At 44.7% G+C, this 71,613-nt stretch overlaps 1 protein-coding gene across 2 annotated transcripts; it reads left to right on the top strand.

The window, feature by feature from the left end:
• The first annotated feature begins 2,143 nt into the window (after positions 1–2,143).
• On the top strand, positions 2,144–52,610 carry SEC16B (SEC16 homolog B, endoplasmic reticulum export factor). Of its 2 annotated transcripts, XM_081865140.1 has the most exons (27): positions 2,144–2,220; positions 3,938–4,201; positions 5,119–5,475; positions 6,910–7,001; positions 8,920–9,040; positions 9,527–9,677; positions 9,884–10,031; positions 11,999–12,156; positions 13,474–13,535; positions 14,502–14,637; positions 15,416–15,646; positions 17,844–17,941; positions 18,324–18,405; positions 20,842–20,959; positions 22,023–22,134; positions 31,938–32,043; positions 34,593–34,733; positions 37,526–37,639; positions 38,686–38,755; positions 41,629–41,883; positions 42,684–42,751; positions 44,525–44,671; positions 45,248–45,346; positions 48,698–48,821; positions 49,042–49,106; positions 49,717–49,791; positions 50,829–52,610. In XM_081865140.1, exons 3-27 carry the CDS (start codon positions 5,180–5,182, stop codon positions 50,898–50,900), a joined length of 3,141 nt encoding a protein of 1,046 aa, XP_081721266.1. In that variant the 5' UTR covers positions 2,144–2,220; positions 3,938–4,201; positions 5,119–5,179; the 3' UTR covers positions 50,901–52,610. The 2 variants fall into 2 exon arrangements, with proteins under 2 accessions (XP_081721266.1, XP_081721267.1); XM_081865141.1 differs by lacking the exon at positions 3,938–4,201.
• Positions 52,611–71,613: the final 19,003 nt, after the last annotated feature.

Consider the following 71,613-nt stretch of genomic DNA (forward strand, 5'->3'; position numbering starts at 1 on the left):
CCTGGAGCAGCAGCAGCAGCAGCAGCAGCTGGAGTGTGGCCTGCAGTGCCACCTGGTGGCCCACCTCGGAACTTCCATGCCCATCCCAGATTTAAAGCTTTAGGCATGTGTTTTACACACACACACACACACACACACACACAAAAAAACAAAAACAAAAACAAAAACAACTAATAATTCACAAGCAGGAAATATCCCAAACAGCTCTTCCCCTGAAATATACTGGGAGTCGAGAGTGGATTTCATGCTCTATATTCAACTCATAGTAGCGAGGAATGAAAGTTCCCCCACTATATCTGCTTTATATACATTATTTACACAATGGGCTGCACGTGATTGGCTAATTCTGGGATTCTCCTGTAGCCAATCAGGTTGTGGATTCACTTCCACCTGGAGCTGGATTGGGTGGCTCCTGCGGACCAATCAGACTGCTGCATTGTTCTAGGACCAATCAGACTGCTGCATGTTGGATCCTATTCAACTCAGTAACATAACATCCCCACAAACCACCCCCAAATTTCCCAGCATAGGAATAGTGTGAGTGGAGGCTGGGAGCACCACATTGGAGACCCCAGGCGGAGTAGTAGGGGAATCTCATCCTTCCCGCTTTACCTTCCCGCTATAAAGCGGTCCCTATTTATCTACTTGCACCCGGGGGTGCTTTCGAACTGCTAGGTTGGCAGGCGCTGGGACCGAACGACGGGAGCGCACACCGCTGCGGGGATTCGAACCGCCGACCATGCGATCGGCAAGTCCTAGGCGCTGAGGTTTTACCCACAGCGCCACCCGCGTCCCAATAAAACAATTACCTGCAAGTAAAAAGCTAGCTCATCAGGGGGAAAGGGTCTCTCCAGCCTCCTCCTCGCTACGCTAGTTTTTAATTTGGCTGGGAGTGTTTTCATTTATCACATAAGTGTCCATTTACCAGCAGGCTGATGCAAGACATTCTTGTCTTCCACACCAGGATTACATGCTTAAAGGGCATGCAAATATTTCTGCTCTGAGACACTTCCCGCTGCAGCATTTTGTTGCACGGTCCCACATGCTAATAACAGCCTTATGCGTGCAGCCAAAATGGCACTTTCCATACAGAGGATGCTCTCAGCAAGCTTGGTGTTGCAGAACTACAAAAACGTTGCAAACGTGGGACTGGCAGAAATGACTGGCAGAATTCGAGACCAGGGGAAAGAGTCGGCGGAAGAGGACTGGAGGAAATTCAAAGATTATTTGCAGAAATATTGTAAAATTAATGAATGTTAGAAAGTTGTTGGACAGAAATTAAGTGGTTACCAGCTGTAATGTAAAAATGGAGTTACAAGTTAAAATAAGTTATAATAAGTTACAATAAGGATTTGCTGAATTAAGAATTTTAACTGGAATACAAAAGGGGGAGGTGAGAGGAGGTGAGAGGAAAATAAGTAACGGGAACTATATTTGTTTTGTTTTGTTTTAATTGTGTATCTTTGTACTTTTGTTATGTTTTGAGTATTTTTTGTTTTTTGTTGCTTTTCTTTTTGTACTAAATTGGAAACTCTAATAAATATCTTTTTAAAAAAACAAAAAACAAAAAAACGTTGCAAACGAACAGCCCAAGGAAGACTGATAACACACAGCGCCTGGAAAGGGAGGTGCGAAGAGGGGGAAGAGAGTGGCTCAGATCCTGAAAAGGCAGCACTCTGCACTGCAACGTTTTGTTGCAGGTTCCACTTGTTCTCATGTATTTGCAGACAAGAGTGCAAAACCCATTGCTCCTACAGCGCCCGGAGATCTTCGGATCAAGGGCGGCATGCAAATTTAATCAATAAATAACAATAACATGGCAAACAACCCTCTAACTTCTCTCTTTTTTAAAAAAATGTATCTGGTGCAGTTGTCTCAAGACATAGCTGACATATGCACAGCTGCTTTGATGCTTGGAGCGATTAGGGGCATTAAAACGCTTTGCAGGCGCCCAAGGAATTCATTCCTCTGTCCAGAAGCGAAGTGACCTTCTCTATATGGCGGTACCAATGCGGCCGCCTACCGTTTCCCTTATTTCTAGTGCGCACAACTAACGTTCCGGCGGCAAGCAAGGATCCCAGCTGGAAGGTTCCGACTAGCTGACGTGGCGGGGAATGCCTGTGGGCGTGGCTATGCTAATAAGCCAGGCAGAAGCACAGCTTGTTGTCATGATGGGGAAACAGAGCCCTAAGCAAAGACTTTGTTTTAGGGATAGGTGGTGTAAGTAAACCTTTTTTTTAAAAAGCATTAGCAATAAATAAAGGAAGTCATTTCAAAGAAGAAGGCAAGCAAGGGAGGGAGGGGAGGGATTTCAAAATTTGTAAAGACAGGGAAAAAAGCAAAATGCATGAAGTGCAACTTGTTAACGTCTTTAGGAAACCTGATCACTCTCTGGAGGTGGGAGGGTAGCCTTTGATTCTAATAATCCTTCTTTTGTACGTTAAAGTCACTTGCAGGCTGGTTTGTGTTTTGTTTCAGCTGCATCCCAAGGAATTAACCCTGGCAGGAATTGTGCAAAACTTTGCTCTAAAATGCTTAAATCAAGTGGGAATGTTGACTGGTAGATTTTTAAGCACAGAAAGGTCTAGCTGGGGGCAGGGTGTGTGTGTGTGTGTGTGTGTAAGCACCAGTTGTTTAAATAATTACATTAGTGAAGATGGAGGGGGGGGGGGAAGGATGGAAACTTTTTATGTGAACCGCCCTGAGACCTTTGGATATACAGTGGTACCTCGGGTTACATACGCTTCAGGTTACAGACTGCTAACCCAGAAATAGTGCTTCAGGTTAAGAACTTTGCTTCAGGATAAGAACAGAAATTGTGCTCCGGCAGCACGGCAGCAGTGGGTGGCCCCATTAGCTAAAGTGGTGCTTCAGGTTAAGAACAGTTTCAGGTTAAGTACAGACCTCCGGAACGAATTCAGTACTTAGCCTGAGGTAACACTGTAGAGTGGTATATAAATTCAATTAATAATACAAAAAACAAACAAACTGCAAAATACAATGTGGACTACTGTCGAAAATATGTCAAGGGATGACACGCCAAGTCTGGTAGGGCTTCCTTCCTCTGAATGGGCCACGCATGGTTCAGAGTGTGCAGTTAGTCATGCATAGAATGCTTTTTCACCAGTGGCTGCTGCACATTGCTTTGGAACAGTTTCTTTTCAGGGAAGGGAATCCTCTGTACACCTCCTTCTCGGAGCAGCTTACTTTTCAGTACCAAAAAAGAAGTAGTAGTTTTGGGCCTTTATGCCTGCAGGAGGATGTTTGAAGATGTGAGGCAAAAGACTGTGGTGGAAAGAAAGAAAGAAAGATAGATAGATAGACAGATAGATAGAAAGATAGATAGATAGATAGATGCTGGCTAAAATGTGGAAAACGCAAGAATTACCTACGGTGGAAGAATGGCAGATGAAATTGATGGAGTTTTCGGACCTAGCTGACCTAACCGGAAGAGTCTGCGCCCAGAAGGAGGAGGAGTATCAGGAAGAATGGACAAAATTTAATGATTATTTAGTTAAATATGTTAACTTAATTGGAAACAGCTTGCAGATACTTGATTGGCTTAGGATTTTATATAAGTTAAGTGATGAATTAATACGTTCAGTCTCAAAATGAAAAGATTTAAGGATGTTAATGTCCAAGGTAAATTTGTAAGAACTATGATTTGGAAAACCGTTAAAAGGATATGCATTGAAATTCAACCAAGGGGAAGCAAGGAAGTCACTTAACAATGTTAATAAGTGTAATTTTAATAAGGTTATAATTTATGTTTGTTTATTTGTTTATAGTTTTGTGAAAACCAATATTTTTTTTTTTGAAAAAAAGAAAACAAATGCTGAACATTAATGCCATCCCTATACTGGGTTTTCAAATTCTCCTGGTCCCTGGTATTTTTACAAATGGAAAACTCTTTTGCCTTTTTTGTTTGTTTGTTAAGGATCCCCTCTGCCGTTTACAAACAGCCACAGGTATCTTTGTCTCTGAGCAAGCAGGCCAGACGCCCTTTGCCCAGCATAATCAGTGCTATGGAACTGGCTGGGACTTTGGCCCAGGAAGAAGCAGGGAGCGTTGACCCAGCACAGGCTCAGAGTTAGTGAGCCATCAAGTGATGTGGCAGGCGGACTTTGACAGCTGCCTTTGGGGACGAGAAGGACTGAGGCCGGCATTTAGAGCTGTAGCTGATGGTCTCACTTTTAAACAGGTGTGGTGTGTCTGTGTGTTTGTGTGTGTAAACAAGCTCACGTGTTGGTGGGAATATTGTTGCTCACCCCAGAATTTATCCTGGAGCACCCCATTGAAACTCGGTTTGCTCTGCTAGGATGTGGGTGTGAAACAAAAGCAAAAACAAATTGAGTCAGTACCATTTGTGTAGGGTCAGATGTTAGGACTTGCCGAAGATGGGTTGACAAAGATGAGTAGTGCAAAATATAGGGGGCATGGGTTACTTTAAAAAATGGGTCAGCAGGGGAAGAAATACCTTTTGCTCTTACAGAACATGGCATTTAAGATTTCTTCGCAGGTGTGTTTTGAATACAGGGATGTATTAGTTGAGAGAGCAAATACAGTAAGTGTTCAATTCAGTTTTCACTTCAGTTATGAGTTTATTAGTTGGTCATATGCCAGCCACAGTTTTACAGGACTGCTGTAAGATGCTGAAATAGTGTATGTGAAGTTCTCTGAGAACTTAGAAAAAGTGCTTTGTAATTCTTGTTGTTAAATGTTGAGATCAGTCATGTTGAATGCTGTCCATTCAGTGTTCCTAGCTTGTCAGAACTCTGTGCCCAAAATGCCAACCTCTGAACAAACTCAGTGTTCAAAATAAAGCAAAGTAAATTGCAACGTGTTTACACAGACCCATCTTTTGCACCAAGTCATACAATTTTAGTGCATTTATTTAGACACTGGGTATTGAACCAGTGACCTGCCCTGCCACTGAGCTTGTCAAAGGGCTTCCTTGCTTTTTACATGGGAGCACTTTGCAGGCTACTGCCCATGTGCTCCAATGCGTGTCCACAGAGGACCATGAGGCATGGAAACCTTGGGATTTTGTGTATCTCATTTTAAAGACGGGCTGTTTTTGTTGTGTCACCTCTCTTACAATTATGCTTATCTTTGCAGGAAGCCGAAGCAGGTTTGGTAAGGAAATCTGAACGAAAGCAGGACCTACAGAGAGTCCAAGATGGACCCATGGGTCCCACCGCAGCAGCCCCAGCCACAAGGGAGACATGTTCCCCACATGGAAGGCTACGAGAGGGGCCCATGGAGGGCAGTTTCCCATGGCATTCCACCGCCTCAATCCAGGCACAGCAGTGAGTGGCTGTACCACCATGAACCCTGGGCTAGGCCTCAGCCTTGGCCAGATGCTCGAGTAGAATACCACCATGCTGCCCATCACCCAAGACTCCAGGACTATAGGAGGCCAAACTCCAGAGCAGAGTATTATGAAATTGGCTATCCCAACCGGTCATATTCAAGGTAAGACCTCTAAAGCCCTAAACGGCCTCGGCCCAGTATACCCAAAGGAGCGTCTCCACCCCCATTGTTCTGCCCGGACACAGGTCCAGCGCTGAGGGCCTTCTGGCGGTTCCCTCCCTGCGAGAAGAGCAGTTACAGGGAACCAGGCAGAGGGCCTCCTCGGTAGTGGCACCCGCCCTGTGGAATGCCCTCCCACCAGATGTGGGACTACCTGACTTTTAGAAGACATCTGAAGGCAGCCCTGTTCAGGGAAGTTTTTAATTTGTGATATTTTAATGTATTTTTAATCTTTGTTGGAAGCCACCCAGAGTGGCTGGGGAAAACCAGCCAGATGGGTGGGGTACAAATAAATTATTATTATTATTATTATTTATTAAGACTTGAGAAAGATAACACTCAGAAGGATTGGGGGACTTTGAAGAGAGATCAGGATAGCCTCAAACATTCATTTATTACTTCAATTCCAATGTTTTTTGTTTCTATATTAATGCAGCTGTGTGGAACTCCAGATCAGAGCATTTAATCAAAATAGTTCCAAAGGAGGAGGAGAGGGATAACTAATTTATTATTATTATTATTATTATTATTATTATTATTATTATTATTATTATTTATTACAACATGGGGCCCTACAGAAGTTGCTGAACTGCAGCCCCCATCATCCCTAATCACAGGCCATGCTGGGGGGGGGGGATGATAGAAGTTGGAGTTCAACAAGATCTAGAGAGCACCATGTTGGCTAACCCTGATTTAAACTATCGTTCCAGAAAACAAACAGGTCCTGAAATCACAGTTTGCTCCCAACTAGTTCTCACTAAACATAGTCTAAAACAAACCACAGTTCCCTTAATTTGGATGCTATGGGGAACCGTGGTTAGTTCAGAACTGAAATTGAAAGCTTGTGAAAGAAGAGGAGTATACAAACATTATGCTTGCTGCAGCTTGTTTACATAGCAGAAACCATGATTTCCTGCTTTTTTTCTGATTTGGGCCTATGTATCTCCTACATCACATCTACTGTTGTAGTCACACTGCTTCTTTATCCTGTAACTTGCTCTTGCTCTCATTCCTGATCTCATTTGCCTTGTCTCCTCTCACAATTCACCCTGGTGAATTATAGACAGGCTAGCTATTCATTGTATCCGTGAGGTAAAGTACGGTAAGTAGAACATCAAGGGATTTATTTGTGGTCTGTATTCATATTTTTCAATGATCAAATACAGAGCTGGAAATGGGAGAGAAGGTCATTTCAATTACCAAGTGGTCATTATAGCCCATTTATTATCTTCCATAGCAGTTTTTGGAACTGTTTCTGACAGCATTTCCCTCCTGATTTTTTTTATCCTCACAAATAACGAGGAATTTAGACAGTTACCCAAAGCAGCTTCCTCCATCTCCCTTTCTGCTCTCTCTCTCCTTTGGGCCACGCTTCAGGCAAGGTTATGAAGACCACCACCGGACCTTTGTGGAAGATTATGCGCATGGCGACTACCAGAGGTACCCCCAAACCTGGCAGAGTGAGAGAGGTACTGCATTCTCCACAGAAACAAAACTGGTTTAAAAATACTGGATGGAACTGGGTTGAAGAGGAATTCTGGAATTCATTCTACTGGTTTGTGCATGTGTACATATTCAAAGCCTTCCTTACGCCATGCTTGTTCTCTACCTCTGTCTATCCTTCATGGCTCTGTGTTGTAAAAGGCCATCAGCTGTGTACACACCACACACTGAAACCACATTGAATCCCCATTATTTTCCCCAACCCAGAAAATAAATTGTGTGAACCATGGTTTACAAACTACTCTTCCTAGGATTCTTTGGGGGAACTCATGTATTTTAGACGTGCTTTAAATGTACACAGCCCAACAATTCTCTGTGGTTAGATTTACCATTGTCTCATTTGCTATGTTCAATGACCCTCCTTTTTTGATAAATTCTGGATTTTTTTTTTTAAAAAGAAGAAAATAAGTCCATCTCAGCAAGAATGTGATTTTTTTTGTCTCACAGGCTCAAAATTCTCAGTACTTTTTCAGCACTAGTTCTGAGCCTAAATGCCACCCCATTTCGTGGGACCCATTTCCAGGCCCTGAAAGTCCCAGATTTATTTATTTACTAATACATTTATACCTTGAGTTATGCAGGAATTTTAAGAAACCAAAAAATCAGTGCAGTTTTGAAATTGGTGGATAGAATCTAGAAGTTTTGAAAGGTTCAGCCCGTTATCTTGATTTAAAATGATGTCCAACACTCTCCAAACATAAGCAAATATTCACTCCTTAATCTGAGGAACCATCATGCACAATTTGGATACAATATAGTAAGACAAGGGTTGCCAACCTTTTTGGATGAGTGGGCACATTTCAAATTTTGAGAGAGTGCTGGGGGTGCCAGTCACAAAATGGCTGCCATGTAGTGGGCATGGCATAACACAAAATGGCTGCCACCGGGAGCATGGCATTACATAGAGTTAGAGAGACAGCTGCTCCTGGCAACCTTATACTTACCATGGGAAATCAGCTATGTTCTGCTGGTCCTGATTATGGAGATCTCTCTCTCAGAAAAAATAAATGTGGTAGCAACACCACTCTCATTTCACAGAAATTGCTTAGAAAGTACCGGCACATTTTGCTGCATAACTTTCTTTCTAGGAGAGCTAGAGACTGGCCACATGCAAGTGGGAGGCAGAACCAGAGGATAAAGTGGGTGGGGCACGAGTGTGAATTTTACCTTTACACAGTAGGTTAGTTTCCACCCACACCCACCCTTCTCCATTCAGACAGGCAAGCAAAAAGCATGATCAGAGTCCAAGGACATATTTCAGTTTGGCAAAAAACACTCAAGGCGGGCGTATATCAGGGGTGGTGAGGGGAGAGAGGGCATGGCTTAGGTGTGAACTTGGGCCAGATGGAGAGGGGAAGGCCGTTTTGCCCCTGCCAGGTTTCAATCTTACATAGACCTTTCTTAATCTGAAGGTAGATTTTGAGTGAGCCTTTGACTGAGCCTAACAAATTATAAATGTTCCTCCGAGCATTTGTGAGTTGATAATCCTGGCGCCTGGGGTGTAGCTGCCTGTTCTACTGTGGATTCTGGCACTTTTTCATATGGTTTTATTGGAATTGTTTTGTATTATAGTGAACAGACCTTGTATCGTTGATGAGGGGCAATATAGAAATTTTAAGAATGAACAAACATTTGTAAGTTCCGGTGTGTAAGTATGTGCACACATGTTGCCTATGTTTGTGCATTCACATGTGTAAAAAACCCCTCTAGTGTACATGACTTTTAATGGCCTCCCGAAATCAGATGTACTTTGTTTCTAAGCATAGCCCCTTTGACAACAAAAGGCAATCGTATCTGGTGTCTCCAAGGTAGCTTTATCAGTTTTTAAATGTTGCAGATGCCTGGAAGTAGAGCTGCTCCTTTTTATTTTCTCTGAGTATGTAGATGCAAGACAGAGAGATACCTGGGGTGAAGGTACAAATTACTGGGACCAGAACTATTACAGAGATCAACATCGGGTAGAAAGCACCGGCTTTGCAGAGCATCACAATGGGACTCCAGTTTGGTAAGGAAATCCCATGAGCTGACCCACCCAACTGGGAAATGACTAAGATCTCCTTAATCCAGTGTCTGTGAAGGACACTCGGTGACTCTCTGCTCTTGCAGTGTGCCTCAGGGAAGCACGTTTCCCCACAGGAGGCTCCTGAGACCTTTGCCAGGTGAGTATAGTTCCAGAATGCCCAGGCTTCTCTGTAGGTCCTGGAGAACTAGATATGTTACCCTGTTGTTTGCAGCAAACCTGAAATCCAACCACTGCAAACATTTCAATAAAGCAAAGTTAGGAGGTCATCTTTAATAGATCCATTTTTGTTTTTCACTCAGAGTAAGACCCTGGATCCCAAACAGCCTCAAAATATGCGCAAATGTGCCCTTAATGCATAACCATGCTCTCCTGTGGGGAGATGCATGAGCTCTCTGTGAGAGTGCAGCCAACAGATTTGTAAACAAAATCTCTCTCCCCCCCCCCTTTTTGCTACCCTTCTTCAATAAGGTCTAAGAGGCATGAGTCCTACGAAGACAATTATGTTTCAAAGAAAGATGGCTCCTATGATATAAATTACAGTTATCCTTTGCAACAAGGACAGATTCAGGATGAATTCCAGTGGAAGTTCCAGGAGAACACCAGTGTTCCTGCGCATGAGGTGTGAGCTTTGGGGCTTGTCCAGGGTATCCTTTCTTCTTCCCTCATCCCAGCTGGTGCTACCCGGATAGGCCTGAGAGCCTTAGAAAGCAAATGCCAGCTTTAAAGTTCTTTGTAAAGGGTGTTGCAGTTCATTTTTCCTTTGCTTTCGTCAAGACCACCGTTCCTTCTATTCCGCCTCTTCCCCACTCCTTTTCTCCATTGTAGGTTCCATTGCCTGAGGAACCAAGCATGCTCCAAAAGTATAAGGAATCGGGCCTCAGCTCGAGTAGCTATGAGCTTAGCCAGTACATGTACGACCCCTCCAGCCACTACGAAGCAGCTACCTCCAAGGACTGGAGCCCCATTCAGGCAGGTAAGGTATTCCAACACCAGGAACATCTGGTGTACAGGTGACCAAGGCATTTGCCAACACCCTGAGGCTAGCATCAGGGCCACCTCTGTGCATTATTTCTTTGCGTGGATTTTTTTTCATCCCTCCAATCTGACCCCCTATATAGGTTTTTAATCTGGTGTTGTTATTGTGCATGTTCGGCCCTTTTCAACATTTGCACTGTAAGACACCTTGTGAGTGTTGGGATGTGTCCAAGGGAACGGGGGCAATTGGCAGACCCCCAGCTGGCTCCAGCCCACCGGCCGGCAGCCGATCAAACTCCAGTCCTCGCTTCTTCATCAAAAGGTGCGACTCAGAAGCCTTTCAGAAGCTGAGCATGCAAGCCAGCAGAGATAACAAACTCTTCGCGACGGAAGGGCGGACAGAGGCATATGTAAAGCATATTTACAAGCAGTTTATTCAGCATAGATCAAGACAAAGAAAACATATCTGCTCTCCTTCATGTCTAAGAGCAAGAAGCATAATGCAAAAGCTATACACAAACGGAAGTTCCCAGCAAGCTGTGCTGGAATGTAAACAGACATGTGACATACAACAGCTCCACACATCTGTTTTGGTGAAATGGAACATCAGTATCCTAACATCCTCCCCCTTTCTGTGTCACCTGTATTACCTATGGTTTAACCCAATTGCAAACGCTGTACATAAACCTTAAGTTGTTCTCTGTTAACAACCTTAGACAACAGATCCACAGGAATTTTGTTTCCTGGCATGTAGGACACTTGAATGAGTCCTTTCTGAATACGTTAAATAAATGATGCTATTTGTGTGTGTCTAAACATGGGAGTGTTCCCATCACCTAAAAGTGGGGTGAGGTTTGAGTTTAAAAGCGGAAAGATGGTGCAGGAGCAGATTTGCACAGAACCCTCCATTTGCCTGTGAATTACCTCCAAGTTCTTTTCTAACTGGTGTCAGAGCTCAGCTGAAGACAAAAACTATGATGGAGAAAAGCTGTGGGAAGGTTTGGCAGAAGTAGTGATCTGTACTTCTCATCCATGTACCCTTTTTGCTTGTGAAATCACATCCTCTGGTGAGACCAAGTCAGTTCTTTGTTTAGACACATCCAACGACAGGCATCCTTCTAGCCTGGGGCTCAGAGTCTGGCAGGAGGCATGTCAAACAAACTTCAGCCAGTTACAGATAGGTAGCCGTGTTGGTCTGCCATAGTCAAAACAAAACAAATTCCTTCCAGTAGCACCTTAAAGACCAACTAAGTCAGTTCTTGGTATGAGCTTTCATGTGCATGCACACTTCTTCAGAAGTGTGCATGCACATGAAAGCTCATACCAAGAACTGACTTAGTTGGTCTTTAAGGTGCTACTGGAAGGAATTTGTTTTGTTTAAACTTCAGCCAGTTACTGGATGGCCCCTGTCTTTGTGTGGTGGGGGTCCTGGCTGTGCATCTTCCCCCTTTCCCGTGGATCTAAAACAAGGAAGGTATAACCTATAGCCATCCATATGTGGTTGAAGCACAACTCACAACATCACTGATCATCGGACGCACCGGCTTGGCATGGATGGAAGTTGTAGGAGTCCAACAAGAGTGCCATATTCCACAGCCCTGATCTACAATAATGTGTGATGCAGGGGCCACACTTGCCTGTAAACACAAAAGCTCCCACCTTCCCAAATCAAAGACTGCAGGTGCCCAACATGTGTCTGAACTTGGCCAAACTCTTTTTGTCTTACCCCATCAGCTTCCTCTATGTCTTTCCTGCTTTCTATTGTTGAGTTGAGTTGAGTTCTGTTCCCTTCACTGTCACTCCCTATGACAAGGCAGTTATTCTCCCTGCCTGCTTTCAGATTTACAGTTCACTGAGCAGCTTATTTGATGTGCCTTTTAGCTGGCTTGCTTTCTTGTCAGTCTGGGATCAGCCTCTGGCCTAAGCCAATGACAAGTCACTAACGGTCCCGGTCTTGTCATTTAGCAGAAGACCTGCCAGTTCCTCTTCACCCTGTGGCACCTCTGAAGTTTCGAGTCCCTCATGTACCTGTGTGCTTTGGAGCTGGGGGGCAGCTGGTCCGAGGATGTCCTAATTACCCACCAGATGGGCAACCTGCTCTTGTCGAAATGCACAGCTTGGAGGTAAACATTAACTTGCCCCTTGGAAGTGAGATGGATTGTTGCAAATCTGCCCTCTGTTGCTTTGACAGTTCTTTCTCCTGAGTCTTGACTTCACTCTTTCATTCCTGTCTCACCTCTCTCGTTGTTTTATTTTGCTGTCAGTCAGCTGTGAGCCTTGTTTTAACAACTCCTTTATCTGTGTACTTGGGAATGTCTTCTTTGTGCTGGCACCTCCCAACATCAGCCTGTCCCCTGGTGTTTGCTTAAAGCGTCTTCTAGACACCCTCTGATTTCCAGCTGTTTGGCAGAAACACCCAACATCCATTTCAAGGTTCATCACAATCAGTAGAAACATTCTTTTTAAAAAGAACGAAGCAGAGATTCTGCAGACAGCTGGAAAAAATTATATTGCAGACCCTATTCTGTGATTCCTTAGCCATGGGGATTCCTATGAAATAGCTACTCTAGTTATTAAGGGGTCACAAATATCATTGTTCAAATCTCTCCACCATAAATTTACTAGGTTGTCTCAGATAAGCCATTACTTTTCAGCTTCGGCTGATTTATTGTGCAGGCATCATAATATTGTTAGGGCTTGTCTACAGGGACATTTTCTATGTGTTTGTAACTGTTTTTATTTGCATAGCCCACATTCCTTGATGACACCAGTCCCATGCTTTGCCCCTGTATATTTGGGTTTACCTGATATGGGGATAAGTTGGTAAATTGGGAAAAACTGGGCTCCAAACAACTCCCCTCGGGATTGCGGATTATTTGTTTTGGTGTTTTGGGGCAGGTGGATCAGTTGTCACTTTCTGGTACTCCTCTTTTCAGGCCTACTACTTCTTTTTTTCATTTCTTATAATAATAATAATTTATTTTTTATACCCCGCCCATCTGGCTGGGTTTCCCCAGCCACTCTGGGCGGCTTCCAACAAAGTATTAAAATACAGGCTGTGCTTGTAATTATTTCATGTGTGCTTCTGAATGGAAGAATATATATTTTCCCTTTTGATCCCTCAGATTAGCACGAACCCAGAAAACTGCACAAGCCAATGGCAGCTTACACACACACACACACACACACACACACACACACACACACACTTCTGATCCCCCAGGTATGCATAAAACCAGAAAGCTGCACAAACAAATTTGCAGTTGCCTGATTGTGTGCCCCAGGAAGAGAGACAAGGGCAGGGAGATGTTCAAAGAGCTTACGCAACCCTAGATGACTAAAACAAGCACAGCATAGCATACTTTCTACAACCACTTTAGCTACAGTGAGTGCAAGCAATCATCCAAATCCCACTCACTGACTCTTTCCTTGTTTTCCAGGTGATCCTACATGATACAGCTGAGCAGGAAGAATTGAGAGTCTTCCCAGGACCTCTAATCAGGTACATGACCTCTGAAAGGGTACAACTTAAGTTTTCATTCTCCACTGTAGCCCTGAAGCAGCCCTACTCTGAAGCAAGCTGAGACGTCCCAGGCAACAGGCTCTGGATGTTATTGATGGGCAGCAAAGTGGGAGTCAGGGGATCTGACTCATGGGGCACTGTGTACCAGGGTGTTCAGCTGTGCAAGCCCCACTGAAATGAATAGGAGCACACAACTCCTCCTTTGCGGCTCTTCTTTGTTTTCTTGTGACAGAAAAACTGCCCAGTGAATTGTGTTCTTTGTCAATCAGAGGAAGGGTGCTGGTTGGATTTTCTGTTTCAGGCACTAGAGTAGCCTGAAGAAAGTATTTCATTTCTGCCATTTGGGCTGCAGGAGGCTATTTTAACATGTTGTACAGGTCACAGTGCTCTAATTATATGGGATTAGAATAAAATGTTGAGGGTGAGGGAAGGTTCTCCCCCTCCCCCAAGCAGTTATCATGGTGAATGCTCTCTTAAACTGTCGTTATTATTTGATTCTCCTCACACCCGCACCTGGGCAAAAGCCAGAGGGTTTGCTTATGCATTCAAATTATTGCATTGATTGCTGAGTTGTCAAGAACGGTGCTCTTGTCACTGTTTTCTGGACGGATTCAGTCATGTAGCTACACATTCAGGTTGCACAGTTACAGTTGATTGGGAGGTCTTGCGCAGTAAGCCAACTTACCTGCAGAATTGGACTTTTTGCAGTAAGGAAAGTGACGGGGGGAAAGGCCCCGGAGAGTTGTGGGATGACACTTGCTTCAACAAGAGTGTGTGAGTGCGTTCAGTTTGGAGGGGTCACATCAAAGCCTTTGGAAATGTTATATAGCAGGGAGGGGGAATCTTGCCCCCCGGCAGCCCACCAAACCTCCAAATCTACCCAGTCCTTGAGATCTGGGCCACCTATGGATCTGAAAGTCCTTGCTCCCCTTTCTGCTCTTCTAGGGAGGATCTGCACAAGGTGGACGTGATGACGTTTTGTCAGCGCAGAGCAGCTGTGGCCTGTGACCTGGACTCCAGCCGAAGCAGAGATTCTGCCTTGCTTTGGAAACTCCTCCTTCTCCTTTGCCGGCAGAACGGGGTGTGTATCTCCTACGGGTCAAATCTTTGCAGAGATAATTTAGAGAGCCTGGCTAGCATACCCCCTTGTGGTGCAAGTTTTCACCGACTTCCTCTGCTTATACTTCACCTTTATCCCTCGCCAATCACTTTTGCAACTGATATCTGATGTCTTCCTTGGTTTGGAGTCTGTATGTGCAGTGTGGACCCAGACCTCTGGGAAGTGAGTGCAGGTTTCCATTGATTTTGGGAAGATTTCTCAATGTCTGGTGTCCTTACGTTACCCTTATTTCCCCAAAAACCCTAGAAGAAAGGGCATGGTATTTGTTCTTCCTTCTCAAGTGTTCATCTTTGAGGTCTGGGTATAATAGCAGGCAGACCTTTTGGCCTTTTCTGGTAAAACCTGAAATAAATTTGAATCATGTGCAGCATGAACTTGAAACTGTCGATCCTATGTTTTATATTCAAAATGTCAGAAGTGTTAAAATGTCACCTTTATTTCCATTTTTTAAGGAGAGGGTTTGACATAATTGGCACCATGCAATATGCATGTCTATTTAACAATCTATCCTGCCTTTCACCGGTCAAGACCCATAAAACGTTATGCAAATAAATAAATTAAAGATGCAAGCTGTTAAGAAAAGAACGCATAGCAATTTGAGAATTTGTGTCGTGTCCGTACGCAAGTTTCAGGAGTTTGAGCTGTTTGTTGTCCAACTAGGTAAATTTGTAAAATTTGCAATGTTTGCAATTACGTCTGAATCCTGTAGCCGCTGTGCTTTTTCCTCGTCCCTTTGCAGTCCATGGTGGGCTCAGATACAGCTGAGCTGCTGATGCAGGACAGCCGGCGCCGGGAAAGGTACAAAAGGCAAGAGCCAGCGGCCAACTTGATCAACCTGACGGATGAGGAGTGGCTGGTGCAAGGCTGTGGGACTCCAGATCTTCTCACGGGGGAGATTGTCCCAAGTGCCGCCACACCAGAGCAAAGAGTGGAGAAGTTCACCAAACTCCTCTTTTACGGCAGGAAAAAAGTAAGCTGAAAGCTTATGTCTTCTGTGGCAAGTTTTGTGGGTTTATTTTATTTATTTTTTAAATAATATTTATTAAAGTTTCAACAATTACAGAAAGAAAAAATAAACATACTACATTAAACAAAAACGAAACAACACACCACAATATAAAAAAGAGGAATAGAAAAAAACAAAAAAACAACAACAGAGAAATAAAACCCATTAAAAACAAAAACGCAAAAAAGAAAATGCATCAGATCTCCTCATTACTAATCTTTCATTAGCTTATTTCCTTGACCTCCTCACACCTCCCTTTTTTGTATTCTAGGTCTATTATCTATTTCAGCAAATCCTTTCCCTCTTTTAAAATTTTTGTCCTGTAAAATGTCTTAATATAATGTAGCTTTACTTTTCCTCCTTTCACCAATTAACAGTCAGTTATTCCCAAATCCTTTATATCCTTCCTGTTAAAATCATATAATATTGTTCCAACATCCTTCTAACAGATATTAATTTTACAGTGTTTTTGTAAATAGTCTTTAAATTTCCTCCAATCTTCCTCCACCGACTCTTCTCCCTGGTCTCGGATTCTGCCAGTCATTTCCGCCAGTTCCATATAGTCCATCACCTTCATCTGCCATTCTTCCCGGGTGGGTAAATCTTGTGTCTTCCAATACTTTGCAATAAGTATTCTTGCTGCTGTTGTAGCATATATAAAGAAAGTTCTGTCCTTCTTTGGCACCAATTGGCTGACCATGCCCAGGAGAAAGGCCTCTGGTTTCTTCGAAGTTTTGTGGGTTTAATGCACAGAAAATGGCCTGGAATCGCACACATACACATATCCCAGCTGCATCAAATGATTTCTCCTGTGTCGGAGCCATCACAATTTAATCACTGCAGCACAGAAGCCACTTCTCCTACGGCAACATTAACACCAGCAAAAATCAGTGCATGCCCGTTACTTTGAATGGTGGCCTCCCTTACAGCGTTGCTTGTAAGTAGCATCGAAAAGCAAAGCACTATGTAAAAACTGTTAACTTTGGTTGTGCTTTGTGTACAGAATGCCCCAGGTTCTCTTCTTGGCACCTTGTACAAAGGATTTGAGGCAGCAGAGCTTGGAAAGGCCATTGCTTGTGACCTTGGCTAGCCGCTGGCAGTCAAGGCAGACAATCCAATGGTCCGATGCCCAACGGCAACTTCATGATTTGTTAGTTTGTTTTGTAAATAACTCTTTTGTTAAATTTTAAGAAGCACTTATGTTTTCACATCTGTAAAAGAGCACCTGTTTAAAATTGTGCAATACAGAAATAATAAAGCAAAAAGTTATTAAATACAGAAAAAACCCCAAAGGACACTGGTGAAAGCACATTGTACAGTTCTTATAAAGAGAAGATTAAAGCACTGTATGTTGAATAGACATATTGGTGTACATAGGAAATAGAAAGAAAGAGGGGAGGGGCAGATACAGGATTGTCAAATATATTTTATTGAATCATCCATAGTCTTTTGGGTGCTGGATGTGGATTTAAGTTGTGTGAATCACTTTTAACATATGTTATAAAATTGTACCACAGCACAAATAATTTCTGTTTTGCTTTGCCCTCTTGCCACTCTTAATTGGTGTATAAGATTTTCCAGTAAGGCTGTCTCCCACACTTTGTTGAAGCATGATAAAAGGTTAGGCCCAACTAAGTCTTTCCAGTGTCTGGTGATAACAGGCCTGGCTGCTTTTAGCAGATGTGACACTAGCTCTCTACAATGAGAAGGTACATCTCCATTTTCAAATAAATTTATAAGTGCCATCTGGAGAGAAAGGGTAAATGTATACCTGTCCCTTGAAAAATTTAAATCCAGAATGGTTGTATTTTGGCACAGGGCCACCACAAATGCATGTGGGTACCTGTTCATTGGCATTCACGTTAGCATCTTGGCAATGTACCGTATGCCAGCTTCATAATTTCATATGAAGGAGTGGACATAGAGCATCCCAGTCTTTTCCTAGTGCTTCTCTTGGACTTTCTGTCCATCATTGATGCCCCTGCCTCAGGTCGACCAATGTCTTGTCTGTGGAACTCAATGGTGGCCTCTGACCACTAAGCCAGCCCTTCTCTGCACAGTCCCTTCTACTGGCTTCTGTTTCTTAGCAATGCTGGAGTGTGGCAGAATACAGGGGAGTTTGACAGAATGTCAAGAGCTGGCTGTTTATTGGTTCTTGCAGGAAGCTCTGGATTGGGCCATGAGGAACCATCTGTGGGGCCACGCTCTTTTTCTATCAAGCAAGATGGACCCAAGGACCTATAGCTGGGTCGTGAGTGGGTATGTAGCACCCACTACCACAAAATCTCTCAGTGCACTTTTCTCAGGATTTTCAGCAGGGCCGGCCCTAACATTAGGCAGAATGAGGCAGCAAATGCTGGTGTGTGCAGAAAACTGTTGGGTCACATTGGAGGACAGAGCTTTGTGTGCAATGAGGCCTGCGCTCTGCATCTTGTAAGCTAGCTGTTGTCCTCGGGTGTGGTGGAAAAGCAATGCAAAAGTTCAACTGTCAGTCAACTTCTGTGTGTGTGTGCGCGCATGTGCATGTATGAATGAGGGCACCACCTTGTCCGTCAATTTAGACAACAGAATGTCTTAGACCAGCCAAGCATTTCATCGCTTGCCAAGTCTATTAAAAATGCTTTCTTCCATCTCGTTGCAGGTTCACTAGCACTCTGGCCTTCAATGACCCCCTACAAACGCTTTTCCAGCTCATGTCTGGAAGGATACCTCAGGCATCCCTGGTACTGATGTCAGCCGCCTTTTCTGCCTAAGTTTCTTGTCTGCATCTAGGATCAACCATCTGAACCTGTCCGGGCTGGTGGTCCAGGATACACAACCCCAGGGCAGTTTAGACTAAGGAGCCAAGCCCCAGGCAGCAGCTTGATAGGACCAGGTGGAAACCTCTTTGGCCCCTTGTCACCTGATCTTTGCTGAACTGGTAGCTAACTACCTACAGTAGTAGCACTCTAGCAAAGCAGAGACCAGGACAGCAGTTCTGGGTGGCTTCCAAGGCGCTGTGTGTTGCTTGTTCCTGTTTGCTAGGGTCGCTGCTTTGAGATCCCCCCCGGCACTCTGCAGAGCCCAGTGTCAGCTCTGGGTGAAGACCCACTACATCCCTAAAGGAGGTTTATTCCAGAGAAATTATTGGCCAGGTTGTTTGTTTTCCCCCCCTCCCGTGTGCTCCTCTGCTTTGCCCCTCCTGCTGCCTCTCAAAAGCAAAGGCTGCCACCTGAAGGTGCTTTAATTCCATAGTTAGGCGCTGTTATTGTTTCCCGCATGCCATTCAGTTAAGTGTCCACAAGACTCTGCTGGCGCAAAAGGCTGCTCTTATAGTGTATGAACACCAACCTCCTACCATTCACCCTTAGGATACCTGCATTTTAGCTGTTTGGATAGATGGAATCTAGCTAATTTCTTAGATTCCATTCATTCCTCCAAACAAACTGTTAAAATGCAGGTGTCCTAAGGGTGAATGGTGGTGAGTCGGAATGTGACATTCTGTTATGCCGTGAAGAGAAGAGGAAGCGCGTGTAAGAGCTAAATGGGCAAATTTAATTCACATCATGTGCCAAAACCTGGCAATCATACAAGGGGGATTGTTTGCTTATTGTTTATAGTTTGCGTCCTGGCCAAAGCTCTTTGAGCATTTAAGAATATCATTTATGCAAAACCATCAGCTGCAAAATGCTGTTCTGTAGATCAGCCAATCAACAGCATTGAGGCGGAGCTACGGCCACCATTTCCCAGCTTCTTCCAGCCCAGGTTAGGAATCAGGTTGGCATTTTCCAGGGACGCGGGTGGCGCTGTGGGTTAAACCGCAGAGCCTAGGACTTGCTGATCAGAAGGTCGGTGGTTTGAATCCCCATGACGGGGTGAACTCCCGTTGCTTGGTCCCTGCTCCTGCCAACCTAGCAGTTTGAAAGCACACCAGTGCAAGTAGATAAATAGGTACTGCACCCGCGGGAAGGTCAACGGCGTTTCCGTGCGCTGCTCTGGTTTGCCAGAAGCGGCTTAGTCATGCTCGCCACATGACCCGGAAGCTGTACGCCGGCTCCCTCAGCCAATAAAGCGAGATGAGCGCCGCAACCCCAGAGTCGGTCACGACTGGACCTAATGGTCAGGGGTCCCTTTACCTTTACCTTACCTACATTCTGATGCTGCACTTGCAGCCCCCTTCTGTGCCTGAGGAGGGGTTCCACGCCTGCATGCACACAGTCTCATGGCCCAGCCCCAGAAGTTGCCAGTCCAAGCTCCAACATTCGTGGGAGGGCGCCCTGATCCAGATACGTCCGGTGCAGCATTCTGCCTGTAGACACCGCCATCTTTCTTTCCGCTGGAACCAGTGGAAAGGAAAGCACAGCACAATGTTGGCCGGGTTTTGTCGCCTCTCCCATGACAGGGCATGGTTCCACAAAAGCCCTGGTGGTTGAGATAGGGACAAACCGGGCAGGTAGGCCCAAGAGCCTTATCCTAAGAGCCAGGGTGCCCTGTCCCAAGGTGAAACCCTGATTCAACTTTCTGTAGCTGCCGCTTGATTGCTAGGCACGGAGAGCGGCACAGCGTAATGTGAGGGATGACATTTTGCCATCCCTTCCTGGTTCTCTTGCTTAGGCATAGGCCTATGTGGAATAGGCAGTGGGGGCAAGTGGTTGGCATTTGCTGCGTTGCTCCTGAGCTCCCAGGGGGTGGCGCTGTCATGCACCGGGTCCACTGCTCGATTTGCCTTTGCTCCAGAGTCTAAGGGGAAGATGTTCTTGACAGCAAGTTTCCTGGCAGCGTTCTGAAGCTTCAGCCCTAGGCAGGTTCTCCCACCTGTCTCATGGCAGGTCCTGTCCTGCAAAGCAAAGTTCCACAGGGGCACAAGATGCTGACGGCATTGCACAAAGTCCTTCATCTAGCATGGAGGCAGTAGCGTTGGCATATATGTTTATAGCTACAATATTCTCCCAAGGACAAAAGCCTTGGATTTGCTCCAGGACTCAAGCATTTCCTTCCTTTTCCATTCTCTGCTGAACTTGTGAACCGAAGCGAGGCAAATCTCCTGAAAGGCAATCTCATGTGGAAACATCTCTTCTGTTTCTTAAACGTTGAGCAAAGTTTAATGCATTTTAATGTTTCATGTATTTTGCGTCCTGATTCTTCGCTCCCTTTTCCCTCCCTCCCCTCTTCGAATGCAGTGCTGCGCCGATGAGAAATGGGGCGACTGGAGGCCACATCTGGCTGCTATCCTGTCCAACCGAGTGGGAGAGGCAGAACTGAACTCCAGAGCCATTGTCACCATGGGAGAGACGCTGGGTGAGGAGTGCCCACAATTCCAGCTCCTGTTCTTAAGCCACGAGAGCAGCATGGCTGCTTCCCACACCACTCCAGCTTCATAGGAACGGAGGAATCGTGAGGAAGGGGTGGAGCCCACTAGGGAAGAACCACAGGGACAGGGCCCAGGCCTAACTTTGGATACTAGCACCGTTCTTCCCATGGGATCCCACCTACCCCATGTTCTCCCTCCATTTCTCCCTCTATTGTTCATTAATATAAAATTTGGTACCTTTGGAGGGCTGGTGTGGCAATTAGCGTTGTTGGAGAAACTAATGCAGCAAAACAGGCTACGCGGGCTCAATGATGAAAACCGACAACACCCGCTAGGAGGGTTATACCAGGAGACCACTGGTCTCTCAGCTACATTATTGGGAGACACTAACTCGGGACCGCTAAGGTCACCTTGGGCAATATTTAGCGATAGCCACATTGGGTCCTGCTTCCCACTGTGGATTTTGATGCTGACGTTCACTATGGAGTTTGCGAACTGGGTGTTGTGCTTGTGTTTTATCAGTGTTAGAGATGTAAGGGAGGGAAAACCCTTTTCAAAAACAAAACCCCGTATTTCCTGTATTACAGCAGGGGTAGGCTGCAGCACTTACGATATAATGCATATCGTAATGTCTTCTTAGGGGACGTGGCTGGCGCTGTGGATTAAACCACAGAGCCTAGGTCTTGCCGATCAGAAGGTCGGCAGTTCGAATCCCCACGACGGGGTGAGCTCCCGTTGCTCGGTCCCTGCTCCTGCCAAACTAGCAGTTTGAAAGCACATCAAGTGCAAGTAGATAAATAGGTACTGCTCCAGCGGGAAGGTAAACGGCGTATCCGTGCGCTGCTCTGGTTCGCCAGAAGCGGCTTAGTCATGCTGGCCACATGACCCGGAAGCTGTACGCCGGCTCCCTCGGCCAGTAAAGCAAGATGAGCGCCGCTACCCCAGAGTTGTGCGCAACTGGACCTAATGGTCAGGGGTCCCTTTACCTTTAACTTTTAATCTCTTCTTATCCTTCCATGATGCAATATGCTCCTCTTTTTACCTGTCCAGCTGGAAAAGGATTAACAGAAGCTGCTCACCTCTGTTACCTGGTGGCAGATGTCCCCTTTGGCCACTATGGAGTCAAAACAGACCGCATGGTGTTGCTGGGCAGTAGCCAGAGGTGAGTGAGAACGGAAAGGTCCAACTTAATTAGCAGCGCTTGGCATTTCTGTAGCTCACTTCAAGCATTCAAAATGGCACATTAGCTCAGCATTACAATGCTGCCCTGAAGCCAGCCAAGTTTCCTTCTCTGTTGCAGGCCAGGGGTTCAAAAACGGGAGAGCAGGTGTGTCCTTAAGCCCTTCCAGCGAGGGCATGGCTGTGAGATGAGACTGGCTTAGGGCAAGGGTTGCGGACTGGCAAGGCAGAAGGACTTTGATTGGCCTGCTCTTGCGCCTTTGCCTTGTGCCCCTTGATGTGCAATGTCATGTTGGGTACTGTATATGGCAAACTGCTGCTTGAGGAGGCATTATCCGCTATGCTCTTTTGCCAGGCTAACTGATTTTTACTGCATGGTGGCAACTGATATGATAATACAGTGGTACCTCTGGTTGCGAATGGGATCTGTTCCAGAGGCCTGCTCGCAACATGAAAAGCCTGCACCTGAAGCGCCGTATCTGCGCAGGTTCGTGGTGCGATTTGGCGCTTGTGCGCATGTACAAAGCATGATTTAGTGCCTTTGCGTGAGCGGTGAAACCCAGAAGTAATGCTTTCCGGTACTTCTGGGTCGCCGTGGGACGCAACCTGAAAAAACGTATCATGAAGCAAACGTAACATGAGGTATGACTGTAGAAGGGATGTAGGAACTGGCTCTAGCAATCCTTTTTTTATAAAAAGAAAAGAAAAAAGAAAAGAAATCTTTCTGATAGGGTTGCGCGGGAGTGCTAGGGTTATGCATGTATAATTACAACACTATGCCTGTGCAAAGCTACACCTATTCATTATTTTCCAAGTTCCTGCCCCAAGGCCTAATGTGACATTTCCATCGATAGCCAGATATATGGGCTTGACACATATTGTGGAAATACCAGCTGTGGGCGTGGAGTGTAATGCCACAACCTGGCCACACGAGTTCACTGTAGCTCTAAACTAATCTTACGTTACAGGATGAACTAAAGCTCACTTTGCCCGCTGTGCAGTATTTAGGAGTCTTAGACGGGAAACTAGATTTACAGCATTTAGCTTCTTCCGAAGCTGAGAGATGGCACTTCAGTAGCCAACCAGCAAATCTTGAGATGCCTGTGGTCTCCTTGCCATAAACATTCCACAGCCAGACCAAAGTTACTCTCGCTGGAGTCAGAGTAGAACCAAAGCAAAATTTTGTTGTTGTTGTTTAGTCGTTTAGTCGTGTCCGCCTCTTTGTGACCCCCTGGACCAGAGCACGCCAGGCACTCCTGTCTTCCACTGCCTCCCGCAGTTTGGTCAAACTCATGCTGGTAGCTTCGAGAACACTGTCCAACCATCTCGTCCTTTGTCGTCCCCTTCTCCTTGTGCCCTCCATCTTTCCCAACACCAGGGTCTTTTCCAGGGAGTCTTCTCTTCTCATGAGGTGGCCAAAGTACTGGAGCCTCAGCTTCAGGATCTGTCCTTCCAGTGAGCACTCAGGGCTGATTTCCTTCAGAATGGAGAGGTTGATCTTCTTGCAGTCCATGGGACTCTCAAGAGTCTCCTCCAGCACCATAATTCAAAAGCATCAATTCTTCGGCGATCAGCCTTCTTTATGGTCCAGCTCTCACTTCCATACATCACTACTGGGAAAACCATGGCTTTTACTATACGGACCTTTGTTGGCAAGGTGATGTCTCTGCTTTTTAAGATGCTGTCTAGGTTTGTCATTGCTTTTCTCCCAAGAAGCAGGCGTCTTTTAATTTCGTGGCTGCTGTTACCATCTGCAGTGATCATGGAGCCCAAGAAAGTAAAATCTCTTACTGCCTTCATTTCTTCCCCTTCTATTTGCCAGGAGGTGATGGGCCCAGTGGCCATGATCTTTGTTTTTTTGATGTTGAGCTTCAGACCATATTTTGCGCTCTCCTCTTTCACCCTCAATAAAAGGTTCTTTAATTCCTCCTCATTTTCTGCCATCAAAGTTGTGTCATCTGCATATCTGAGGTTGTTGATATTTCTTCCGGCAATCTTAATTCCGGCTAGGGATTCATCCAGCCCAGCCTTTCGCATGATGAATTCTGCATATAATTTAAGTAAGCAGGGAGACAATATACAGCCTTGTCGTACTCCTTTCCCAATTTTGAACCAATCAGTTGTTCCATATCCAGTTCTAACTGTAGCTCCTTGTCCCACGTAGAGATTTCTCAGGAGACAGATGAGGTGATCAGGCACTCCCATTTCTTTAAAAACTTGCCATAGTTTGCTGTGGTCGACACAGTCAAAGGCTTTTGCATAGTCAATGAAGCAGAAGTAGATGTCTTTCTGGAACTCTCTAGCTTTCTCCATAATCCAGCGCATGTTTGCAATTTGGTCTCTGGTTCCTCTGCCTCTTCTAACTCCAGCTTGCACTTCTGGGAGTTCTCGGTCCACATACTGCTTGAGCCTTCCTTGTAGAATTTTAAGCATAACCTTGCTAGCGTGTGAAATGAGTGCAATTGTGCGGTAGTTGGAGCATTCTTTGGCACTGCCCTTCTTTGGGATTGGGATGTAGACTGATCTTCTCCAATCCTCTGGCCACTGCTGAGTTTTCCAAACTTGCTGGCATATTGAGTGTAGCACCTTAACAGCATCATCGTTTAAAATTTTAAATAGTTCAGCTGGAATATCATCACTTCCACTGGCCTTGTTATTTGCAGTGCTTTCTAAGGGCCATTTGACTTCACTCTCCAGGATGTCTGGCTCAAGGTCAGCAACCACACTACCTGGGGTGTACGAGCCATCCCTATCTTTCTGGTATAATTCCTACAATATGCTTAAATTCAGTACCACCCCCTCCCTGAATCTGAACTCAACATTTGGCAATTTAACCTTCATTGCTATTGTGTGCCCTGTTTCTGATATTGTGAAACTGGTGTATGCACGATAGCACTGACATTATTGCACGTCACCTGTCAAATCTTGTATTTGTTGAGTGAGACACATAAGTCACAGTCCAGTACTGGCTTCTGCCACATGCCAGTTGCCACTCTGCAATCCTATGATTCTCTGTACATGTGCTTCCACGACCAGTGAGACAGCCAGAGGTTTGGGTTTTCTGCATATCAGCTTCTTGTAAGGTGAGACATGCTGGCTACAAACGATTTAGTCATTCACCTTAAGAGGCTCCGCTAAGGTTAAAAATCCAATTTAAAGAGCCAACAGTTCCACTTATGCTAATGGTGCTCTGGCTAGATAAAAAGGAAAGGATTTTAACGATTCATTTCACCTTTAAACCATTCGCTCCTTATTAGAATTACAGGTCTAAACAAGCCTTGCGTCTTCAAGCAACACATGTAACTGACAACTGTGGTGCTGTTGAATGTAGCTCCTTTGGAATCAGGGCTTTTGGTGGTGATGGGGGACACAACAGTTCTCTAAAAGGAAATCTAATTGGACTTTCTGCCACCTCAAAGCTGAGCCTCAACTTCTGTTGCCAGAGGGGATCCAGCAGCCGCCCAGCTGTTGTGGCACTCCCCACATCCCATGCTGTGTTTTGTACTGGGATTAACTGGTTCAGCTACCTATGGCAACCCTTGGCTTGTAGGTTAGCTGCTTAGCATGGGAAATACATAACTTGGATGGAAAGGTTTCTAGTTGTAGTTTAACTAACTAGTCTGGAGCAGAACAAGGCAGCCGCACTTGCTTGGGGTATAAATAATAAATTATTATTTTTGCATTCTCTCAGAGAGTAGCTCCAAGCTGACCTCTCAGCTCAAGGTCTGAGAGAGAAGTATGAGGAGAGAAATAATCTTGGTGTATATTTCAAACCCACACAAACAAACATCAGTTAGTGCCACCACATTTGAAGTAGAAATATATATATATATATGAAATAAAAAAATTGTCCAGTTAGCACCTTAGAGACCAACTAAGTTTGTTCTTGGTATGAGTTTTCGTGTGCATGCACACTTCTTCAGATACACTGAAAGTGTGCAAGAACAAACTTAGTTGGTCTCTACCTTGATGGCAGAAAGTGAGGAGGAATTAAAGAACCTTTTAATGAGGGTGAAAGAGGAGAGCACAAAATATGGTCTGAAGCTCAGCATCAAAAAAACGAAGATCATGCCACTGGTCCCATCACCTCCTGGCAAATAGAAGAGGAAGAAATGGAGGCAGTGAGAGATTTTACTTTCTTGGGCTCCATGATCACTGCAGATGGTAACAGCAGCCACGAAATTAAAAGACGCCTGCTTCTTGGGAGAAAAGCAATGACAAACCTAGACAGCATCTTAAAAAGCAGAGACATCAACTTGCCAACAAAGGTCCGTATAGTTAAAGTTATGGTTTTCCCAGTAGTGATGTATGGAAGTGAGAGCTGGACCATAAAGAAGGCTGATCGCCAAAGAATTGATGCTTTTGAACTGTGGTGCTGGAGGAGACTCTTGAGAGTCCCATGGACTGCAAGAAGATCAAACCTCTCCATACTGAAGGAAATCAACCCTGAGTGCTCACTGGAAGGACAGATCCTGAAGCTGAGGCTCCAATACTTTGGCCACCTCATGAGAAGAGAAGACTCCCTGGAAAAGACCCTGATGTTGGGAAAGATGAAGGGCACAAGGAGAAGGGGACGACAGAGGACGAGATGGTTGGACAGTGTTCTCGAAGCTACCAGCATGAGTTTGACCAAACTGCGGGAGGCAGTGGAAGACAGGAGTGCTTGGCGTGTTCTGGTCCAGGGGGTCACAAAGAGTCAGACACGACTAAACGACTAAACAACAACAACAAAGTGTCACTGGACAATTTATTTATTTATTTTTATATATTTCTTCTGCATCAGACCAGAGCCTGGCGTTCTCTGGTCCATGGGGTCACGATGAGTTGGACACGACTAAACAACAACAACAACTGCGTCCGACCAACACGGCTACCTACCTGAATCTAGAACATTTGAATTGGAACCGTGGAGACTGTTGAACAAATGTCTCATAGTTCTGGGAAAGCTGTAAAAAGTTTGTTGAATGGGGCCTCTATGACTGCTGTGCAGTCAATGTGTTCTTAGTTGGAAGGGTTGGGATACAGCTCAGCTTGTATTAAGGCGAATGAAGTTTCTAGAGAGGGGGGAGTGTAGAGAGGGGACCTCCAGACATCCTAGACTGCCGTGTTGAGCTTCCTTCTGGTGTTAAACTGATACCATGCAGAGTTGCTGCTCTCCTTTCCTGTTCTTCTTCCTTTCTTATAATAATAATAATAATAATAATAATAATAATAATAATAATAATAATAATTTATTATTTATACCCCGCCCATCTGGCTGGGCCTCCCCAGCCACTCTGGGCGGCTTCCATAGAAACCAAAAATACAGTAAAATATCACACGTTAAAAACTTCCCTGAACAGGGCTGCCTTAAGATGTCTTCTGAATGTCAGGTAGTTGTTTATCGCTTTGACATCTGGTGGGAGGGCGTTCCACAGGGCGGGCGCCACTACCTAGAAGGCCCTCTGCCTGGTTCCCTGTAGCTTTGCTTCTCGCAATGAGGGAACCGCCAGAAGGCCCTCGGCGCTGGACCTCAGCGTCCGGGCAGAATGATGGGGGTGGAGACGCTCCTTCAGGTATACTGGACCGAGGCCGTTTAGGGCTTTAAAGGTCAGCACCAACACTTTGAATTGTGCTCGGAAACGTACTGGGAGCCAATGTAGGTCTTTCAAGACCGGTGTTATATGGTCTCGGCGGCCGCCCCCAGTCACCAGTCTAGCTGCCACATTCTGGATTAGTTGTAGTTTCCGAGTCACCTTCAAAGGTAGCCCCACGTAGAGTGCATTGCAGTAGTCCAAGCGGGAGATAACCAGAGCATGCACCACTCTGGCGAGACAGTCCACAGGCAGATAGGGTCTCAGCCTACGTACCAGATGGAGCTGGTAAACAGCTGCCCTGGACACAGATTTGACCTGTGCCTCCATGGACAGCTGTGAGTCCAAAATGACTCCCAGGCTGTGCACCTGGTCCTTCAGGGGCACAGTTACCCCATTCAGGAACAGGGAATCCTCCACACCTGCCCGCCTCCTGTCCCCCAAAAACAGTACTTCTGTCTTGTCAGGATTCAACCTCAATCTGTTAGCCGCCATCCATGCTCCAACCGCCTCCAGACACTCACTTATTTGACCCACTACGGGAGAGGAGGCATTTTGTGTGTCTCCGCTGAGATCAGTGAGCCTCTTTCTTGCCTTTCCAACATAGTTAAATAAAACTAGGAGCTCTTTACCATCAAACACATATTTGCTATGATAAACTTAGCTTTCTTATTTTCCATACTAAAGGCCTCCGTGTAATTGCTTCCAAGGTAAGCGTGTTCCTCCAAGGGATTTCAGTGCAAAGTTCAGACTTTCGCCGACGCATATAAACACTGAATGCTATCAGTGATGGGGAGCTCAAAGGGAGAAAACAAGGTTCTTTATTATCCCAGCCTTCCCTCTCCCTTGGTCTTCATTCCTTTTTTTCTCCAGGCAAGCTCTATTGTAGCAGAGAAGCCAAGTCTGGCTTGGTTAAGCAGGCACTGAAGGAAGGGAGGAAGGGAGGAAAGAAGGAAGGAAGGATTTAACCAGCATAGCATTGGAGATTTTGAATTATGGTGCTGGAGGAGACTCTTGAGAGTCCCATGGACTGCAAGAAGATCAACCTCTCCATTCTTAAGGAAATCAGCCCTGAGTCCTCACTGGAAGGACAGATCCTGAAGCTGAGACTCCAATACTTTGGCCACCTCATGAGAAGAGAAGACTCCCTGGAAAAGACTCTGGTGTTGGGAAAGATGGAGGGCACAAGGAGAAGGGGACGACAAAGGACGAGATGGTTGGACAGTGTTCTTGAAGCTACCAGCATGAGTTTGACCAAACTGCGGGAGGCAGTGGAAGACAGGAGTGCCTGGCGTTCTCTGGTCCATGGGGACACGAAGAGTCGGACACGACTAAATGACTAAACAACAACAACAAGCACTGTAGAAGGGAAAGCCAATGTTTAATTTATTGAAAGCATTCAGATACTGCCCTAAATTATCTCTGACTCCAGGATTGCTTACACAGTTCAAAATTTGAAAGAATACGCCTCTAGTTGCAACACATCTTCTGTAGCTGAGTTGAGGAAGAATAAAACAAACCGGAACAGGTTCAGCAACAAAACTGCCAGGACATTTGTAAAGCTAAGCATGCTATGGGTTCAAACTGGATGAGGGACTGCATCATGTTGAGATTCTTGAATTGCAGGGGATGGACTAGATAACCCTCAGGATCCCTTCTAATTATACAGTTCTACGATTCTATGGGGATGCGGGTGGTGCTGTGGGTTAAACCACAGAGCCTAGGACTTGCCCATCAGAAGGTCGGTGGTTCGAATCCCCGCGACGGGGTGAGTTCCTGTTGCTCGGTCCCTGCTCCTGCCAACCTAGCAGTTCGAAAGCACGTCAAAGTGCAAGTAGATAAATAGGTACCGCTCTGGCAGGAAGGTAAACGGCGTTTCTGTGTGCTGCTCTGGTTCGCCAGAAGCAGCTTAATCATGCTGGCCACCGGCTCCCTTGGCTAATAAAGCGAGATGAGCGCCGCAACCCCAGAGTCGTCCGCAACGGGACCTAATGGTCAGGGGTCCCTTTACCTTTACCTTATGATTCTATGATACCATGAGGAGCGGGAGTCTTCTTTCCGAGCATCTGACTTGAAGCATTAAACCACAACCACCCCCACCCTGCTTGGTCTTTTGCACAACAACAGAAAGAAGCAGCCAGTTTTAGCTGAGTGGTGTGGTGCCTTAAGACAGTGAAACCTCTTAGCTTAGAATTAGAAAAAGTAAATGCCCCTCTGCTTAGAGAAGGAAGAAAGTGGCAAGGACTCTGGTCCCTGCTAACTCTGCATTTACTAGGGCTAGGTGGTTTTTAAAATTGGTTTAATTAATAGATTTGTCAACCAGTGCTTTAGTTGATGGATTGATGATGAGGTTCTCAAATTGTTGTTGTTGTTGCTGTTATAATATTTTATTACTTATACCCCACCCATCTGGCTTGGCCTCCCCAGGCATTCTGGGAGGCTCCCAACAAAATATTAAAAACACAATAAACCGTGAAACATTAAAAACTTCCCTAAACAGGGCTGCCTTCAGATGTTTCCTAAAAGTCAGGTAGTTGTTCATTTCCTTGACATCTGATGGGAGGGCATTCCACAGGGTGGGGGCCACCACCGAGAAGGCCCTCTGCCTGGAATGTGCTTGTGGACTCTTATTTCATACAACAAATCCTAACACGGATAAAATAAACAAAATAGTAAGTAAGCAAAAATAAAGAGTGAATAATTTAAGCGAGAGATGAAAAGTCTATGTAGATCCAGCAGGTAAGAATGACTGATGTATTTTATAGGCTGTTGTGCAAAATATTGCGACTAATGCTGTAATCTCTGGTTTTCAATCTTCTAGAAGCAAACTGGACAATTCCAAACTAGAACATCTGGGCATTCTTCTAAGCAAGGGGGCAATAATTGTTATACAAGCATCTTGGTAGTAGGGGCAGCATAAAAGGACATGGTCTGTGGTCTATAGGAGAAGCCGTACCTTCAGCTTCTTCTGCTTCTGAACCAGGGAACAGAAAAGTAAACACACATTCTCTGAGTTGTGCAGACAAACTCCAATTAGCAAGGGCAAACTGGAGGGACTATAAACCACAGAAACGTTTGTATATTTTAAAGGCTTTTTTTAAAATAAAGCTATTTTGGTTCTTGTGTCTTACTTTAGTAAGGGATGTAATGGAGGGTGGGTGGGAATTAAAAATGGTATTTCATTCTAGCAATGGCAACTAGCTTTGGTTTATTAAGTGTAGGTTGTGTGACATTTCCTTTCACTTATCCGAAGGGCTGATCTACTGAAGTTTCTGTAATTTGCAGATTTGTTTAAGCCTAACTGATTAACCAGTTAATGGGTGGGTGAGTAATGAACTGAAATGAATTCAGTGGCTTCTGCCAGCTCCAGGCGTTGGAAGAAAGGCTTGCAGCGCAGTCCTTTCAATGTGCAGTCAGAAACGAATCCTGTTGGATTCAGTGTGTTAGGGATGGGGGCATGTGATGAAAAACTCCGCTGGACCAGAGGTTGGGTGATGCAGTGCCTTGGAAATCTACCAGAGTGCTCAGCTTTAGCCTCCTTCTGATTGGCTGCAGGTATCACTAGCCAGAAAGGAATGCGGGTGGCGCTGTGGGTTAAACCACTGAGCCTAGGGCTTGCCGATCAGAAGGTCAGCAGTTCGAGTCCCCACGACGGGGTGAGCTCCCGTTGCTCGGTCCCTGTTCCCTTGTTTTAACTTCCCTAAGTCTCCAAATACTACAGTCCTCCCCTCCCCTGTTAAATAACCAACAGTTTAGCCAGTAGTTAATCAGAAATGAGTCCTGTTGGATTCAATGAGTTAGGGATGGGTGGAGAAATCCATTTTGGTTCTTGTTTAAAGACAAAATCTGCCTAGATTTGCACTTTTCAAAACTGAAACACAGCCATCCTTTGAAATTTGTGGTTTTCTGAATTTTGCAGTGCAGCTCTCCAGCCAAGTAACGTGTACAAAATGCGTATGCTAGGGTAAGCTTTCCATAAAAAATGTGTATATTAGTGAAAACAACATACAAAATGGGGGAAATCACTTTGCCAAAATGGGTGCGTTAAGAGAAATGCCCATTAAAATACTGGTGAATTTTCACGAGGGCTTCTTTTAAAAACTACCACCACCACAAAGTGACGTGGAAATGTGGAGACCGGAATTTAAGAGGCTGCTTTAGAGAATGCTGTTCACTTTCCATCCCTGACTCTCTGTCTGCGTCTTCCTTTCAGCCAGACCTTTGCCCATTTTGCCAGGACAGAGGGCGTCCACAGGACGGAGATATTTGAGTACTGCCAGTTGCTGAGGAGTCCCCAGGCTTTCATTCCCTCTTTCCAGGTAACAGATCCCCTCTGAGTCCAACCAGTCATTTAAGAACATCCGGAGCTCACTGAAGTTTAATGGATCGTCTCTGTAAAATGCTTTTTAAACAAGAGCTCTCGGGTCTTGAGCCTTGCCAGGGTTAACAAAGCTCCCCCTAGGGGATGGCCTATAGGGGCCACCTGCACCCCATGTTTAAAGCTCCTGGTTCAGTCCCCAGCAACTTCCATTTGGAGGGACCTGAAGCAAAGTTCTTAACCTGAGGTACTATTTCTGAGTTAGCGGAGTCTGTAACCTGAAGCGTCTGTAACCTGAAGCGTCTTCAATCTGAGGTACCACTATAAAATGGAATTAGGTAAAGGTAAAGGTACCCCTGCCCGTACGGGCCAGTCTTGACAGACTCTGGGGTTGGAGCGCCCATCTCACTCAAGAGGCCGGGAGCCAGCGTTGTCCGAAGACACTTCCGGGTCACGTGGCCAGCGTGACAAGCTGCAACTGGCGAGCCAGCGCAGCACACGGAAACGCCGTTTACCTTCCCGCTATAAAGCGGTCCCTATTTATCTACTTGCACTGCGTTGAACTGCTAGGTTGGCAGGCGCTGGGACCGAACGACGGGAGCGCACCCTGCCGCAGGGATTCGAACCGCCGACCATGCGATCGGCAAGTCCTAGGCGCTGAGGTTTTACCCACAGCGCCACCCGTGTCCCTAAAATGGAATTACTGTGTCGCAAAATGATTCATGTCTTAAAAAGTGTGTCGCCAACATGAGAAGTTTGGAAAGCTCTGCTCTAACCTGACGTAAGGCCAGTTTAGGATATTGATCTGTACTTGGCCAAAGTTGCACTTTGAGACTTCTCACACCTTTGAGCTTTTCCTGTGCTATCAGTGTGCGATCATTGTTAATGTGGAATGTGAAGCAGGGGAGAGGCGTTTGTTATGTGAATGAGCATCCTGTACAATAGCCATTGCAATCTGAATCAAGCAAATTCCATTTAGCACACTTAGCAGCTGCTATGCTCCTACCTTTCTCCCTACCCCTTATTATCTTGGTTAGCTGTTACGGGGTGGGGTCAATATTAATCCCCATCCCTGCCTCCCATAACTGGCAGGGTTTGGGGGAGTAACGCTGAAGAACAGAACTAAGTTGCTTTGTAGCAGGGCTGGCCCTGGTATACAACCTGATTCAGCTTGTAGGATGAGTGCAATACATCATTACTAGGCCGAAGCCTCATTTGTGGAAGTGCCCTTTAAAAAGCATGATTAAAATAGTAAAATAGTCCTGTCTATCGCAAGGGCAGGAGAAATCAAGCCTCTTTGACTGGCCTTTGGCAGGATTTTAAAGGACCCAAGGATGCTTGATGCTCAATCACATATAATTTCCCCCTGACATTTTCGGCAGATCAAAAGCCGCTGTGGAAGCTGCAATCTTGAGCAGAGGATGAGTGATTGGGGTCGGGAATGGGGAGAGAGGGGCTACTTATTCTTCACCTCTGGCCATTTTAACTGCTCCATATCACACTCACACCCCCGGCAGCTGCCTTCTGTGGTAGCTGAATCAAGCAAACCAAATCCATAAAGTGAATTTGCCTTGGCAAATTTTGCTGAGTTACTAAGAGCTAGTAAATAAGGGTTTATAGACCAGACTTCACCCAGGCTGAAGCCCCTTCCTCTAGCTTAGTGTGATGTGCAAAACAGGTTTTTAAGAGGGATCTTCCATTCTATTGTTGCCTAGTCTCCAAGCCCTGCAAGATTCCAGGGGTTCCAGGAGCTTACTCAGGATTCGGTTCCCTTGCAGTAAGGCACAGGAGAGACTGTGGTGTCTTTATGATATATGGTTTCTTTACACATATAAGCAACCTAAGCCCCCAGTGAAGGGGCTCACAGTATTGGCATCCCAAGTGGATCTTCTCCCATCGCTGCAGCCTTGGATTCCAACAGAATCCAAAGCATAGGTCTGTCTCCCAGCCTGCAGCCTGCCAGCTTCCAACTTATAGCTCACATAACTCAACTCTCAACTCTGGCTTTTGGCTTTCTAACTCCCAGTGAGTTGAGGGAGGAAGGCCTAACCATCTGATATCTGGCACAGAGCCACTTCCTTTGTTACCTTAATGGCCCATACTTAGAGGGCCATTACTTCACCAGGAAGCTAGACTGGCTATTCCAGGAATTGAATTCATGCCAAATCCATGAAGTGGGCCCAAGCCTCTACTCCCCACCCTGAACTCATAGCACTATCTTCAGGTTAAGAGAGAAGAGTTTTCTTGTTCCACAGCTGTCTCCTAGCCAGTACGCTACAGCTAACTTAACTGTAAACACTTTAAAAGAACTTAACATCATGTAAGCCGGCCTTCAGATGCATGAGCTGTTTTGATGAGGTCTGCCCCAAATATCAATCCTGCCACTTTTGCGGGACTGCTGCTCTCCTGCAAAAGTGGAAAGAGGGTTATCTGATTACTTTTCAGTGACTCAGCTCCCCATAAGCAACCTGAACAGAGTGCCCCCAAATACATCTCATTCCTCCTCTCCCCCTGCAATCTGTATAAGCCCCCCCCCATTGTCTTTTGCAGGTTTACAAGCTGATCTATGCCTCTCGCCTGGTGGACTGCGGCCTCCCTTCCCAGGCCTTGCATTACTGCGAAGCGGCAGCGGCAGCGCTTCTTGCTCAGAAGCAGAACACGTACCCTGTCCTCCTGGAGCAAGTGATCAAGGTGGGCTTTGGGTTATGAGGAAAAGCCATGCACTTCATGTCACAAGAGACTCGCATGGGTAGGCAAACTAAGGCCCAGGGGCCGGATCTAGCCCAACTGCCTTCTCAATCCGGCCCGTGGATGGTCCAGGAATCAGAAGAATGTGCCTTCTATTTAAAATGCATCTCTAGGTTATTTGTGGGGCATAGGAATTCATTCTTCTTCTTTTTTTCAACATATAGTCCGGCCCTCCACAAGGTCTGAGGGACAGTGGACTGGCCCCCTGCTGAAAAAGTTTGCTGACCCCTGCAAGAGAGCTTGATCCTTATTCCAAACTGGTGATGAACTGGCAAGATGAATGCTCATATTCAAGAGGGACCAACTCTTTCCACAGCGAGCTAGACATAAATAAATAAATTATTTTTATTTATACCCCGCCCTTCCCGGTTCAGAAAACTGGGCTCAGGGCGGCTAACAACAATTTTAAAACACTTAATTGATGCTACAAAAAACAAACAAACAAACAAAAAACCCAGCATAAAATATGGTATAAAGCGTAAATAACAATAAAATCAAGACATGCCCCATCCTTCAGGATCCTCAGTGTCATAGTGTTAGAATTGATTTATTCACGTATAAATTTACCTCCACAGTGGAGTTTTCTTTTGAAGTGTGACACAGCCTCCACTGGTTTCTGACCATTACTGTTTTTAAGGTACGATTTTGTGTCCAACTTCTCTTCCCTTCCCTTTTAAGCCATGTAAATGGCAGAAGACCATAGCAAAGGCTGCCTCTTGGATGAGTTTCAGCTTTATGCCAGCAGTTATTCCAACCCCTAAATTAGTACAGTATTGGTTTTGAATAGAAACCTCCCCTGAATATAGACTGCACCCCTAAAATGAGATCATTTTGAAATGAAATTTTATGTATATAGTCAGTCTCTGGCATCATCCAGTACTACTTGTCTCAAAATAAATAAATCCCTGGACAACTGGAGCCATCTGTCTAGAAGAGTGGGCCATCCATTTACCAAAACTACCAAAGTATGTTGAAATTCCACCTGGCTCCCAAGGTCTCGTCTTGAAATTATGACCTGAAATTATGACCTGAAATTATGTCAGTCCGTAGCAAACAACCTCTGTTTGCCCTCCATAGCGGGTTCAGCTGTATAAATATTCAGAATAAATGGAAGGAAAGACGGCTAAATCAGAAACAGCACAAATTACAAATGCGGCACAGGGCTTAAGTAGCTCAGTTAGTTACAGGCTGAGCTGTTAATTCCTTTCTAATGTTTCATTTGATGATAATCGCATTTGCCTAATCTGTGTGTCGCACATACGTTAACACGGATGGCTGAAAGCCCCGGAATTTGAGAAGGGGCCTCGACATGTTCCAAGAAACACGTTTCTCGCGAGGAGCAAATGACATGAATAACCTGCTAATAATTGCTGAATTTGGAGAGAGTTGTCACAGGTGGGATAAGCGCTGCCATTTAGAGAAGTAATTTAGCAAGCGTAGCTCTTGTGGAGACGAGTCTTGCTTCTCCGTGGCTGCTTTTGAGTTCTGCGGGGCAAAATTTGGGACAAAATGTGCCAATTGGGACATTCTGAGGTGTTAGGTAGTGGAGTCACCAGGTATAGGCAGGTGGCAGATCCAATTCCCATGTCAGATTTGGGGGGCTGTTGGATGATGTTCTCTGGGCCCAGCTTCTTGGCACTGCACAGGTGATGCAGTTGCGGCTGTGACACGCACTTTTTCTCTGGCCCAATCCACACAATTGCTGAGATTGGGGGCGGGGGGGGGGGCGGGGGGAGAGGCCAGTGGAGAAAGATGCTGATGCACTCACATTTTTCTCCACGGCTTGAATGTTTGCAGAAGGCAGGTGAACAGGCAGTGGAGCCTTCTGGAATGCAGTTAAGCACCATGTCAGTGTGTTATAAAAAAGCAACAAGTTTTCCTATCCCATCTTCTGCTCCCAGTAACCACAACTGGCCTTCTAGAATGGAGCTGAGAGGATGAGGATTTCCCCCCTTGGTATTATCACAAAAGAAGAGTTTTTGTCCTAGAGACCTCTTGAAGGCAGAGTTAACAGCTCTTGCTTGGTTTTCCTCTCCCCCCACCTTTAAAAATCCTATTTTGCCGTGTAAAAAAGCCTGAAGGTTTCTTGTTAGGGGTTGTAGGAAAAGACCTGCCAGGGAAATTAAAAAACATTTTCATGTATGCGACAATGGCCGCAAGAGTCTTAATAGCACAAGGATGGAAGAATGAGGAAATCCAGACTAAAGAACTGTGGCAAGAAAATTTGGTGGATTATGCGGAATTAGCGAAATTGACACATAAACTACGTGACAAGGATAACTGTGACTCTAAAGAACAATGGGAACCTTTTACAAAGTATTTAAAGAAACAAAAAAAATGAACTGGACTCCTTGGCAGGTTTTGAATAAACACTCACAAATTCTTTATTGGTAACATACAGACAGATAAATTGAGGATCTTTACAATTTTATAACATGCAGAAAATAACATGTGCTGAGAAACCAGAGAGAGGAGCTGAGGGAGGTCTGGGGGTGTGTGGGGTGTGTGTGAGAGGACGGGTTTTTCTTTTTTAGGGGGGGGGAGGGGGAAATGTGGATGATGTATTTTTGTTAAATTGTTATGTTGAAATCCCTAATATTTTTTTTTTTTGGAAAAAATAATAATCCTCTTTTGCCACCTAACTTAAAGAGCCCTCTGCTGACTGTTTGGAGCAGTGATTCTGGATCCTCTGAACTAACTGCTGCTCTCCTCCTCGCTTCTTCCCAATCGCACAGCTGGCAGAGCGCCTGAAACTCTCTGACCCCTGCCTGCTGGAGAAGTCTGTGCAAGAGGCCATTTGGGAACCGGCTTGGCTTTCAGAGCTCCGAACCAGATGTCGGCAGTGGGAGGTAAGGCTTCTTGGGTGGGGTGTTGATGGGCTGATTTGTGATCTAGCTCTTTCTGGCCACTTGGATTAAGCTGAAGAGAAACAGCTGTTTCCCAACTTGAGGCACATGGCACCCAAAGCCTGCTTTACCATCTGAGGCAGAAAACAGGGACTTCCTGCTTCCTGCTCCACCTCCCGCATGGTTGCCATCTCTGGGAAGTCCAGGGGATGTGTCTCTGTTGCCAGGCAACGGTACTTCTCTGAATACCATTCCCCGTGACGGATGGGTGAGGCCATGCCTCCATTGTCACGCTGACGGCAGAATCTGGCACTCGCCAGTGTCGCCTCTCCTCCGTTGGTTTCCCTCCCTCGGCTTCAGCAACATGGCTGCTTTCAGAAAACACTTGTTTTGGCTTTGCGACGCTTTCTCGTGGTTTAATACCACATCGGATGCCATCCTGATGTCGGAGAGTGTGGCGTATACATTTTGCATTGATGAACAGAAGATTTATCTGCAGAGATCTGTGGAACTGCCGCCTAAAGGGCAGAAGATGGGTGCTACTCAGTTCAGGGGATGTAATTGGGGTTGCTGTGTAGAGTTCTGACTATATATATGACATAGAGTTCAATGTAGAGCCAGTGTGGTGTAGTGGTTAAAAGTGGTGGACTCGTAATCTGGTGAACCGGGTTCACGTCTCCGCTCCTCCACATGCAGCTGCTGGGTGACCTTGGGCCAGTCACACTTCTCTGAAGTCTCTCAGCCCCACTCACCTCACAGAGTGTTTGTTGTGGGGGAGGAAAGGAAAGGAAATTGTTAGCCACTTTGAGACTCCTTAGGGTAGTGATAAAGCGGGATATCAAATCCAAACTCTTCCATTCCCACCTCCTCCCAATGGTGGGTGATGAAGACTGTTCACAGTGAGCCCTGGTGATTTGTCTGTGGCCTCTGTGACTTGTTCCTTGTTGGCGTTTCATCCACCTTCTTGCCTGCTGCCCCAGAGCTGCCCCCACTTGGCTTCAAGCTTTGATTAACCTGTTTTTCTTTTTCTCCTTCTCGTCTCATTTAAGGAGGATGGAAGTCTTTGCAATGCCAATTGCGCCCAGCCAGAATTTCCCAGAACCAGTGGATCAACACCAGGTAAAAGAACGAAAGGATGAACAGTGGCAGGTGTTCACAGAAAGGAGCACACAGCTGCACTGGGGCCAGTTAAATGAATCCCTTTTACATTTATTCTGGTACATCTGAGATTGCTCCTTTCTGCTACTGGATTGGATTCAAAGACTTCCCTGGAAATATGACTTGCAGAAGCCTATTGGTATCCTTAATCATCATCATCAAACCTTTTATTGGAATCACATACAAGCATCCATAGCAAATCAATACAGAATTCCCACCTTCCCAGTGAAACAAAACATTTGTCAAATGAAAAAGGCAAAGCAGGCTAACATTACATCTCTAGGTCTCCAAGGAGATCACACGTCTGCAACGCGTTTCGACGACAAAAAACCAGATAAAGATATTTAGCCACTAACTTGGTGAGCTCCTGATTATTCCCCAATAATAGAAAATGTATGACCTCCAACTCTGGTTTCCATTTGGGGATGCAGAGTTGATCTAGGAACTGCTGGCGGAGATCAACATATAGCTTACATTGAAGAACCATATGTGTAAGAGTTTCCACCTGATGGTCTTCACATGGGCAAATTCTTCCTCCTTCCACCATTCCCGAGAACTTTCCCCACTGGACGTTTGAATTAAACCTGGCCAGCGAAAATGCCCTTCTTTCTTGAGGATTAATCAAAAATTCAAGATAATTGTGGTTAATTTCATGTGCCCAAGAAAGTTGAAAGTTAAGAGGGGAACACGTTTTTTCCACTGGTACTGCTAGTTCCTGGTGTTCAATGTCCCACAACCTAGTTTTTATTACAGCCTTTGCAGGTGGTGGGGGCATCGATCGCAAAAATTCCACTGACAGCCCAAGTTGCTGTACCTTTATGTTAAACTGTTGTAGCCCTGGGGAAAGAAAGGGATCTAGCAAAACTTCACTAGGGAGAGGATCTTTATCTGTTGTGAGGCAGATGTTTAACCAGCGTGTAAGAAATCTCGCCCAGGCTATGGTCTCTACCTTGTGTTGACCTCCCTCTAGACACAACGCTGCATAGGGTACACAACGTGGGACAGCAAAAATCTTAAAATGGAAAGCTGCCTGCACCCATTCTACCAACTGGGTAAACCCTGGCCGCCAGATTGGAATTCCATAGAGCAACTGAGCTATATCTTTGGCGTTGAAGACCTTGAGGGCAGAGGGGATATGTGAATTACCTCTTGTTATAAAGAAATGCATTATGGCCTGCATAGAGATCTTACTGGCATTTACTGTCGTTGCATGGTGCAAGGACCATAGGAGCCTATGATGGAATGTGATTCCCAGGTAGATGAATTCAAATACCTGCTGGATGGGTTTTCCACCAAATACCCAGCTATAGCTTTTGCGTGAATTCCCAAAAACCATTATTTTGCTTTTTATCAAAGTTCATGCACAATTTCATTCTGGACAGATAGTCAATACAGGAATTTAACAAACGTCTTAGGCCCATTCTTGTGCGTGAAAGCAAAATCATATCATCTGCGTACAGAAGGATGGGACTGCTTGACGGGTTGAGTTTTGGGCTGTGGGCATCCACCTGTTTTAGAAGAGAAGCGAGGTCATTAAGAAAAAGATTAAAAAGAGAGGGAGCGAATACACAGCCCTGCTTTACTCCTCTGTTTATAACGACAGGATCTGTCATTGCATTCCCTGGTGGTGTTCTTATGTGACAGGTGTTCTTTGTGTAAAGCTTTTTGATCAGGTAAAGTAATCTAGGTTCTAGGCCCATTGTCTCCAATTTGGACAGTGTGGATGCCCTGAAATTTGAACAACAGGTGGACCCTGTTGCTCAGGCAGTAAATGCATCGGAATAGGTTAAAAGGGGCTCGGCTTTGGCTGTTTCTAAGGGTCTCATTCTGTTCTTCCTGTCTCTAGCCTTCATTGGGCAAGGGATCTAAATTCTACAAGACCTTCAGAAGGCCTGTTTTCTTCCTGCATGCTTTTGAATAAAGCCCAGGATAGTTCAATGGGTCTTATGGGGAGGATTGCAATGTTAGCTGGATAAGTGGTCTGTCAAGCTGGGTTTTTCCATTACTGACCAAATCTAAAGATTCTGAGGAGTTTTAACAGGATCAGCTACTAAAGTTCCCAGATATTCAGCCCCAGTCTCTGAAAGTTTTTTTGTTTTTTTTGTTTTTTAAAGCTGAAAATATAACTGAAGCATATTTCTGGAATATAGGCTTTCTAACAGGTAGCTAAATGGAGCTTCCATGGTAAGACACAGTATATCTTTGAATACCAGATGCTGTGAGGGACGCAGGTGGCGCTGTGGGTTAAACCACAGAGCCTAGTACTTGCCGATCAGAAGGTTGGCGGTTCGAATCCCCGTGACGGGGTGAACTCCCGTTGCTCGGTCCCTGCTCCTGCCAACCTAGCAGTTTGAAAGCACATCAAAGTGCAAGTAGATAAATAGGTACCACTCCAGCGGGAAGGTAAACAGTGTTTCTGTGCGCTGCTCTGGTTCGCCAGAAGCAGCTTAGTCATGCTGGCCACATGATCCAGAAGCTGTACGTCAGCTCCCTCGACCAATAAAGTGAGATGAGTGCCGCAACCCCAGAGTCGGCCACGACTGGACCTAATGGTCAGGGGTTCCTTTACCTTTACCTTACCAGATGTTGTGAACAAATAAATGGAGAAGCCCCTCTCTTTCATGCTTTATCTGAACTCTAAGAGACTTGCTTCTGCTGGAAACAGTAAGTGGGAATAAGAAGAGGGTTGGATTCAGCTGCTCAGCTCTTCTAATAGCTGTTGGCATTCCTGCTTAAAGTATCTCACTTGTAGCCTTGGAGTTTGAACCGGTGTGCAGGCAATCTATGAAATGGGGGATATACTGATCTAATCCATCAAACCTTACATTATCCAGATTTGGCTCCCTGTTCTGAGTTTGCACAAAGCCAAGGCTGCTTGAAGGACCTGGAGTCTCATCCTTCGACTTACCTGCCACCGGTGGACTCAGCTCAGGACCAGCCAGATGTGGGACAGAGAAGGCCTTTCTATCCTGGACCTCCTGTAGATACAACTGATGCGGCTTTGGAGACTTGTCTTCCAGGAAGTGACCACGGTTATGTTTCCCCTCCTGGAGGACATCCAGCTGACCTCTCCTCACATCAGCCACCAGGTTAAGAGACGGTTGAAATGATTTGCGATGGTGTGTGCATGTATTAGTTCCCTGGTCTCCATCTGGAAAACATATATTGCATTTTTAAAAATTTATTGATTTTGGTGGCCTTGGGAGATAAGGCAAGCCATGCCCTTTCCCACTGCCTCTGTCTCTGCTGGGGGGCACAGATATATTTAAGATGACCAGGGTGGGCAAAGGAACCAGTGATAAATCAGGGTTCTGGAAAATGATTGTCACTCCTCTTTTGCAGGTGGAGGGGCTCCTAAGTATTTAACAGCTGCCTGACAGTCTGTATCAGGCATAGGTAAACTCAGCCCTCCAGATGTTTTGGACTACAAATCCCATCATCACTAACCACTGGTCTTGTTAGCTAGGGATCATGGGAGTTGTAGGCCAAAAACATCTGGAGGGCTGAGTTTGCCTGTGCCTCATCTATATGATGGAGAATGCTTCACCCGTAAAATTCCAACTTCTCAGGCTGGTTTTTTTTAAAGGCATAGGAGCCCTGTCCCAACAAAGAACAAGGCACTATTGAAACCAGCAGGACTTTCTTCCCAGCAGACATGCTTAGGATTGGGCGGGGAGAGGGGAGAAAAGCAGGCCCCTGATTTGCGGAAAGGCGTAAGAGTTTGCGTCCTGCTTCTGCCTTTGTTTGTTTGTACCTACTTGTCTCCTGGACGCTTTGGCTGCAGAGGCCATTTCCAGGGAACTGAAATACCTCCTAACAGCTCTTGCCATTTTGAACTCCAGATCTTGGCTGGTGGGTACAATAAAACTTGTTCTGGTGTAATCTGCAGGGGGCACCGCGGACTCCTGTGGCCCGTACCACTTCCTGGGTGATCAGGAGAGCATTCCGGAGCATCAGGTGAGAGTTTTTTGGGGGGGATAGCTGAAATGTGGAACTCACTGCCACAAGATATGGTGATAAATTGGATGGCTTTAAAGTGGGATTAGGCAAATCCACAGAGGATAAAGCTTACAGTGGCTGTTAGGATCTCTCCATTTCTCATTTTAATCCAATCTTAAATTTAGTTTCCCCACCTTTCTGAAGCAATTTGTGGATTTCCTTTTAATAGATGCTCACAAGCATCCTTCAACATTTTTGTGCAAATTGCTCCTAATAAGCACCACTGCATTGTTGACCTGTTTTTTAAATGCTGTTTTCACTAACGTTAGGTTTTTATGCACACTTTCACCTAATTCAATCACTTTTGTGAAGTTTGGATGGCTGGAGAACTGCATCACAAAATCTGGATAAAGTATGAATTTCAAAGAACCGTTGTGTTTCAATTGTCATATTGTTTTGGAAGGTCCAAATTTGATAAACCTCTGCTTCCAATGTGAAATGAATTTAATTTCTGCTAGTCATGATGGCTACAGCCACTGAGAAAGGGCAACTGCCTGTATGTCCTGATTGTGAGCTTCTCAGATGGGGAGATACGCCTTTGGTTTGACCCAGCAGGGCTCATCTTCTTATTGCTGTGTTGTTCTTGTTGACACATGCACCTACCCTTCTCAGCTGACGTGTTGCTGCCCTTGCCCTCCTGTGGCGCAATGGGTCAGTGTGTCTGTCTACTAACCAGAAGGTCATGGTTTGAGCCCACCAGGGACGGCTGTGGGCAGGATTCCTGCATTATCCTGGGGGTTGGACTAGATGACCCTCGGGGCCCCTTCCTATCTTATTCTTTTTGGTGCCTGCTGGAAAACATTCTTGTTTAGATAAGCCAACCTAAATGCTTAGAAAACTGAGGGAAATTTAATCTGTTTCAGTATTTTAACTTTTGTATGTTTTAAAGTAGGGTTGTGAATTTTTCTCAATTGTACTGTATCGCTTTTAATCTTTTTGTAAACTGCTTTGAGGTTGTTGGTTTTTAAAATAATAATAATAATAATGATAATAATAATAATAATAAATTTTATTTCTACCCCACCCTCCCCAGCCAAGACAGGGCTCAGATATTAAACAATTGATTAAGATACAACTTAAAAACAAGATTAAAATACAACATTAAAATTCAGCCTCATTTCAATAGAAACTCAAATCAAAAACTTTTGGGGGATGAAAACGTCAAATCTTCACCAAGGCCAACTATTCAGAATGGTCCTACGTGGGCCAGAAAAAAACCCAGGGAAGTCCCCAAATAGGAAGGAAAAAGGAAAGATGGGGAGGGGATCAAGTTGATTCCAAGCCAAAGGCCAGGCGGAACAATCAAGCATTATTTTATTAAACAAACAAACAAACAAACAAACAAACAAACAAACAAACACTGAGCCGTTTGGTCTAGTGGAATGCCAGGGGGAGAGCTGTTGCTTTAATGGTTATACGACATTTTAATTTTTCTTTAAACTATACAGCAATTTCAAAAAGTAAGTGGGTTCAGGAAACTTGGGCTCACGTCCCAACTCTGCCATAGCAGGACTTCCTTTGTGACTTTTCCGAGGCTGCCATGTTCCAGCCTCATTTGGTCCTTTCCGCTCCCACAGGAGTAATACTGATCTGTCTCACAGGACTCTTGTGATGGTGAGTGATGTCAGGAGAGGCCCTTAGGGGATAAGGTTACAATATAAACCGGTAAGATGAAGCCACAAAGTTTTTTCAGTGAAGAGAACCTGCTCCATATTTTCTTCTTGGTGCCAGAACACTTTAAATGCCCGGACCAGGACCATTTCTGAGAGTTCCACAATATCCATGGTCGAGGATGCCCCACAGCTCCCAGAAGCATCAGGGGAGGAAGCCGCCTCAGAGAAGCTACCACAGGATGAAACGGAACAAAAAGAAGCAAAGGTGAGTCATCTGACTGAGAAGGGCACCTTCGGTGTCTGAAAAATATGCCCAGGCCCACAGGATTTCATTTCTGCTTTGCAGCAGATTAGGAAGGACAGAATCATGTCCTCTTGGATTTAGAGCCACGATCAAGGTCTAATTCACCTTTCAGGTGGCTGGGAGTATTGCAATTAATTCATTCATATAGAACTTCACACAGCGTTTAAGTACAGCCCTGTCCTATACATGTTTCCTCAGAAGTGACTCCTGCTGTGTTTAGCTTGTGGCCAGGTAAGTGTGCATAGGGTTTGTAGTCTTAATGTATGGGGTTCTTTGTCTTGAACATACCAGTAGCAGACGGTGTGGTGGGGTGTGGGGCAGAAGGACTTACCTGACCTCCCAGCAGCTGAGTCACTGCCGCTTACTGGAGTGGGAGGGGAGAGATGGTGGGGAGGACAGGGCAGTGTGAATGCGCTGGCAGGAATGTCAGAGTGGCTCATTAGGGCATTTCCCCGAATGGCATCTGTTGGAAGCTGAGTAATGAGCAAGATGATTTACAATAGCACAGTGTTGAACCCACCCTTTCTATTTTCCCAGGCCTCTGGGTCTGGCTGGTTCCGTTGGTTCCGATCTAAACCCTCTAAAGAAGCTGAACCCTCCAAAAAGGTACCATCTGCTGCTGCTCCAGATTCTCAGGTAATGCAGGATCTCTTTAAGAGGAATTTTCTGCTTGCTACAATAATCAGAGGGGGACACGGGTGGCGCTGTGGGGTGGGGTGAGCTCCCGCCGTTCAGTCCCAGCTCCTGCCCACCTAGCAGTTCGAAAACACGTCAAAGTGCAAGTAGATAAATAGGTACTGCTTTATAGCGGGAAGGTAAACGGCGTTTCCGTGTGCTGCGCTGGTGCTGGCTCGCCAGAGCAGCTTCGTCACGCTGGCCACGTGACCCAAAAGTGTCTGCGGACAGCACTGGCTCCCGGCCTCTAGAGTGAGATGAGCGCACAACCCAAGAGTCTGTCAAGACTGGCCCGTACGGGCAGGGGTACCTTTACCTTTTTACAATAATCAGAAGAACCTGCACCCCACACCCAAAGTTCCTAACAACTACTGTTGTGGTCTGCACACTGAGAAACATCCATGGGGCCTCAGGGTTCTCTGGTGCACGGCCACAGATCCATGCAAGGAGTGTAGTTCACAAGCGCCTGTTGTGTGTTGGTGTCATGAGACATTGGTGGGCTTAATATTGTAATATCAGAAATGAAGTGGAAAGGAAAGCAGGTGTGAGGGCAAACAGGAGCAGAAGCGATGGGTAGCAGCTTAATCCCAATGTCTACAATTACTTATTTTATTTCATAATTTATATATACCACTTCTGAATGTTGTTTTTTTTCAAAAGCCCCCAAAGCGTTTACAACAAGAACAATAAAATGATCAGTGAAAACCCAGAATGATCAGTAAAAAACAACTTTTTAAAATCATTCAAAATATAAAATCATCAATAAGCTAAAAACAACTAGGATTATATGCTCTTGGAATGAAGCAAGGCCAGTCCTGTGCTTTAAAAAGTTAGGTGGAGGAAGAAATTTTGCACAGGTTTTGTCTGTTCAATAATTCACATCGCATTTAGAATTCTTTGACAAGGACTGAAACAACAGACCCGGGCTTTAAGACTAACAAAATGAATTTCATTAGAGACAAATGTAAGGTTTTGCACTTAGGAAGGAAGAACCAGCTGCACAAATATAAGATGGGGGACGCCTGGCTTACTAGCAGTACATGTGAAAAGGATCTAGGGGTCTTGGTGGACCACAAGCTTAACACGAGTCAACAGTGTGATGCAGCAGCAAAAAAGCTACTGCTAATCTAGGCTGCCTCAACAGAAGTATAGTGAAGTAATAGTACAGTGGTGCCCCGCAAGACGAACGCCTCGCAAGACGGAAAACCCGCTAGACGAAAGGGTTTTCCGTTTTGGAGGCGCTTCGCAAAACGAATTTCCCTATGGGCTTGCTTCGCAAGACGAAAATGTCTTGCGAGTTCCTGGTTTTTTTTCTCCCTCCCCCCCCTTTTTCTAAGCCGCTAAGCCGCTTATCAGCTGATCCGCTAAGCCGCTAAGCCGCTAATAGCGCTAAGCCGCTAAGCCGTCAATGGGCTTGCTTCGCAAGACGAAAAAACCGCTAGACGAAGAGAATCGCGGAATGGATTCTTTTCGTCTTGTGAGGCACCACTGTATTACTCTATTCTACCTTGGTCAGACCACAGCTGGAATAATGTATCCAGTTCTGAGCACCACAATTTAAGAAGGATGTTGACAAGCTGGAGAGTGTCTAGAGGAGAGCATCCAAGATGACCAGGGGTCTGGAAACCAAGCCTTATGAGGAACGATGGAAGGAGCTGGATATGTTTAGCCTGGAAAGAGGAGACTGAGAGAAGATATGACAGCCATCTTCAAATATCTCAAGGGCTGTCACATGGAGGATGGAGCAGGCTTGTTTTCTCCTGCTCTGGAGGGCAGGACTCGAACCAATGGCATCAAGTTGCAAGAAAGGAAATTCCAGCTAAAGATCAGGAAGAACTTTCTGACAGCAAGGGCTGTTTGCCAGTGGAACAGTCTCCCTCAGGAAGTGGTGGGCTCTCCTTCCTTGGAGGTGATTTAGCAGAGGTTGGATGGCCATCTGTCATGGATGCTTTAGCTGAGATTCCTGCATTGCAGGGGGTTGGGCTAGATGACCCTCGGGGTCCCTTCCAATTCTACAATTCTATGATTCTATGACAGAGAATAAAGGAGGAGGAAGGGGCACAGTTCAGGAATGCCAGAGGAGGAGCGAACAGGAGCGATGGAAAAGGATTAGGGCATTGTCCAAGTTACTAAAGTTCATCTGCTGGAACTCTAACTTCTGAGTTTTATTAGTCCAGGGTTTCCCAAACTGTGGATTTATGGTTGTAGACGGGAAATGGCTCATCCATATGTTAAATATTCACATTGATTTCCAATTGTACTTTTTTCCGCTTCTTGTATTTCCTCCGTTGTGTTTTATCGTATTACAATTTGAATTCTGTGGGATTAAAATTGTAGTAGAGCAAAATACAATATATGAAATCAAATAGGTAATAAAGAGGCAATTAAAAATCATATAGCATTATCACAGTGCATTACAATTGCTACAGCAGGCTGAATAATCCTTTACTGGCCTGCCAATAACTTCAGTGACATCCAAGAATTCGGGGGTGGGGGGCGAACCGCTTTATAGGACCTTGCTTCATATTTCCAGGGTTGTCTCCTCTGAAAGATGCCTCTCAAATCCTGTATTCTGTTCCCAATTCCCCATGTCATTATGGTGAGCCTGCAGCCATGTGGCCTGTCATAGGTTTTCTCGATAGTGGTAAAAAAATAATGACTCGCTCCTCTAATAGCAAGCTCAGTTGGCGAGGGCCAACAGAGTTGCAGGCAAATGAAGAAACCAGAGGGAGGTATCAGCATGTCTGGGAGTACTACAAGGTTTGTGAAAGTACAAAACAAAACAAGTTAGGGAAACCAAGTGAAGTGCAGGATCTAGTACTGAGTGATCATTTTAAAAAATACATTAAAAAAAGAAGTGGTGGGGGAATCTGTTGGGATCCTAACAAAGTTAAAGGTAAAGGGACCCCTGACTATTAGGTCCAGTCATGGCCGACTCTGGGGTTGCGGCGCTCATCTCGCTTTACTGGCCGAGGGAGCCGGCGTACAGCTTCCAGGTCATGTGGCCAGCATGACTAAGCCACTTCTGGTGAACCAGAGCAGTGCACGGAAACACCATTCACCTTCTCCCCATAGTAGTACCTATTTATCTACTTGCACTTTGACGTGCTTTTGAACTGCTAGGTTGGCAGGAGCAGGGACCGAGCAATGGGAGCTCACTCCATCGCGGGGATTTGAACCACGACCTTCTGATCAGCAAGCCCTAGGCTCTGTGGTTTAACCCACAGCACCACCCGCGTCCCTCCTAACAAAGGTAGACTGAGGGTAAATTCTACCTGGCTCCATCACTGATATGTTATTTTCGTTCTGCAGCAGCAGGTGACTTCACAACCATCCCTTCCTCCTGTGGAGGAGACAAGGCCTGCATTAGTTCCTCCTCCAGCTGTTCCTCACCTGCCGCCCACAGGTGGCAACCCTCTCCCAAAAAGCTCTCTTCGTAAGTATGTGTGCGTTGCAGAATGTGTTTTTGACGGGTGGTAATAAAGGATGTTTGTGTACGAACCTTGCTATGGCCCATAGGACCCCCGCAAAGTAACTCTGGAGGGATCCCCCAGTCTTTGATAGAAGCTTTTGTGGGGTGGTAAGGCAAAGGGGCTGCGGCAGAAAAGCCCCCTTGTACAAACTGAAATAATCTCATTGCGCTTTTTTCGTCACAGGGGCCCAAACTCCACTGGGCCATAGCAGCAGGGAAGGCTCCATGTTTCCAGATGCCGGAGGCCAGGTGAGAGAAAGTGGGGGCGGGAATAACATGTTCCTTGTGAGGAGAGGCCTCAACTTTGGAAAACTGCTCCTCTGAATCCCTGTTGACAGAAGTGCAAATCCAGCTGCCTTGAGAGCATTTCTCCCAATATAGTAAAGGTAAAGGGACCGCTGACCATTAAGTCCAGTTGCAGACGACTCTGGGGTTGCGGCGCTCATTTCGCTTTATTGGCCGAGGGAGCCGGCATACAGCTTCTGGGTTATGTGGCCAGCATGACTAAGCCACTTCTGGCAAACCAGAGCAGCACACGGAAACGCCATTTACCTTCCCGCTGGATCGGTACCTATTTATCTACTTGCACTGGTGTGCTTTTGAACTGCTAGGTTGGCAGGAGCTGGGACAGAGCAACAGGAGCTCACCCTGTCATGGGGATTTGAACCGCCGACCTTCTGATCGGCAAATCCTAGACTCTGTGGTTTAATCCACAGCACCACCCGCTTATCTCCCAATATAATGTCCTGCATTTCTGGTGGTTCTGCTGCCCCCTTCCTCCTCTGCCCCCGCCCCCCAGCAACGGATCCTGGCATCTTCGCTGGGTTTCACACCTTGGCTCTTCTGCTTCATGTTTCAGGCTACTTTCTCCATCCCTGATCATGGGCCTCCACCCCCAAGAGGAGGGGCAGTTCCACTTTACCGTCCTGCTCAGGTATGGTTTCTGCGCATGTGCATTGCCACAACATTGTATACAAATAAACTCTAGTAATGATGTCAACAACCGCAGCAGCAGCAATGTAAGAATTGTTTTCTTGGGTGAGGCCAGGCATCCCTCCTTGTTCAGCCTTCTGCAACCTTGTGCTGTCCCCATGTTTTGGACCATGGGTAGGCAAACTAAAGCCTGGGGGCCGGATCCGGCCCAATGGCCTTCTAAATCCAGCCCGCGGACGGTCCGGGAATCAGCGTGTTTACATGAGTAGAATGTGTCCTTTTATTTAAAATGCATCTCTGGGTTATTTGTGGGGCATAGGAATTCGTTCATTCCCCCCCCCCAATATAGTCCGACCCCCCACAAGATCTGAGGGACAGTGGACCAGCCCCCTGCTGAAAAAGGTTTGCTGACCCCTGTTTAGACTATTAAGTTCCTTGAGAGCCTGGCTCGTAACCAGGGCTGATAAGGGATTAAGTCCAACAGCAACTGGAGTAGCCAAGTTGGGGAAGCGTGTTCAAGTCCAGCTCTGTCGTTCAAACAGCAGCCTGTTGTTAGGGCATGGGGGGCCGGGGGTCGCCTTTCCTGCTCTCTCTCCCTGGAGCTATACTGATTATGCTGTTCCACTTGGATAAGAACCATGATACCTCTCCATTGTAGTATATATATATATATATATATATATATATATATATATATATAGTGTGGTTTCATGGACAGTTACCATTTTGCAAAGGTCCTTTGTCAAAGCTCATGAAGCATGTCTGATGCAGGTGCTGGTTTGAGTGTAGAGCTGTGCTCACGGCTGGCCCTGCCATTGTGCCATCGTGTAGAGGGAGAGCTAAGACTATTTGAGAGGGTGCGTGTCTAAAATTCTGTTAAGCATCTCAAAATCCATGACTATAAGATGCATGAAAATGGAGGCCTTGTATCCAAATGGGTTGCATGTGCAAATGTTTATTTAACTTCCGTTTGCTTCTGGGTTGCACTATTTTTGAAGGGTTTGCGTTTGAAATTGAACTTAATTCTTTCTTTAACAGGTTACCACGCCAGCAGCCTCAGGCACTGGCCCAAGGATTTTTCAGCGACGCTACCCACCTCATCCACAATAATACATATGTGTGTGTGTGTATGTATTAACTACGAAGATGTTTCTGCCCTCTGGCAGATCAGAAACCATCCACTTGCCTGAAGAAAACCAGTCTGATCTGAGTTAGGCAGCTGGCTGCCCATTCCTTCCCCTCATCCTCTGGTATTGCAGCTCTCTAGCCAAAGATTATAAGCAAAAGTTCGAGGGGGTGAAGGTGTACCTTCCCCCCTTTTTGTTTGTTTAAAGTGTTGTTCAAGTGTTGTTAAGCAGGTGCTATACAATTGTAACTCTTTTCATGTGCAACAAGAACAAAATGAAGGTATCTCAGGTCAGCCCTGGGGAGGCCAGAAGTTAATCAAAAGGCAAATAAAGGCAGGAAGACTCCCACTTGCTTTTATAGGAATAGAACGAATGGGACTTTCTCCCACTGAAGTGGGGTAAGGATTGCAGCCCTATTTTTCAAGGAGATGAGAAGCTCTGGGAAAATAAGGTGGTGTTGACTCTCTCCATTGCCAGTAGATACAGCTGCTCATGATCCAGTCATAAGGAAGAATAACTGAGGCTCCTTTTGGGGAATGGGGAACCTCTGGTCCTTTAGGATGGCTGTTGCCATACTTTCAGACCCACTTGACATCTAGTCAGTGTGAATAAATCTTACAAGGCATGCAGCTGATCTCTGTGGATATTTACTTAGAAGTAAGTCCGATGAAGATTGCTCCCATGAAAGTGTGGGTGCTGAGGCTGCAATCCTACATACACTTACTCGTGACAAAAGCCACTGAACAGATTAGGACTTACTTCCAAGTAAATATGCCAAGGGTCACACTTTGGGGTTGCAATCCTATGATCCTTTGCTTGGGTGCAAACCACTTAATTTTGAGCAAATGTGCCTAGGATTGGACGTACTGCAGGAGGCTGAACCCCCGAAACAGCTTAATCATTTGTGAATAAGTCAACTTATGTGTGAATTGAGAGTACACGGACTCTTGTAAAACGATCAGGCTGCAAAAACTATATTTGGTTGGATGTTATTCCCACTGGTCAACAAATGACTGTGATCCTAATCCAACATGACTAAAAAGCAGAATAATAGTAACAAGCCCGTGAACTGGGTGGAGGTGAAGATGAGATGGTGTCTCCTGAGTTGAGTCTCCTTTTGGCCCAGCTGAAGTGCTGCTGTCTGAGGACTTGCCGGTCTGTGAGAACTGCTATGAACATACACGTGGAGAGGGCTTTGTATTGTGGTGGCCTCATCTTTCTCAGCCCTTCTCCAAAACCTCAATCACTGAGAAGGCTAACCAACCTAGCATGCCTGAGAAAGGAAGACCTACGTGGACCAACTCAGCAGTAAGTAGACAACAACGTTTCAGAAAACCTAAGAACAGCTCTGTTGGATCCGACCAAAGGCTCATCTACTCCAGCATCCTATTCTTGCAGCTACCAACCACATGCGGACGGAAAGCCTGCAAGCAGGGGGCAGGCGCAACAGGAATCTTGCAGGAGAAAGTAGGGAATTTTTCACTGTTCATAGAGTTATTTGTAGGTTCCCAATAGCCCATGTGACGTATCTCTTTGTCATGTCTGGACTTTAGGGAGTATATTAGACTACTGGGTTGCCCTTTAACCCTGTGTTATCACCCTTCTTTGTTTTTTCTAATACAAAACAGTTGATGCTGCAAGTTATTGCCCCTTTCCCCCCACATTTAAATAAAAAACAGTTTTGAAATTGAAATCCAGGCTTTTGTGTGTGTATTGGGGTGTGTGTGTGTGTGTGTGAGAAGAATTGCCTTGTGAGTACTAGTAGACCCTCAGGACCCCAACCTTACTTTCTGCCAGTGAAGAGGTGAGAGGGTTACATAAGAAAAGTAGCCCTCCCCTACAACTGATGGATCTCAGATGGCACAGATTAGGCCATCCTTCCTTTTGTTACACTTAATTTACAGAGTAAATAAAGAACCCAATAGTTTGGTGTGCAGCTACTCCTTGAGAATTATTAATATTATTATTAATAATAAATAATTTATTGTTTATACCCTGCCCATCCAGATGGGTTTCCCCAGCCACCCTGGGCAGCTTCCAGCAAGATATAAAAAATAATGTTGGACATTAAAAACTTCCCTAAGCCTTCAGATGTTTTCTAAAAGTTGTGTAATTCTTGGGCTTTAGTTTACACATGAGAAGACTTGGATTTTTATAGGCGACTGTTGTTTACAAACATGAGTACAGTGGTACCTCGGGTTACAGACGCTTCAGGTTACAGACTCCGCTAACCCAGAAATAGTACCTCGGGTTAAGAACTTTGCTTCAGGATGAGAACAGAAACCGTGTGGCAGTGGCGGGAGGCCCATTAGCTAAAGTGGTACCTCAGGTTAAGAACAGCTTCAGGTTAAGAATGGACCTCCAGAACGAATTACTTTAAGTTCTTAACCTGAGGTACCACTGTAATCATAAATTTGTTGAGGGCCATGCATGGCACCTCCAGGGACCTGTTCATCTGCTGCACCTAGCTAAGCATGGCAAGGGGAAATTTTCACTCATCCGTTTTCAGGCCAAAAGCAGAAACCTTGCCTATCTGGGCGAGACCAAGGCATATCCAACTAGGCACTTCATTCTGAGATGTAGCCAGCCAGGTACCCCTGGAAGCTCACAAGCAAGGCATGGAGCGGAAGGCTTTCCCTTATTCCTTTGTTCACTCCTATTGTTTTATGAGCAATTTATATGGAAATGACATACAACATAGAAACCAGCCAAACAAATAGATGGTCAAAGGCCTGGAAACGATGCCTTATGAGGAACAGCTAAGGGAGCTGGGCATGTTTAGCCTGGAGAAGAGGTGGTTAAGGGGTGATATGATAGCCATGTTCAAATATATAAAAGGATGTCACATAGAGGAGGGAGAAAGGTTGTTTTCTGCTGCTCCAGAGAAGCGGACACGGAACAATGGATCCAAACTACAAGAAAGAAGATTGCACCTAAACATTAGGAAGAACTTCCTGACAGTAAGAGCTGTTCAACAGTGGAATTTGCTGCCAAGGAGTGTGGTGGAGTCTCCTTCTTTGGAGGTCTTTAAGCAGAGGCTTGACAACCATATGTCAGGAGTGCTCTGATGGTGTTTCCTGCTTGGCAGGGGGTTGGACTCGATGGCCCTTGTGGTCTCTTCCAACTATGATTCTATGATTCTAGATCCAGGGTTGTTGTTTTTTTGTGCCAAGTACCTTTTATAGTTATTTGTTTTTTGGGTGGGTGGACTAAAAGAGATTAGCATCTTTTTGGTTTTGTGGGCATTTTTAAAATGAATCAATCAATACACTGTAGACGTATCCCTAGAAAACTAACCTGCAGAATTTTGGGATAGTTGCAAGAATTATGGTGTTAGGATAAATTGGGGAGTGGGGGACAGCTTCTGGGTTGTGTTCGCTCAGCTGGCAAAATATGACAAACGAAGGGGAAAGCTGGTTTGGCAGGAGTGGAAGAGTGGGGGAAAAGGCCAAAAATGGTGAGGAGGGGGAGGAGACACAGAGTTTGTACTTTGTTTTACTATTTGGCTATTTTAAAAGTTTACTTGCTCATTGATCCTCAGTTGTGTTGTTGGCCCTAATTGTTTTTTGTTTATTGCCCTGGTGGTGCTGAAAAGCCTCACACGTCAGCAATAATTGCTCAAAGGGTTTGTGAAGCTTTCCTTCTTAACTTTTCCTTTAGAGAAAAATAATTCAGTTTGGCTGTAGCTGCATGAATTAATGCTGTACTAGAAGAAGCAAACAGAATGATTATTGCAAAATGCATAAGAAAACGAGAAATGAAAACAAGTAATTTATTTAAAGAAAGCATTTCTATGGCAAAAGTACCGTATTTTTCCGTGTATAAAACTAAGTTTCTTTACCAAAAAAATTAGTTTAAAATTGGGGCTTGTCTTATATATGGGTAGTGCTGAGGGGTGTTTTGTTAATTTGGAGTCCCCCAAAATAGGTGGTGTCTTATACACGAAAAAATACAGTACATGCGATACATTCACATTTTTCAAAGAACCAACTTTGCGTTAACAAAAAATCTAGTTCTTATAAAGATGTTCTTATAAAGATTGCTCAGTTTAAGTAAGAAACATTAAAACATTAAACAGTCGTGGAAAGAAGCTTACATCACGCTTATACCGAAAAATGAGTCTGAAAAGACACAACTTAAGAACTACCGCCCCATATCCCTGCTTAATGTGGATTATAAAATTTTTGCAGATATTTTCGCCAAAAGGCTGAAAAAAGTGTTGGCAGGAATGATACATAAAGACCAAGCTGGCTTTCTTCCTGGCAGACATTTGTCAAACAACATGAGGAACTTAATTGACATTTTGGAAAAGCTACAAGTTAATATTAATTCAAAAGCTGTCTTGATTTTTATAGATGCAGAGAAAGCCTTTGATAATATTTCTTGGAGTTTTATGAAGAAAAATCTCCAGGGGATGGGGGTTGGAGAAAGGTTTGGAAATGGTATAGGTGCGATTTATTCAGAACAAAGGGCAAAATTAATAGTGAATAATGTAGTTACAGAAGAAGTCAAAATAGAAAAAGGGACATGAGAAGGCTGCCCAATTTCCCCTTTACTTTTTATTTCAGTTCTGGAGGTCCTGCTGAACATGATTAGAAGGGACCATCAGATTCAGGTCGGAGTTAAACATTACAAACTGAAAGCTTTTGCAGATGACCTAGTATTGACACTGCAGGAGCCAATTCCTAGTACAAAAAGAGCTTTGGAGTTAATTCAAGAATTTGGTCAGGTGGCAGGCTTTAAATTAAATAAATCAAAAACTAAGGTTTTGGAGAAAAACCTAATGCTGATTGAAAAAGAGGAGTTTCAGAAGGAAACAGATCTAACATTGGTAAAGAAAGTGAAATACCTAGGGGTGAATATGACTTCTAAGAATGTTAATCTATTCAAAGACAACTATGAGAAATGTTGGTTAGAAGTGAAAAAAGATTTGGAAATTTGGACTAATTTGAAACTTTCCTTATTGGGTAGAATTGCGGTTATTAAGATGAATGTATTGCCAAGACTGTTATTTTTGTTTCAATCACTGCAGATTATTGACAAGATGGACTGTTTCAAGAAGTGGCAAAAGGACATTTCTAAATTTGTCTGGCAGGGCAAAAAGCCCAGAATAAAATATAAGATTCTTACAGATGTAAAGGATAGAGGGGGGGTTGCCCTGCCGGACTTTAAGTTGTATTATGAAGCAGCAGCTTTCTGCTGGTTGAAGGAATGCCTACTTCTTGAAAACACGGATATTTTAGACTTGGAAGGATATGATAATGCTTTTGGGTGGCATGCATACTTGTGGTACGGTAAGGATAAAGTACACAAAGGATTTAAAAACCATATTGTCAGGAAAGCATTGTTTAATGTCTGGATGAAATATAAAGACTTTTTGGAGAATAAAACCCCAAGGTGGCTCTCACCTATGGAGGCAAAGGCCTTGAAAAAACTTAATATGGAATCTAATTGGCCAAAATATTGGGAAATTTTGGAGCAGGAGGGTGACAAATTGAAATTGCAGAGTTATGAGAAAATTAAAGATAAGGTGCGAGATTGGTTACATTATTTTCAAGTAAGAGAGGCCTATAATTTGGATAGAAAAAATGGTTTCCAGGTGGAAAAATCAAAGTTGGAAATAGAATTGCTAGAACCCAATGCTAAGATATTGTCGAGAATGTATAATCTGCTGCTGAAATGGAGTACTGAGGAGGAAACGGTAAAATCTGCTATGATAAAATGGGCACAAGATATTGGCCATGACATTATGTTTGCTGACTGGGAACAGTTGTGGACCACCGGAATGAAATTTACGGCATGTAATGCCTTAAGAGAGAATATTATGAAAATGATATATAGGTGGTACATGACCCCAGTCAAACTTGCAAAAATCTATCACTTGCCCGATAATAAATGTTGGAAATGTAAAGAAATTGAAGGAACTTTCTTTCACCTTTGGTGGGCGTGCCCAAGGATTAAGGTCTTCTGGGAGATGATCTATAATGAACTGAAAAAGGTATTTAAATATACCTTTCCTAAGAAACCAGAGGCCTTTCTCCTGGGCATGGTCAGCCAATTGGTGCCAAAGAAGGATAGAACCTTTTTTATGTATGCCACAGCAGCAGCAAGAATACTCATTGCAAAGCATTGGAAGACCCAAGATCTACCCACCTTGGAAGAATGGCAGATACAACTAATGGACTATATGGAAATGGCAGAAATGACCGCTAGAATCCGAGATCAAGGAGAAGAGCAGGTGGAAGAAGACTGGAAGAAGTTCAAAGTTTACCTACAGAAACATTGTAAAATTTTTGAATGTTGAGGACATTGAAATGTAATTAAGGGGTTCTAGTGAACAAGATATAAGAATATGAAGGAAGGGTCAGGCTTTTTGGATTAAAAATTTGAATAATTGAATATTTAAAGGAATTTTTAAGGGATAATACCGAATAAGAAATGAATTTGCTAAATTAATGTGTTAAACTAGAATACAAGAAAGGAAGGCGGGTGGAAGTAAGGAAAATAAGGTTATGAATGATATGAATTTGAACGAGAGTTTCTTTTCTTTTTTTGTTGTCAAATTTTTCTTTTTTATACTTTTCTATGTTGTTATTTTTGTTGTTTGTTGTTTATTGTAGTATTTGTTGTTTTGTTACTTTTGTAAAACTTAATAAAATATTATTATTAAAAAAATAATAAAACATTAAACATTAAAAATACTTTCAGTGAAATTCACATTTCAGAAAATAATACAAAGTAACTGTCCTTAGAATTTCCAGCTTCTTTTCAATGGGAAAAAGTCTGCATTTTTTCTTATTCTGTATGAGAAATAAATGGAAAACATGAGCTGCATGATGAACTGAGGACAAGAGTTAAGAAGACTAAATAAAACCAGCGTAATTTACAATGACCTTGGTTTTCTTTACGAAGCTGCTTTAGTATCATTAAGCACCACTATCCCCCTAATCATGTTGTGCAGTTTGAGAGCTGTGTAGGTAGGAGACATGCTTAGAAAAATAACAATGCATGGCAATGCTTGCCGTCATCACCTCAATAAAACAGAGTTCAAGGGACAGCACATTTCATCAGGCATGACAGCCGAACAAGTTGTGCAATTACAGTGGCCTGGTTCAAAGAGTTGCAAGTTTGGTTTGTTAACTTTTCACTGCTGCTGAAATCTGTACCACTAAATATTGTCAATGCCACCAGGAAGCGCGATGCCAATACCACCAGGAAGCGTGTTATCATCCACCCACCTTTTCCAATAAGCAGAACTGGGCTGGAACCTCATCGAGTCATGTATGACCCATGAATTTGGTTCATTTGGCTGCATCAGAAACTGGAATACAGTTGGCGACCCAGAATGGCTATTGGAAATTCACTTCTATGGATGTTGCTTGGCATACTTCATGAACGCCATCCAGTCGTGCACAACCGGCGCATTTGGGTTATTTGGATAGCTTGATCATTGTGTTCCGGGGCTGTTTTTCTGGAAGACTCCTTGTGGCCCAAAATGGAAATCAGAACGTGGATTCTGTGGATGCTTTGATGCTTATTGCAGCAGTGTCGTCCAGTAGTGTGTCTTGTGCATTTAGTTTGGTTGGGTTGGGTCAGAAGCTGCCGTTCCATTCTGTTCGGCATGTGAAGCTGTTAATAAAAGTATAATATTGAAATGAGTTGCATTTTATGACATTGTCCTAAAGTTTTTCTAATACTTTCATTGTTCTTGGCATAGTTTATATCATAAAATGGCCATTCTTAAGAGAAACTCTTCAGACACAATGGATAAATATTATTTCTTTTCTATCGGAATGGAATATGTGACAGGGCCTAGGATCCATTTATACAATATTATCACGTTTTTAATGGGGATGCAACTGTTTGTGTCAAGTGAAGACATGATCATTTCTCTGGGTTTTGGAGACCTTGATTGCTCGCTTCCTCCTAGCTCCTGAGATTTGCGGGTCAAACCAATCAGTCAGGGTTGGAGAATAAAACCAGTGGAGTATGTGATTGGTTTAGGCAGAAGAAGGGGAACGGGTCTTTGAGGTTTTTTAAGTAGCTGGCAAGAATAAACTTGGAAAACATAAAACAACATTGTCAATGCTTCCCGTTTTCCTTTGCCTTGAATCCCACCCCCTACTGAGTACTCTGAGAAGCCCCCATCCTCCCCTGCCATATTTTGCTTTCAGATATTATCATTTAGTGTATTTATCCTGTCTTTCTCCCAAATTGGGATTTCCCCACCACATCTCTGGCTCGATCCTTAGCTGTTCCCCCAGGACAGTGATTGCAGTCAATAGATCCATTGAAGCTATTGAGATTTGTAGATTTGGGAAGTTAATTAGGGGGAAGACACAATCTCCTGCATCGTGGAGGTATTCCTTTTTAACTAATTATCTGCTGAAGGGAAAATGGCTTTCAACACAGCTTGAAATTCACACCCATATTTATATGAAAAAGGATCAGGGTTGTGAATTGGGTTATGGCATTAGCAGACATTGTTTTCCCTAGTCTAACCACTGAAACTTTGTTCCTGCAAGTTTTCTCAATTGGGAATGCCAAAAACTTCCCACCAACCACATTGGCTACAGCCATGGTACATTAAAAAGCAATAAAAATAATTGCCCCTGTTCTGCCCCATTTCCAGGAGGGCCGGGCTACCTAGTGTTCCTAATCATTCATCATGTTCTTCAAGGGCCCCTAATTGGAATAAATTGAAAGATATGAATACATTTACTGAAAATAGATGTAAAAAATGCACCCCCATAGGATCTCCCGCCTTCTCTCCATGGAGGAGGTGCAACTCGGCTTGTTTATCAATATGCATTATTGAAATAGTATGGGGCAATCTATCTTGGATGTCATGAACCCCCAAGAGAGCGGAACACTTATTATGAGCTTTCCTCTGGCTGTCTTGGCAATATGAAATTTGTGAAACTTCTACCTTTGTATACAAGTTTTTTGAGAATACCGAAGAAGCTGTGGCGTGAGAAACTGGCTTTGGAGGGTCTGTAGAAACCTGATGATCACCTGCGCTGGGAAGTCCCCATAGAGGTGGGGAAGCAGCAGTTGGAGGAATGCCCTGTCCTGAATCAAAGTGCCTTACAGCCAAACCATGAGATACTGCCGGGGTCTTAATGGTCTGGTGCAAACCTCCTTCTCCAGTGCTTCTGTCAGATGCACATTTCATCCACAGTATTTCCTGCTAAAAGATCTGAAGTTGCAGCTAAGAAAAATCCCTGGCATCAGACCCCAGCTGTCTCACTTCAGACTGCAGGTAAGGACTTGGTATCAAAGGCTTGCTCCTCTTTACAAAGAGAGAAACCACAATCCCACAACAGAAACCTAGATGTCAGAGATAATATTTTAGCCATTTCCCCTGACATAACAGCAGGTGAGTGTGTGGAAAGAAGTGTGTGGCTGTTCTCTCTCTCTCTCTCTCTCTCTCTCTCTCTCTCTCTCTCTCTCTCTCAACTACTTGAGAACCCTTTTATAATCTCCATTGCTACACTCCAGACATAGATATATTGCCTCCATAAGAACTAGGCTTCCAATGTCCCAGTGAGCTGCGTTTAAAACTTACAGTTAATTAGGAACCCTGCTAAACAAGCAAGGTGGCTGACCGGACGCTCTTAACATCCCTTAATCTATGTTGATAGTAGGAGGTCCTGCGGGGAGAAGCCTTTCACCTGGTAGCTGAGCAGCACTTGAATCCGGTGGATAAAAATTATGGATCACCAGGGCCTTCGCTGATGTAAGTAAGTACTCCATTGCATTATTGATGTGGTACAAATTGAAACTCCACAGCTTGCAGAAATGCAACACAATGGGCATTTTGTAGCTGCAGGGGGTTGGGGAAAATGGAATTTAGTAGAGTGGGTCCTCCGTTACACCAAATAAGGGGAGGGGAACGAGTCTATTCTTAGCAGTTTTCTTTTTAATCTTAGACTAGGAGCTATGTCCCTTTGTGCTTTGCTCTTGCCAACCTACCCCTGCACATGAATTCTGTTAAGTTGTGGGTGAACATATCAGACGACACAGCGATTCTTCAAACAGCTCTTGTTTATTCACAGGCCAGAACAGAACTGAACTGAAGGGTTCAGCCAGCCTGCTTATATAGAGCTCCACTACAACGCAACTGTAACCATTTTCTGTAACTACCCAATCACTGAACGTCACTTTTGATCCCTTATTTGTATATGTGGATCTGAACTATCTACAGTATACTCCTGCTGGCCCAGGGTGAGAACTTCAGTACATAACAAATTCACTGCAGCTTCCTCTTCCCACCCCATTAAACTACTAAGCTCCCTATTCACCTTCCGCCAAATTATTAAACTGACAGTCCTACTATTCTGCAGCCCTGTTCATATCCCCACTTTTGTGTTCATCTCCTATCCCCATGCCCCTGCTCCTTCCCTTTTAAGTGGCTGTTTTAACCAACAACAGAAGTTTGAATAAAGGAGAGATGTGGAGAAGAAGGGTGGTTTTAAGCAGCGGTGGGGATTTGAAGCAGTGTGGCATGCTGGTTAGAGTGCAGGACTATGACCTGGGAGACCAGGGTGCGAATCCCCACTCAACCATGAAGGTGCCTGGGTGACCTTGGGCCAGTCACCATCTCATAGCCCAGGGGTCAGCAAACTTTTTCAGCTGGGGGACGCCCTCAGACCTCGTGGGGAGCTGGACTATATTTTGGAAAAAACATATGAATGAATTCCTATGCCCCACAAATAACCCAGAGATGGATTTTAAATAAAAGGACACATTCTACTCATGTAAAAACACACTGATTCCCAGACCATCAGCAGGCCAGATTTAGAAGGCGATTAGGCCGGATCTGGCCCCTGGGCCTTAGGTTGCCTACCCTTGTCTTAGCCTAACCTACCTCACAGGGTTATTATGAAGATGAAATGAGGAGGAGGAGGAGAACCATTTACACCACCTTGAGCTCCTTGAAAAATAAAGGTGGTGTATACATGCAATGAATGAATGAATAAATAAATAAATAAATGACAATTAAATAAAGCAGGAATGGAGAAATGCTGAGAGGAAGAAAGTTGCCATTCTAAACAATGACAGAGGTTTGACTAAAGCAGGAGTGGAGAGACACCAGCAGAGGCATGTGAAGTGGCAATTTTAAACTGTGGCAGAGGTTTGAATTTTGTGAGTGGGAGTGGAAAGTGGTGGTTTAAAACATGGGTAGGCAAACTAAGGCCCCAGGGCCGGATCTGGCCCAATCGCCTTCTCAGTCCGGCCTGCAGATGGTCCAGGAATCAGTGTGTTTTTACAGGAGTAGAATGTGTCCTTTTATTTAAAATGCATCTCTGGATTATTTGTGGGGCATAGGAATTGGTTCATCTCCCTCCCAAAATATAGTCTGGCCCCCCACAAGGTCTGAGGGACAGTGGACTGGCCCCCTGCTGGAAAAGTTTGCTGACCCCTTTGAGTACAGTGAGAAGGGACTTTGGAAATGCTCTGTTGTGTTAGGTTTTAGCATTGGCAGAGATGGGTACAGCTATTTCTTCTTGTTAAAACTTTTTTTTATTTTAAAGCCTTCAGTGTTCCTTCTTTCCAGTCTAGTCAGACCTTTCCTGCTTGGCAGGGGGTTGGACTCGATGGCCCTTGTGGTCTCTTCCAACTCTATGATTCTATGATTCCTGTTGTTTTAAGCCACCCCTTCCCCCCACTCAGCATTCCTCCCATGGCACGGCCACTTGTATTATATAAGCTGTCTTCTCTTTTGCTCTCTTATCTTGCCTTGACTTCATGCAAATGATGCCGCTCTACACATCTTCCCATGGGGGCTGTGCGATGGCACTCTTACATTTTAATTCTATGCAAGGTACGTGTGAGGGAAAGAATGCTTAAAACCACAAGTTCGAAAAATAGCACCTCTTGTTAAAGGCACCTAAGACCTTTCTGATGCAGCCCCTGAAATGCTAGCTAGGTAATATAAGGAAGCTTCTTAAAAAAATCCCATTCAAATGACATGGTTTGAGTTTATTGAGCCTAATGCTCCCTTAAACACAATTAACTGTCTTTTATATTTATGGAAAATTGGTTACTCAAATCTGCTTATTTACTCAGAAGTGCACTGAATTTAGTGGGACTTACACACAAGTAAGTGGTGTGCACAGGACTGCAGCTTTTCATTCTAGTATTATTGAAACCTCTTGTTTGTCTTGATGGAGAGAAGAAGAAGAAGAGTTTGGATTTGATATCCCCCTTTATCACTACCCAAAGGAGTCTCAAAGCGGCTAACATTCTCCTTTCCCTTCTTCCCCCACAACAAACACTCTGTGAGGTGAGTGGGGCTGAGAGACTTCAGAGAAGTGTGACTAGCCCAAGGTCACCCAGCAGCTGCATGTGGAGGAGCAGAGACGTGAACCCGGATCACCAGATTACAAGACTACCGCTCTTAACCACTACACCACACTGGCTCTTGAGAAATGTGGGAGAGAAGCATAGCTGTCAACCGTCCCTTATTTGGGGGGAAAGTCCCTTATCCCAGCGCTGTGTCTCGCTGCTGTCCCTTATTGATGATGTCCCTTAAATTTCCCGGGTTTCAAAGGAAGCAGCTCCTCTCCCTCCCTCCCTCCCTCCCTCTCTGCCGGCCAGGGAGGAGGGAGGCTCCAACTGTGTTGCTTGGCTGCGTTGCTCACCCAATAAGGAGTCTAAGAACGATTGGGGGGTGGAGCTTGGATGCCTTGTGCCGATCAAATCGGCCGCGTTGCCTGGGGACTTGCCTTTGCTCAGCGCTTCCCAGCGGAGAGGTGACGGTGGTTTTCCTTGCTGCATCCCCTTTGCCAGGTTGCTGCACTGTGGGAACCACCGCTTGAGGCTTCGTTTGGCTGCTGGCTGGGCTTTCTGCCTTTGGCTCGGTGGGGCTCAGTAGTTGAACATACCTGTGCTTGGAAAATCCCTTATTTTGGCTGCTGATCCCTTATTTTCAAGGCTGCTGGTCCCTTATTTTCAAATCTGTAAGTTGACAGCTATGGAGAGAAGTGTGTGTAGAAATCTCCGACTTGCGTGTGGCTGGAATGTAGCCTACTGTTTAGAGGTAAAAGTCACACCTGCTACCCTGCCCACTTTTGCCTCTGACCATGTGACCACTTGCATGTGGTCCCAGAGGAAGTGCAGCCCTCAGGCTAGAAAATAGGGTTCCTGGAACAGCCCATTCAAAGGGATGTGCCGCCCATAACCCTTTGCAAAGAGCTTGGCGGGGGCAAATATTCCAAGGGGGGGGGAGTGGAGGAGAAGGAGGGAGTTTGGAGGAAGGTGGTGGGGCTGGCAAGGGCAAGAGAGTGACAGCTCGGCAAAAGAGGCTGAAGGCATAAAATGGGATATGTCCCTGGGTATGGTAAGCCATGTGGTGTTAAAGAAGGATAGAACTTTTTTTTATGTATGCTACTACAGCAGCAAGGATTCTCATCGCAAAGTATTGGAAGACACCAGATCTACCCACCCTGGAAGAATGGCAGATGAAGATGACAGAATATATGGGACTGACAGAGTTGACCGGCAGAATCCAAGATCAGGACAAAAAGACAGTGGAAGAAGTTCAAAGACTATCTTAATAAATACTACAAAATTAATGAAGGTTAAAAAGATATGGGTTTAAAAATTAGTGGATTACAGGGGCATTGATTAAGGAAAAAGAATAAAATTAATAAAAACTATGGGAAATGTGGGAATGGATTTGCTGATAAGATAAATGAGATTAGAATACAGAAGGGGAAGGTGTGAGGAGGTCGGTGAAATTAGGTTTAGAAAATATGGCTTGAACTTATACTTGTTTTTGATTTGTTTGTTTGATTGTCTATGTTTTTTATTGTTTTTTTGTGTTTATATGTGTTTATATGTGTTTATTCAAAACCTCAATAAATATTATTTTAAAAAATAAAATAAAACTGGATATGTCCATTACCTATTCATTATTTACTGTGTTCTTCAAACACCTACCTCCTCAGAGCATAATGGGGCAGCTGAAGCTGAGAGAGAAAAAGACTGCAGGGCTCCTGGAAAGCGTTACCCTTGCAAAAGGATCGATAGAGACTTGAAACTGTGAGGAGAAGTAAGCCTCGCTGTAATAGCCCTTTCAAGAACCATTCAGATGAAACCCTGCCCATCTCTTCATCCAACAGAAGGTGTCTCTCTTTGCTTTAGAAGACAGCTCAGCTGCCCATTGGGAAACGTGGATAGGCCTAAGTGTTTGCAAAACAAAAACCAGAAGGTGATGTGACGTTGGCTCCCGGGGGCAAACAGCATACACCTCCCCAAAATGAAGAACATAGAACAGGGGTCAGCAACCTTTTTCAGCCATGGGCTGGTCCACTGTCCCTCAGACCTTGTTGGGGGCTGGACTATATTTTGAAAAAATAATAATGAACAAATTCCTATGCCCTACAAATAACCCAGAGATGCATTTTAATTAAAAGCACACATTCTACTCATGTAAAAACACCAGGCAGGCCCCACAAATAACCCAGAGATGCATTTTAAATAAAAGGACACATTCTACTCATGTAAAGACACACTGATTCCTAGACTGTCCGCGGGCCAGATTGGGAAGGAGAATGGGCTGCATCTGGCCCACGGACCTTAGGTTGCCTACTCCTGGCATAGAACATTATTTAGACATCCTTCCCACCAAGAGGAAGGTTCAAATGTTTGCTGCTGGACTGTCTCACCATCGGACAGAGAGCTGATGATCAGATGACTCCCATCTTAACTGGAAAGTTACCACAGTGGTTTTGCGTGTGCATTTTCCTGGAATCCAAAGTCTCATGAGGACCAGTATGAAGGTAATGCTTGTTGCGCAAAAATGTTTATTGTGTGGGGCTCCATGTGACGGCATCACGTTTGACCAAGATCACTGAAGCGTCTGTGTATACAGCATCAACACACTAGCATGTTGTGCTCCCAAGTCTAGGATCCCAGGCACAGATTCTGGAATTGGAATCAAATGTTTTTGTTTTTTTTTAAAAAAAGATATTTATTAGAATTTCCAATTTAATACAAAAAACCAACAAAAAACAAAAATGCACAAAAAAAAACAAAAATACAAAAATCCAAAACTTAAAAAACAATTTAAAAAACACATAAAATTTCAATTACTTATTTTCATTTAACTTGTTTCTCAGACCTCCTCAGACCTCCCCTTCTTGTATTCCAGTTTAGATTATTAATTCAACAAATCCTTATATCCAGACTTAAACATCAATACTTATACATCGTTGCTCATTCTTAAACATTTTTCCTAAAGTCGACCAAAATTTCCCTTCCACGGCTTTCCCAAATTCCATACAAATAGCAAAACATAATAAAAACAAAGCAAATTATAGTTATATACCCTTTGGATTCCCAGACTCCACCCACCCCTTTCCCGGTTTCAGTCCCCAACAAATGTTCATCAGTCTAATATACTGTTTAGCCTGGAGATCTCACGTCCGAGGCTAGAATTGGATTCAAATGTTAAAGGTAAAGGTAAAGGGACCCCTGACCATTAGGTCCAGTCGTGGCTGACTCTGGGGTTGTGACGCTCATCTCGCTTTATTGGCTAAGGGAGCCGGCGTACAGCTTCCGGATCATGTGGCCAGCATGACCAAGCCGCTTCTGGCAAACCAGAGCAGTGCACGGAAACGCCGTTTACCTTCCCGCTGGAGCGGTACCTATTTATCTACTTGCACTTTGACGTGCTTTCAAACTGCTAGGTTGGCAGGAGCAGGGACCGAGCAACGGGAGCTCTCCCCGTCACGGGGATTCGAACCGCCGACCTTCTGATCGGCAAGTCCTAGGCTCTGTGGTTTAACCCCCAGCGCCACCTGCGTCCCATTCAAATGTTATGTTGGCCATGTGCAGCCTTGCAGACATGTTCTGTGGTCAATATTAGGAAAGGTAGGGAAGCACACCATAAAAAGCTGTGCGGTCTGAAATACCAGTCATCCCTGAAGCATACCCTTGTGTTTCAGACCACACTTTTCCCACCCCCTCTTGGGATTTCCTGTATCACTGGCCAGTTCCATGAGTCACTATTGGTACACACCAATCTTCCCCAACCTGGTGCCTTCCAATATTTTTCATTTTTCATTTTATTTCAAAACCAAATAAATTACAAACATCAAATTCAAAATCTATATTCATTTTCTAACATAAGCCTATTACATAGATTACCTAAATTAAAATATATCTAATTGCTCCAGGCTTCCCTTTGCTATATGTAAATGCAACACAATTAACAAATTATATTATAAATGATATTATAGGTTCCCAAATACCCCCCACTCCCCTTCACCCATGTGTGATCTCAATATTTTACTTCTTCCATCTTGTTGTGTTGTTATAATTTAATAATTATTCAATCGATTCTATTATTATTTTCTTGCTTACCCCTGCACATTTTACACATTCTCTATTAATATTTCAATTCCAGAACCATATTTTTTCATGTATTTCTTCACTCCATCCCACTCTCTAATTACCTGGTGCCCTCCAGTTAGCAGGCTGGGGTTCATGGGAGTTGTGCTTTCGTACAGTTGTATCCTTTCTTCCTTGCCCCCCTAAACCTGACCCCCCCCGTGCATTAAATGAGATCAGTTGCCTGTAACAGCTGATCCATCTCTCTCCTGCACACTTCCATATCTTACCTGCTGCAATTTGCTGTTGACTTTTAGTAGGATATTCTTAATCTAAGAGGCTATAAAATTCTCATCACTGACAGTTAGGATAAGCAAAGGCAGCCTCCCCAAAAACCAAATTGTTGTATAAAGTCAAGAGCTTGTGTGCAAATTTTAAATGAGCAAGACAGAAGACCGATATTCAAATCCCTAATCGGCCATGACGATCACTAGCTCTCAGCCTATCTTCCTTCCTCACAGGGTTATTCTGATGATAAAATGGGGAGGAAACATGCATGCCACCTTGAACTTTGGGTGCAAGTTGAGATACAAATGTGATAGCTAGAAGAAATCTTGTCTCCACAATCTTGAGTGAGGACAATAACAACATAAACCACAGCTTCGATGCCTGCTCATTATAGAGCAGGTAACATCGACACTGTGGCATTGAAAGAACTCTGATTCCACCTTAACAATCCTGGCTTCTACCTAATAATCCTGGGAACTGTAGTTCAGGGTGCTGAGAGTTGTTAGGGGAGCTGTGGCTCTCAGCATCCTCAGAAGACTACAGTTTCCAGAATTGGAAACCATGACTGTTAACATGGTATAGGAATGTGTTAATGTATGGTTTGGATGTGACCTCGGTTCACATTTGCAGTGTTGCTATGGTAACATCTCCCAACATCATTATTTGGGGGAGAGGGAAGAATAAAGGTGGGGGTGAGCCGCGTGAAAATCAGCTTGATAATGCAAGATATTCCTGAGTGGGTAGAAGTGTTGCTTGTGTGTGCAGCTCATTGTCTTCAAGGAAACTTGGGTAGTTTCTTTCTGTACTTTTGGTGAACTGTGGTGTGTGGGGAATTTAGAAATCAAATGTAATGGTTAGTCCATCCTTCATTCTAATACAGTCAGATTTGTCACATGAAACCTTAAAATGTAGATTATTAAAGGTCACCTCTACACTGTATCAGTAAAAACTAATAATTGCCCCAAACATTTCTCTTTTAAATCAATTTCCCCACAAACTGATATGCTATACACATGAATATATACCGTATTTTTCGCCCTATAGGACGCACTTTTTCCCCTCCAAAAATGAAGGGGAAATGTGTGTGCGTCCTATGGGGCGAACGCAGAGCTGCCTGCAGTCCCGGGGCGAGCGCAGCTCTGCGCAGCCATCCGGAGCGGGGCGCAAAGTCGCGCCTGCCTCGCGATGGCTGCACAGAGCTGCCTGCTGTCCTGGGGCGAGCTGCCTGCATTCCGAAGCCTGGGGAGACCGGTGCGACTTACTGCTGGCCTCCCTAGGCTTGCGGATAGCAGGCTGTTCTCGGGGCTGGGATTGGGGGAAGCTCGGGCTTCCCCCGCGCCAGCCCCGCGCCTGGGGGGGGGAATAATATTTTTTTCTTTATTTCCCCCCCCAAAAAAAAACTAGGTGCGTCCTATGGGGCGGTGCGCCCTATGGGGTGAAAAATACGGTATATTTTTTAAAAAGAATGAGTACTGAGAAAGAAAAGTCAGATGTGACTTGCTAGTATTTAGTATGGGATTAACTGCAAGTACGGATCTTTCTGGGATGCTGGTGGCCTAGGATTTGCCGATCAGAAGGTCGGCGGTTCGAATCCCCGTGACGGGGTGAGCTCCCGTTGCTCGGTCCCTGCTCCTGCCAACCTAGCAGTTCGAAAGCACGTCAAAGTGCAAGTAGATAAATAGGTACCGCTCCGGCGGGAAGGTAAACGGTGTTTCCGTGCGCTGCTCTGGTTCGCCCGAAGCGGCTTAGTCATGCTGGCCAGATGACCCGGAAGCTGTATGCTGGCTCCCTCGGCCAATAAAGCGAGATGAGCGCCGCAACCCCAGAGTCGTCTGTGACTGGACCTAACGGTCAGGGGTCCCTTTACCTTATGGATCTTTCTAATTTCTTGTGGTGTGTTCCAACGGACATAGACTCCGGGAGGACTCATTGACATACACTTAAATTCTCCCACCTTCTCTCTGCCCCGCTGTGTACTGGCATTTTGGTTTGACCCCTACCGAAATCTCTTGCCCTGACTCACTGAAACTTGCCATTGTCAAGTGTCAGGGAAGTCTCATCTATCCACTTAATATTATTGCCTTGGGCTTGGTATGAGGCATTTTGTTCAATAAAGCAGATACTTTGATTTGTGGGAATTTTTGTATATCTCCCCCTTTTGATCACACACACCCTGATCCTCTCCTCTGTCATGCTTTTGGGATCTGCTGTTGAGATCAGGAGGGGCAGGCCGCACTCAGCCTGGAGTCACAGACTGTGAAAATATTCAGTTGACAAAAACCCTTTTGGGCTAAAGGTTTTCTGTGTAGCTCCAAAATGCAGGGAAATTACAGCCATGCCCTCAACAGATGCATTATTTAGACAATGACATACACACCAGCCTATTACTGCACGTGTGGATCACACAGATCTGATTTCTCTCTATGGACTTTTGTGCAAATTTGTCCACATGAGTGATTTAAATGGAAGTGTTTCCCTTCCACATAATGAGCAGGATTCAATTACTACTTCCCTACCCTCTCTTAATTCCGGAAACCTGAGGTCCACTGTGGGCATACACAAAAGTGTGTGCACGGCAAACTTGTTTTTATTTTTATTTTTGAAATATATGTTTTCCAGTATACCACAATTGCACAAAACAGTGGGTTACAAAACTGAAACATGTGCCCCCCCCCCCCGCGTCGCAGCCCACCAAGATCTACCCTACTAACGGAAGTCAGGGGTGCAGTGATAGATGGCACCCAGATCTGCACCACAAATTTAAAGCACATGCAATGCACATTTGAAAGCACATGGCTTCCCTGGAAGAATCCCGGGAACTGTAGTTTGTTAAGGGTGCTGGAAATTGTAGCTTGGTGAGAGGGGAAACTATAGCCCTGGCATGTTGCTTTAAATTTTGGGTGGCAGGAACTTTGTTCAGAGCTTTCCTTGCATAGCTGTTTGTTAGAAATGCCGTCTGGCTCATCGAACTTGCTACTGGGCATTGAGTGGCTCTGTGAAACCGGAGATTGGAAGGTTTTAATCTCCAGCACATCCTGTTCAGTCAGCCTGCTTACTTGGGCAGGTGAATGCATTGTGTTGGCTGCACATCAGCAGTAAAAAAAAAAGCCTTTAGCATTCCAGGGGTGACAAATATTCTCTGAACTGCAGATCTTATTTGTGCTGTTTTTAAATAGTAATTGCAGATTCTTACTTTTTGGCGGTGCCTGTCATTTAACAAGAAAGGCATAAACCCAGCCATGGAGATAGCTGATTATTTGTTGGTTTGGCTGCGTGTCTGAAATGTGCTGTACAGGTTGCAAACAAGCTGTGCAGTTCCTTTCAAATGAGTGCTCCTTCTGATCTGGATAGTTACAGTTCATTTTTGTGCATGAATAAACTTTGGGCTGACACTTGACCATCGTATGACCCACCAGGAATAACACAGAGAGCTTCATGCGGTATTCTCTTTTGTTGTTGTTGATGCTGTTCTCTTTCTCTTTGTTTTCCTTTGTTTTTTATATCTATTTCATCTGTAAGTGAAAATCAATATAAGTTGGTGGGTTTTATAAAGAAAAAGGAATAACACAGAGAACCAGCGGTGTGTTGTGACCTGCCAAGTTCACCCCCACCCCAGTTACGTTTTTGCAGGCCTCCAAATAAAGAATAAGCAGTGGCGTTATAGAGGCTCTGGCAGGGCAAACCTCAAATTTTTGGACCTGAGCAGTGGGGGGGCGGGGGGCGGGGAGAAGACATGGTGCCCATCGGAGGGCTTGTCCACACTGGGCTTCACCAAGATTTCTGGGCATCGTTCCCATGACAATGCCCTCAACCAGAATCTAATCCACATTTTGTTGTTGAGTGAAGCTGGATTGCCCCCATCCCAGGGAATTCAAAAAAGAATAGCAAAACCCCAAGTACATCTGCTTCTGACTGGCTGGATGTTGCTGTTTGCGTTCTCTTCTGTTAATTTGTCGCCAGAAAGATCTGTACAATCTGAGTGAAGGTGTGGAGAGATAAGTCAGGATTTGTTTATGGAGTGAAGTTCTGCTTCCTCAATTCAATCCAATCACTGAAGACTGGGAAAG

Source organism: Podarcis erhardii, assembly GCF_964252035.2.
Source record: "Podarcis erhardii genome assembly, chromosome: 6".
Lineage (NCBI taxonomy): Eukaryota > Metazoa > Chordata > Lepidosauria > Squamata > Lacertidae > Podarcis > Podarcis erhardii.

Bases quoted from the DNA above. Each gene is read 5' to 3' on its own strand.
- SEC16B (XM_081865140.1), top strand. From the start codon at position 5,180: ATGGACCCATGGGTCCCACCGCAGCAGCCCCAGCCACAAGGGAGACAT. The intron at 10,032-11,998 runs GTAAGGTATTCC...CTTGTCATTTAG, and splicing joins CTGGAGCCCCATTCAGGCAG to CAGAAGACCTGCCAGTTCCT. The intron at 12,157-13,473 runs GTAAACATTAAC...CTTGTTTTCCAG, and splicing joins TCGAAATGCACAGCTTGGAG to GTGATCCTACATGATACAGC.